General features: G+C 35.0%; 1 protein-coding gene, 3 long non-coding RNA genes and 2 pseudogenes across 4 annotated transcripts; 1 reads left to right on the forward strand and 5 right to left on the reverse strand.

Moving 5' to 3' along the window:
• Window positions 1-2694: 2694 nt before the first annotated feature.
• LOC120195428 lies at window positions 2695-3472 on the reverse strand (annotated as a pseudogene).
• Window positions 3473-6028: 2556 nt separating this feature from the next.
• Window positions 6029-7079, reverse strand: LOC120195369 (annotated as a pseudogene).
• A 26068-nt stretch (window positions 7080-33147) lies between these two features.
• LOC120195447 lies at window positions 33148-34294 on the reverse strand. Its single transcript, XR_005523052.1, has 2 exons — window positions 34015-34294; window positions 33148-33681 (listed from the first exon to the last, which is right to left on the reverse strand). It is a non-coding gene; the product is annotated as an uncharacterized LOC120195447 (long non-coding RNA).
• Window positions 34295-37264: 2970 nt separating this feature from the next.
• LOC120195421 lies at window positions 37265-38387 on the forward strand. The gene is made up of 2 exons (XM_039197456.1): window positions 37265-37610; window positions 38049-38387. Exons 1-2 carry the CDS (start codon window positions 37291-37293, stop codon window positions 38107-38109), a joined length of 381 nt encoding a protein of 126 aa, XP_039053387.1. The 5' UTR covers window positions 37265-37290; the 3' UTR covers window positions 38110-38387.
• On the reverse strand, window positions 37503-45647 carry LOC120195422. The gene is made up of 3 exons (XR_005523049.1): window positions 45636-45647; window positions 40267-40281; window positions 37503-37626 (listed from the first exon to the last, which is right to left on the reverse strand). It is a non-coding gene; the product is annotated as an uncharacterized LOC120195422 (long non-coding RNA).
• LOC120195423 lies at window positions 37638-38445 on the reverse strand. Its single transcript, XR_005523050.1, has 3 exons — window positions 38242-38445; window positions 38058-38144; window positions 37638-37857 (listed from the first exon to the last, which is right to left on the reverse strand). It is a non-coding gene; the product is annotated as an uncharacterized LOC120195423 (long non-coding RNA).
• Window positions 45648-72089: the final 26442 nt, after the last annotated feature.

Consider the following 72089-nt stretch of genomic DNA (forward strand, 5'->3'; position numbering starts at 1 on the left):
ATCAAAGGGACCTCAAATATTGCATTATGTTACAGAGGATCAAACTTACTAATCAATGGGTATATAGATTCTGACTATGCAAGGGATTTAGATAAAAGAAAATCTACTACAGGATATGTGTTCAAAGTTGTTGGTGGAGCTGTAAGCTGGGTTTCAAAATTGCAATCAGTTGTGGCTACGTCCACAATAGAAGCATAATATGTAGCAGCTACACAAGCCAGTAAAGAAGCAATTTGGTTGAAGATGCTATTAGAGGAGCTTGGGCACAATCAAGAGTATGTCTCTTTGTTTTGTGACAGTCAAAGTGCCTTGCATCTAGCAAAGAATCAATCATTTCATTCAAGGACAAAACACATATGAGTTCAATACCATTTCATTCGTGAAAAGGTGGAAGAAGAAGCGGTAGATATGCAGAAGATCCATACCAAAGACAACATAGCAGATTTCATGACGAAGGTGATCAATGCTGATAAATTTACTTGGTGTTGATCCTCTTGTGGACTGTCAAGACGTAAGCAACATGATGGTACAAGGTATAAAGAATGGTGTGAAGATATGATTGTTCCAATCAAATCTTCAAGTGAGAGATTGTTGAAAAGTAATCAAGTTGCCAAGCCACTTTCGGTGGAATTAATTTTGCACCACTGAAATCATGAAAAAAAAATTAAATATAGCAACTTTTGTTGAAATTTGATAAAGGGATAATCATAATTAATCCATAAACTTTAGGGTATTTATAATATTAATCTTTAAGCTTCAACTATAAATACCGTAGCTCATTTAGCTTCAAAATCATCCCAAATCATTCTAGTTTTCTCCCAATACTAGAGAATTTAGAGAGTTTCTTGAGAGTTGTTTTTATCCTTTTTGTCAAGAGAGAATTGTCATTGTTTTCTCCTTGGTATATCAAGAGAAGTTGTAATTCCTATTTTCTCATAGTGAAATTCTTCTACCGTTGCCCGTGGTTTTTACCTTATATTATTTAGGGGTTTTCTACGCAAAATTTGTGTCTTCTTTATCTTCATTTTTATTTTCTCAAATTATCAGTTGCGATTTTGCTCTATCTGATAGTCGTCTTCCGCAATAGATACAATATAAATACATCTTATATACTCATAGTTTGCTACAAAATTTGGTTTCAAGACAAACACATTGTTTGTAATTTGTTACTGATTTGAATTTTATGTGATATGATTTAAAAAAGTTAAAAGTGTGACTTATTAATAATTTAAAGATAAAAATAAGAATTTATGGTGAATATAAGGACTCACGAGCTAAGAGTTATTATGTTTGTAGAACTATATATATATATATATATATATATATATATATATATATATTTAAAGTTTCAAAATTATAATATATTTTTATATAATTCTCTTATAATTTACTGTCAATAATAAAAATTATATGTAATTTATCTCTTTTCAAACTTTTTATATAAAATTATATACTTATTTTTCTTTATTTTATATATTCATTTTTAGGATTATTTATCTAACTTTCATGGAGAATTCAAATAACTTTAAAGAGAGCAAGCAAAGTAAAATTTTGTCGGAGGATGTTCTTAGATTTTCTGGGATTTTTTTTTGTTGAAAAATTTACAACGAAAAAGAACTGCAAACTGTGAAAAACCAGATGTTGCTATCTGTCAATATTCTTATGAAAAAAAATTTAACTTAAATGAAAAGTGACATAGACCTTGCCGACTATTAAGAATATGATTGCATAATACAACCTTGAGCTATGTATGGTAACCCTCAATATGTGAATGAATTTTCATGCATGGAAGAGGAAATATTTCAAATTAATTATTCCCCAAAGCACCAAACATTAGTTACTATATATTACAATATAACAATATATCACAAAATAAAAGAAAATTTTAGATTGTTTAATTGATTAATTGGTCAATAATATTCACATTTTGTGTGGATTTAAATTCTGACATTTATTTTAGAAATATGATACCTCTTTACATGATAACAAAGAAATATTTATATTTTAGGTGAAAAAGCTTAAACTAAAAACATCAAGAGAGAGAGAGAGAGAGAGAGGGAATGAAAAATTTTATTAATATTTGAAAATAAAAATATAACAATAAAAATTTCTGTTAATGTTAGAAAATAAAAATATAAAAAGATTTGTGACTTTGTGTGACTTAATCGACTTAAACAAATTCACTTCTGATCTTAATCTCTAATAGTATATGTATATATGTTCGTAAGAATAAATATTTAATTATAAAAAAACTTGCAAAACAAAAAACTACTCAAATTGGTTTTCATAGTTTTAATTAAATTATAAGAGTAGAAATATACTCATGTACGAAATTAATGTGTAACAAGGTTTATACTAAAGTGAGTTGCATCATAAATTTTTTTATCGAATCAAACAAAATTCGAGTGCAAAAATCTAATAATATATAATCAGTTAACTCGAATGCATTATGCATGGGAAATTCTTGAAGTTACTGTCATGTTCTGCTGATAAAACCTTTAATCGTTGGATGGGTGTAACAATATTAGAGATATATGTAGAGAATAATACTAAGAAGTTTAATCATAGATAATGAAAGCATATGATGGAATCCTTTGTGGCACCAAGAACAAGTGAAGTCCACACTTTACAAGTAAATCCAAACACATTACAAAGATATTTCCCATTGCACAAATCAAAGAACTAAATTCTGAATTATCTAAGCATCTGCATATTGCTTACAACTTGATAATGATGAGATGGCTGGCAAGCTTTCTCCAAAGAGGAGTAACCCACATTAGCCATTGCTGCACCGGGAAACCCTATGCCCATCGACCTATTCACAGCAGCTTGTTCCAGGGATTGAACCTGTTTCTTCAAGAATTTGACATGACGAATAGCTTCGTCCAACATCGAAGCAGTGTCCATCTTAGTGCCTCCCGGAACGAGTCTTTGCTGGGTCCTTATCCGCTCACTTATCCGTTCTCTTCTGTGCCTGGCGGCCACACTCTGTGGATCCTTTGGGATCTTCAGGTTTCTTCTCTTCGGAGCCTTAATGGATTCCGGGTCGATATGAATCGGCTGCATTGCCGCTATACGGAAGATCATCTCCCTCACTGCTGCCATCGAGTTCTTCTTATCTACAGAAGGAGGATACGAGTTTGAGTTATTGAAAAGAGATGGATACTTCAATTTGTTGTTGGATTGAAGAGGTGGAGCCATGGATTCTTGAGCTTGGACATTGCCGTTGAATGATAAAGTGGAAGGTGGCAAGGCCATGAATGTGTTGAGTGGAGAAGGATCATTAATGGGGTTAGGGTAAATGGGTGGGGTAGGTAATTGTGGAGCTTGAAGTCCCATTGGAGAAGTTTAGTTCATAGGTCTTGAAAGTAGGCGAATCACAGAATTCAGGAAGCTTTTCCATTTGCATCATCATTGTCATCATATCCATGTGGTCTTCTGCTACTGAGGATTTGATCATGTTAACATCCATTGAACTTTGACGCAAACTAGCTATCTGCTACTCTTTGGCCAGGGCCGGCCCAATACATGTGCCACATGGGCGACGGCCCAAGGCAGCATGTAGGGGCATGGGCATCAGTTTTATGCTGGTAGCGCATTAGAAGTTGGTCATCTTGGAATTTCTGGTACAGTAAACAGAGGTTTGTTTGTTAAAATACTTTCAGTTATCAGTACTACTTTTGATCTTATGTTCTAAAATGTTACTTTTTCTTGTTGAAGTTTTATACGATATTTCAATTGTTTTGTTATTTGACATTTCGGAATGCATTAATGCTTGTAACCTGATCTTGCAAGCCTTGCCTTATTAGTTATTTCTACTTCTATGAAACGTATATATTTTGATATACAAATTTCAGATATGAGTTGGAGCGGGTACTCCATAGAAAAATAATCAGCTAGTTTTATTTGAGAACCAGTACACAACACTTAAAACGAAATGACATGACCAAACATTTCTTGTTATATAAGAAACATGAATTTAACTTTTTCTCAATTTGCAACTGACTTGATTTCCTCACAAGTTAAAAGAAAACAGATTAAACGTTTTGCATCTGATGTGTTAAATGCTATCTTTCTGCAATAATTCCCTTTGGCACCATTTTCTTCTGGTTCCAAGTTGATTAAGTTCTTTAATGTTATTCAATGATTAGCCCATCTGAGGATTCTACAGGGATTGCTGCATTTGAGATGGGATACGAACGTTGGATGGAAGAACAAAATAAACTAATATGTGAACTCAAGAGTGCTTTGAACGCCCAGATAAGTGATATAGTGCTTAAAATGCTTCACCTAGTATTAATTCGTTGGCTCTTAAAATGCTTCCGATCTAAAAAACACAATATTGTCAAAAGTTGCCATGTAATGTTACATTCATAGTTAATAAAACTTCACCTAGTATTTTTACAAAGTCTTGAATATTGATTATCGTAAAATAATAGAGGTTTTTGCTTCAAAAAATGCACGAAGACATTGTTTTAGGTGATATTTGTAGCCTTGTAAGTTTTGGTTTGTATTAGTATTGATATTGTTTAACTATAATTTCTATTACATTTTTTGTTTTAAAAAAATTATTTATGTTTTGTCTATTATACGGTACAAGTATAGGGGCATAAAATTATTATCTCGCACAGGGCATTAAAATTCATTGGACCGGCCCTGTCTTTGGCCTTTTAGAAAAGCACTATTTGAGAGAAACAAACTGAAAGACTAAAATGACAGAGAAATGAGCGAGGAGCTTAGCTGACAGAAGATATAGCTTTGATAGAATTAGGGTTTTTGTTTTTTTAATCAAAGATGCGCAGAGCTGAAGATAAAGGAGGGAGATGAAAAGGTGTATTTAGAAAGTACAACTAATATCTAGCAAAGATGTGGAAAGGCCTTTATATAGCAACTTGTGACCAATCTATATATATATATATAAATAATTTTATTCAAAGGTTGTAGGAAAGTTCCTGTCCCAAAAACGCATTTAGGATTGTATATGTGTGGTCTCTGGACTCTGATAGTTACCGCCCATCATGTGGGGCTAACTCTAAATTCAGCCCTCCGATCTAGTAAATTCGTCATACCCTTAGACCCACAAATTAGATGGCTTGGATTTAAGGATATTGCTTAAAGAAGGTGCATGAACCACTTTGTTTTTTATGGTCTGCCATTAAGTACACTCTAAGAGCTTGCTTTGCCTTAAAAAATATATTCTTCCATTTACCATGAAACCCACACACTCCACTGTCCATGACTTTTGTCAGGAAAATCAACCCTTTAGTGGTCTCCGATGATTTATAAAGATTCCGGTAACTTTGGGATGATCGATCACAGAAGTGGGGTTTAAAAGTAGACGGCAATGGGCGCAGTTTTGGTCTCTCTCATCATTGCCTTTGGCATGCTTTCCAAGGTGGATGGAAGCGTGACGGTGTTGCAGAGAGCCAGCGTTGAGAAGTGTGTATAATAGAGAATATACACAGTAAAGAATTGCATTGATTCATATTAGTTGGTGCATTGTTTTTATAACAATGGTTTAGCTAACCACTAACCACCTAACAAACTAACTGACTTAGCTAACCAACCTAACAGACTAATCACCTTTACATGCACGTGTTGTATTGACAGCAGTCTAACATTCCCCCTGCTCTTCCTTTTCTCCTTTTGACAGCAATCTAACATTCTCTACTTTTCCTTCTTGATGAAAAGATGAACAATTGAACCGAAAGTGTTGATGCTTCCTTCCGTTCACTTGAATCGAAAGTGTCGATGCTTCCTTTCGTTCTTCTTGAGTCGAAAGTGTCGATGCTTCTTTCCGTTCACTTTGAATCGAAAGTGCTAATACTTCCTTTCGTTCTTCTTATTCACCTTCATTTCTTTCTTCTTCACCCTCTTTTACAAGGTTCCTTGACATACTTTTTTTCATAATCAAGAGTTAAAGTTGTCCACCTAGAATTCTTTATAGAGTCCATACAAACTCCTGTTTGAGCTAACAAAGCCCATGTTTCAGAATAGTAACAGCTAGATATCACGAAAAAAAACACGCCTAGTAACATCTAAATTGCAACGTTCTTGATATGAGATAATCGAGCTTTGCTATCTTCCCCATCTCATATGGGCACCAATCTACTGCAGTAAGTTCCCCATGGTGATTCTTCAAGATGATAGGCTCCGCTTGAGGCTTGTTCACCTTCCAAATATGAGTATTTCTGTTGCTGGAACCACTTAGTATGTAGTTTGCGTCTGGACTGATTTCTGACTTCACATAAAAAAAACTCTATTTGGCATCCAGAGAAAATTTACACCGGGCCCTTATCAAGTTGAACTATATTATACAAGTATATCTTGTTTTCCATGCATGATGTTGTTAGAAACACTCCTTTTGAGTCCTGGGACAAGCTAGATATACCCTTTTTAGATGCAACCTCTGGTTGGGGACATGCCTGAGTGACATGGGATTTCAGATTCCTTGTATCCCAGAACTTCACAAAGCTGTCTGCACCTCCAGACGTAGCAATGGAAATGTCATCTTTGAGATAAAGAACTGAAGTAATGCTTGCAACAACAGGCTTTCCACGTCTACCCCACCTTGCTTGAGATGAAGGATGAGCTTCTTGGACCAGAATAGTTGGTGCAAGACAAACCTCATCACTTCTACTTCGGGAGTTGATCTTGCATCTTATGTCCCAAACGGCAAAGGACCCATCTCTCGAACCAGAAACAACTAGATAAGAATTAATATGAATAGAGCTCAAACATTTTACACTTCTTGTGTGCAACATTAAGACTCCAGTGCATTTATTTTCCTGAGCATCCCATACCTTTATAGTTTGATCCCCTGAAGCTGTTAAAATGTAACTATCATCCTTCATCTAGCATACATCAAATATGGCATTTACATGAGCAACCCATTCACTGATTCTTGTTTTTTCAATATTTTCCTGGTATGATGCAGCGGTATCTTCCACTACATGAATCCCCTTCGTTTGTCTGACAGCATGAATCGGTTTAGTCATGGTACGCCGGCGACCTTCCATTTTAAGCGGCGGTGGAAACGGAAGCCGGTAGAAACGGAGGAGGAGGAGGACGAACTCCATGCAGCGACTGTGAATCAGCAGCAGCCATGAACACTGAAACTTCTTGCAGCAGAAACAATTTCTCCAAGACTTATGGAGATTGATACCATGTTGAGAAGTGTGTATAACAGAGAATATACACAGTAAAGAATTGCATTGATTCACATTAGCTGGTACATTGCTTTTATAACAATGGTTTAGCTGGTACACATACCCTGTCGTAGATCTTCTATTATCCAAGTCACTTGCATAGTCTGAATCCACATATCCTACAACCAAAGGATTATCCCACTAACTCCCAAAAACAATTTCATGTCCCACAGTACCCTTTAAGTACCGAAAGATCTACTTGACTGCTTCCCAATGTTGCTTACCAGGTTTAGATATGTACTTACAAACTTGACTAACAGCGTGAGCTAAATCAGGACGAGTACATACCATTACATACATCAAGCAACCAACAACATTAGAATACGAAACCTTTGCCATATCTTCAGCTTCCTTATCTATCTTAGGGCACTGTTCTGATGAGAGCTTAAAGTGATTCGCCAATAGAGTGCTAACAGGTTTTGCGCTGCTCATCGCAAACCTTTCTAGCATTTTCTCAACATAACCTCGTTGATGATATGTTGATTGCTGAAAAGAACATGGATGATGTTAGGTATGGCTCATAAATATACCGGTAAAGAGGACAGGGGATGGAGCGGAGTGAGCGAACATCAACTATCCTTACAAAGAAAGTCTCGTAGTGGGGTTACGAATTATGTGGGTTGGGGGTACGGGAGAGCAGCCCTCGCGGTACGGTACAGGGTTAATTTTGTAATTATGTACTAGGATTTTCTATTATAAATAGAGATGTAACCTAGACCTAAAATATATTGAATAAAACTTCTAGCGCCGCCTAGGCACCGAGGACGTAAGCACATTGCCGAACCTTGTTAAAATTCTCGTGTTCTTTCATTTTCTTTACCCGTTTCGTCAACAATTGGTATCAGATGTCAGGAGAAAAATTCGAAGTTGCGAAATTCGATAGTCAGGGTAACTTCGGATTGTGGAAAACGAGGGTGAAGGATCTGTTGGAGCAGCAAGGGATCCTGAAGGCTTTGCGACCTACAAAGCCGACGTTGATGGATGAGGAAGATTGGGAAGAATTGCAGCAGTGAGCGGCAGGAACCATACGATTATGTTTGGCGGACGAGGTTATGTATCACGTCATGCATCTGTCGTCTCCAGACGGAATTTGGAGGAAGTTGGAAAGTCAGTTTATGTCCAAATCCTTAACGACAAAACTGTATCTAAAGCAGTGGCTGTATGGGCTGAAGATGCATGATGATCATGATTTGGCGCAACATGTGAATATCTTCAATCAAATCGTTTCTGATCTGGCTCGGCTTGATGTGAAAATTGAGGATGAAGACAGAGCGATGATTCTGTTGTGTTCGTTGCCTCCTTCTTATGAACACATGGTGACTACTCTTACATGGTGACTTCTTACCAGCGGAAGCAGAATGCAGGGGAAAGCTCTCAAGCCGATAGCTTATATATCAAGGGTAATCGAGATCGTGGACGGAAGCCAGAGAAGGCAGGGTCTGGAAAGCGGAATTTCAGATCCAAATCCAGGGATAAGAAGATTATTCACTATTACAAGTCCAAGGAGGCGGGACATATGAATTGAGACTATCCGAAGTTGAAAAAACATACTGATGAGAAGCGTGATGACTCATCCAAGTTTGTGAACGTGGTCGAGGATGATAATTCTGATTGTAGTGAGGGTGATATGCTTTCTATTTCAACGACACAATTGACGGATGCTTGGATTATTGATTCTGGATGTTCTTATCACATCACACCAAATAGGGAATGGTTTTCGACATACAGGCCGATTAATTCTGGTTCGGTTTATTTGGGTGATGATCGATGTTGCAATATTGTTGGTATTGGTGATGTCAGAATTAAGATGTATGATGGCTCTGTTCAGACGTTGAGTGGTGTTCGACATATCCAGACTTGAAGAAGAATTTGATTTCTTTGGGCACTTTGCACAAGAATGGTTTTATCCCTAAGGCTGATGAGGATAAGGAAACCATTCGGATTGTTAAGGGAGCATTGACTGTGATGAAATGAAATATGAATGCAGGGAATATTTACAGATTGTTAGGGAGTACCGTTTCAGGTGGAGTTCATTCTGTTGAGTCCTGTGATGATACTACAAAACTGTGGCATATGCGTCTTGCTCATCTTAGTGAACGTGGTATGGCAGAATTACACAAAAGAAATTTGTTGCATTGTGTTAAAAGCTGTAAGCTCGATTTTTGCAAGTATTGTGTTCTTGGTAAACAGACTAAAGTCCGTTTCAAGACTACGAAGCACACAACTCAAGGGATTCTTGATTATGTGCATTCTGATGTATGGGGGCCTTCCACGACATCGTCTTTGGGTGGATCTAGGTACTATGTTACTTTTATTGATGATTTTTCACGGAAAGTTTGGGTGTATTTTTTGAAACAGAAACTGAAGTTTTTAAGAAGTTCAAGTTGTGGAAAGCTGAGGTAGAAAACCAAACAGGACGAAAAATCAAGTGTTTACGGTCTAACAATGGTACGGAGTACACAGATTCACAGTTTCTACACTTCTGTAAGGAGCATGGGATTCAGAGGCATTTTACAGTGCGCAAGACACCACAACAGAATGGTGTTGCGGAACGGATGAACATGTCATTGAATGAAAGAGCCAGATGTTTGCGGTTGAATGCGGGGCTTCCCAAACACTTCTGGGCTGAGGCTGTTAACATGGCGTGTTATCTTATCAATAGATTTCCAAGGGCATCATTGGCTGGGAAAGTTGCAGAAGAGGTATGGACTGGTCATGATGTTAGTTTTTGATCACTTACGGATTTTTGGTTGTCCTGCTTATGTGCATGTACCTGCTGATGAGAGATCCAAACTTGATGCAAAATCAAAGGAGCGCATTTTTCTGGGTTACAAGAAAGGTGTCAAAGGATTCAAGTTTTGGGATCCAGTTACGAAGAAAATTGTGATCAGTAGAGATGTTGTTTTTGATGAACAACCCATGTTGCAACAGAAGAAAGACACGACAATAGTGGATTTCGAATAGTTTCCAGTTGAGAGAACATAAACTTCTCAACCGACTTCTGGTGGTACCGCTACGGATGATTTGCAGGATTATAGTCTCGCCAGAGACAGGGTGAGACGGACGAATATAAAGCCTCTGAACAGATTGGGTTTTGAAGACTTGGTCTCTTTTGCACTTACTGTTAGCAGTGATGATCCGGTTACTTTTCATGATGCTATTACTAGTTAGGAAAACGACAAGTGGATGGCAGCCATGGTTGAGGAGATGGAGTCTTTGAATCACAATCGTACATGGGATTTTAGTTCGACTTCCTGAGGGTAAGAAGCCGATTGATTGCAAATGGGTGTATAAGAAGAAACTAGCAGTAACAGAAAAAGAGGGGGAGAAGTTCAAGGCTCACTTGGTAGCAAAGGGTTTTTCACAGCAGAAAGGAATTGATTATGATGAAATATTTTCTCCTGTGGTTAGGCACACTTCAATCCGAGCAATACTTGCATTGGTGGCTAGTTGGGATTTGCATTTAGAGCAGATGGATGTTAAAACTATTTTTTTATATGGTGATTTAGAGGAGCAGATCTACATGCGGCAGCCTAAAGGTTTCACTCAACCTGTGGCTATCTCAATGAGGTTATGTTGAGAAAATGCTAGAAAGATTTACGATGAGCAGCGCAAAACCTGTTAGCACTCCATTGGCGAATCACTTTAAGCTCTCATCAGAACAGTGCCCTAAGACAGATAAGGAAGCTGAAGATATGGCAAAGGTTTCGTATTCTAATGTTGTTGGCTGCTTGATGTATGCAATGGTATGTACTCGTCCTGATTTAGCTCACGCTGTTAGTCAAGTTTGTAAGTACATATCTAAACCTGGTAAGCAACATTGGGAAGCAGTCAAGTGGATCTTTCGGTACTTAAAGGGTACTGTGGGACATGGAATTGTTTTTGGGAGTCAGCGGGATAATCCTTTGGTTGTAGGATATGTGGATTCAGACTATACAGGTGACTTGGATAATAGAAGATCTACGACAGGATATGTGTTTACTCTTGGTGGAGGGCCTATCTGTTGGAAGTCTACTGTTCAATCTGTTATGGCTCTATCTACAACTGAAGCTGAGTACATGGCAGCGGCTGAAGCTGTAAAAGAAGCTTTATGGCTTACTGGTTTGGTGAAGGAGTTGGGAGTTCAGCAAGGTGGAGTTCAATTGCTTTGCGACAATCAATGTGTTATTCACTTGGCTAAGAATCAGGTGTATCGTGCTAGAACTAAACATATTGATGTAAGGTTCCACAAGATCAGAGAGTTGGTTACATCTGGAGAGGTTCTGTTTCAGAAGGTACATACTGATGAGAATGCCGTTGATATGTTCACCAAGCCAGTTAAGACAGACAAGTTCAAGCATTACTTGGACTTGTTGAATGTTTCAAGTTGTTAAAGAAGTAAGGTAACCCAACCCACATTGAAGTTTCCAAAGGGCAGAATATTCGCCAAGGTGGAGATTTGTTAAGTATGGCTCATAAATATACCGGTAAAAAGGACAGGGGATAGAGTGGAGTGAGCAAAGCGAACATCAACTGTCCTTACAAAGAAAGTCTCGTAGTGCGGTTACGAATTATGTGGGTTGGGGGTGCGGGGGCGCAGCCCCGCGGTACGGTACAAGGTTAATTTTGTAATTATGTACCAGGGTTTTCTATTATAAATAGAGATGTAACCTAGACCTAAAATATATTAAATAAAACTTCTAGCGCCGCATAGGCACCGAGGACGTAAGCACATTGCCGAACCTCGTTAAAATTCTCGTGTTCTTTCATTTTCTTTACCCTTTTGGTCAACAGATACCATGTTGAGAAGTGTGTATAATAGAGAATATACACAATAAAGAATTGCATTGATTCATTTTAGCTGGTACACTGCTTTTATAACAATGGTTTAGCTAACCACTAACCACCTAACAAACTAACTGATTTAGCTAATCAACCTAACAGACTAACCACCTTTACATGCACGTGCTGTATTGACAGTAGTCTAACAGCCAGAGACCCCCTCCAGTGCAACTACAACTATGCAAATGGCGGCTTCGATTGCTGCAATTTTTCCTTTTGTTTCTTAACTCACACCTTTCATTCGTGAGGCAGCTCTGTTGTTTCACTCTTCACCAATGTGTATATAAGACAAATCTTTGAATTGAAAAGGATCTGATAGTTTTACTTGTCGCAACCGTCTTTCGGTTGGGCCCCGAAATTGGGCTTCGACTTAGGAAAAATGATTTGGAGTCACCACCGATCACTTTAAAACGAATTTAGGTGGGTCGGACACCATCTTACATGATCTGCGTTTTTACCAGACATATGTTGGACTCGGGAGTCGGTTACGGTTAAAGAAGGATTAGCACCCTTGAACCACCCTTTCGGTACCAATTAATTTACCGGCTGTCTCTATTTGCGAAAATTCGAAATTTAAATTAAAATTTAACAACCCAATTCAAATTACTTACCTTCAATTGATAAAATAATCCCTAAAAAGTCAAAAATATTGTTAGATTGTAAAATTCAAATAAATATGAAAAAAGAAATAAAAATATTAATATAACATTAATAATAAAACAAATAGAATAGATAAATGAAGAATAAATAAAATTGAGTAAAATAATAATAATAATAATAATAATAATAAAATAATAGTAATAAAATATATAAAAAAACAAAACCATGGGTAGAAAAGGCTTGAGATGTCATGTAAACGCACGATGAAAAGGCTTCAAATGCAGTGCACTAGGCGAGTAAAGGACCATGGCTTTCTCCTAAAGAATAGCAGAAACAAGGTTAGCAAAAGTCTCGGATTTCACATCCCAACCAGCTCCACGCCTTGCCAACGACCTCCACGAGCCACCAGTTGGGCGCAACCGCCTACTTCCGGTTAGCGCTCGATCGTAGTCATACCACCTTTTAACGTCCGCAAAACAGATTCGTAATCTGACGCGTTGTTGACGTGAAGCATATGCCATAGTCCAACACCCATTACCAATCGAGAACGTAACGCTTACGGTTCCCGCACGATAAGATCCAACGTTAAGTTCTCGGTGTTCTCCATGTTGGGCGGCAACCTGTGATCGGAACTGGTGAACGGAAGCTCGAACAAGCGGATCCCGGGATTGGGTTCTTTGTGGCCATTGGTCTCTCCGTGATGGTATTCCCCCTTTTTTCTTTCTGTAGCCCACCTTTGTGTTTCTTGTGTTTCCTCTATGAACTGCCCCTCGAATATCTCTCTATTTTTTATTCGAATGAATCTGGTATGAAACCCCTGATCATTTTTTTGTTTCCTTTCCTCTTGATGTTTGTGTCTATTTATAGTTTAAAAAAACCTAATTTTAACTCAGATTTAGAGTCCTATTTGGACTCAAACTGCTTCGGTTTTAGTGTTTCAATAGGACTCAAATACGTTAGTTTATTTTTTAAATCTCACTAAATCGGGGTTGTTGAGTGTGGGGCATGCAAAAAATAAAATAAAAATAAATAAAAATATTAATATTAATAATAATAATAATAATAAATAAATAAATATATAATATAATAAATAAATATATAATATAATAAAATATTTTTGTAGACCCGGATAAAAACAGGTGTCTAAGCTGTCGCAACTGTCTTTCGGTTGGGCCCCGAATTGGGCTCCGACTTAGAAAAAATGATTTGGAGTCGCCACCGACCACTTTAAAACGAATTTAGGTGGGTCGGACACCATCTTACCTGATCTGCGTTTTACCAGAGATATGTCGGACTCAGGAGTCGGTTACGGTCAATGAAGGATTAGCACCCTTTAACCGCCCTTTCGGTATCAATTAATTTACCGGTTGTCTCTATTTGCGAAAATTCAAATTTTAAATTAAAATTTAACAACCCAATTCAAATTACTTACCTTCAATTTATAAAATAATCCCTAAAAAATCAAAAATATTGTTAGATTGTAAAATTCAAATAAATATGAAAAAAGAAATAAAAAAATATTAATATAACATTAATAATAAAATAAATAGAATAGATAAATGAAGAATAAATAAAATTGAGTAAAATAATAGTAATAATAATAAATAATAAAATATGTAAAAAAACAAAACCATGGGTAGAAAAGGCTTGAGATGTCATGTAAACCCACGGTGAAAAGGCTTCAAATGCAGTGCACTAGGCGAGTAAAGGACCATGGCTTTCTCCTAAAGAATAGCAGAAACAAGGTTAGCAAAAGTCTCGGATTTCACGTCCCAACCAGCTCCACGCCTTGCCAACGACCTCAACGAGCCACCAGTTGGGCGCAACAGCCTACTTCCGGTTAGCGCTCGATCGTAGTCATACCACCTTTTAACGTCCGCAAAACAGATTCGTAATCTGACGCGTTGTTGACGTGAAGTATATGCCATAGTCCAACACCCATTACCAATCGAGAACGTAACGCTTACGGTTTCCGCACGATAAGATCCAACGTTAAGTTCTCGGTGTTCTCTATGTTGGGCGGCAACCTGTGAACGGAACTGGTGAACGGAAGCTCGAACAAGCGGATCCCGGGATTGGGTTCTTTGTGGCCATTGGTCTCTCGGTGATGGTATTCCCCCTTTTTTCTTTGTGCCGGCCACCTTTGTGTTTCTTGTGTTTCCTCTCCGAACTGCCCCTCGAATATCTCTCTCTATTTTTGATTCGAATGAATCTGGTATGAAACCCCTGATCTTTTTTCCCCTTTCCTCTTGATGCTTATGTCTATTTATAGTTCAAAGAAACCTAATTTTAGCTCAGATTTAGAGTCTTACTTGGACTCAAACTGCTTCGGTTTTAGTGTTTCAATAGGACTCAAATACGTTGGTTTATTTTTTAAATCTCACTAAATCGGGATTGTTGAGTGTGGGGCCTGCAAAAAATAAAATAAAAAAATAAAAAATATTAATATTAATAATAATAATAATAATAAATATATATATATATATATAATATAATAAAATGTTTTTGTAGACCCGAACAAAAACGGGTGTCTACAGCTGCCCCTCTTTGTACATTTTTGTGTTAACAAGAATAGGGCAAAGATAAAAAAGACAACCAGTTTTTTTTCCGGTTCTATTTGATTTGAGACTTGATAGTGTTTGTTGTGACACTAAGTCGATCCATTGGGCACGATATCCTTCTTCATGCAAATGAAATCGAACTTAGAGCTTTGAAAAGTAGCTTCTGGATCGTCTTCTAGCTCAAGATACTTCATCGTGAAAGTGAACCTTGCCCTGAAGACTTCGGTGTAGCTGTGCTACAGATGACTCATTCGTCGTGAAGTTGGGTCAATCTGTTTGTGAAGTTGAGCCTTGTAATTGGATATCCTTCGTCGTGAAGTTGAAATCCAATGCTGAAACTGGTTTGTCAATCGCGAAATGACTCCCTCGTCGTGAGGTTGAGTCAAAACTTGGAAAATTCGGAGCACGAAATCCTTCATCGTGAAGTTGAAAACGAGCTCAAAGCTTTTGGCAAGTGGCCTCTGAATTGTCTTCTGGATCAAGATGCTTCGTCGTGAAGGTGAAACTTGTCCTGAAGACTTTGGTGTTGTGGTGTTACAGATGACCCCTTCGTCGTGAAGTTGTATATGTATATGACCCATTCGTCGTGAAGTTGTATATGTATATGGCCCCTTCGTCGTGAAGTTGAGCCTGAGAATTGGATATCCTTCGTCGAGAAGTTGAAATCCAAGTAAGTTGTATTGCTCCGAGTCCAATATCCTCCGTCGTGAAGTTTGAATTGGCTCTGGAACTGGGAAATTGTTTGTTGACAGTCAGCCGCCCCTTCGCTGTGAAGTTGAACTTGTGCTGTCTCGAGTCTAATATCCTTCGCTGTGAAGTTGAAATTGACTCCGAAATTGGGAAGTTGTTTGTTGACAACCAGCCGTCCCTTCGTTGTGAAGTTGAACTTGTGTTGTCTTAAGTGTTGAGCCTGGTAATTGGATATCCTTCGTCGTGAAGTTGAAATCCAAGTAAGTTGTATTGCTCCGAGTCCAATATCCTTCTTCGTGAAGTTGAAATTGGTTCTGGAACTGGGAAATTGTTTGTTGACAACCAGTCGTCCCTTCGTTGTGAAGTTGAACTTGTGTTGTCTCGACTCCAATATCCTTCGCTGTGAAGTTGAAATTGGCTCTGAAATTGGGAAATTGTTTGTTTACAACCAGCCGTCCCTTCGTTGTGAAGTTGAACTTGTGTTGTCCTGAGTCCAATATCCTTCGCTGTGAAGTTGAAATTGGCTTTGAAGTTGGGAAATTGTTTGTTGACAACCAGCCGTCCCTTCGTTGTGAAGTTGAACTTGTGTTGTCCCGAGTGGCACGATATCCTCCGTTGTGGAGTTGAAATCGTGGATGTGTGGGAACGATATCCTCTGTCGTGGAGTTGAAATTGTGGATGACCCCTTCGTCGTGAAGTTGAGCCTTGACTTGAATATCCTTCGTCGTGAAGTTGAAATCCAAATATTGTATGTTGCGGGTGGACACGATTCCCTTCGCCGTGAAGTTGAAACCGTGGATGACCCCTTTATTATGAAGTTCATCTTCGAGCTAGATATCCTTCGTCGTGAAGTTGAAATCTATTCTCGAACAAATTGTGTTGCTTTGAGTTCAATATCCTTCGCTGCGAAGTTGAAATTGACTCTAGTTAAAACCTAAAAAAAGTTATGCATATATGTGATGCTATGAATGCAATGCTCTTAGGTGTGCCTAAAATGTATATGTAACATATGTTATTTTGGTTTCTGGAGAGAAATCTTGATCTCCGATTGCATGTCTGGAATCTGGACTCTGGAATCTTGAAGTTCTGATCCCTGATCTTGAATTCTTCAAATGTTCAAATTTGATGTGCACATTGCTTCTCGACCATCTCAATTATGTGCCTGAACTGAGTGTAACGGTTCAGATGATGCTTCAAGAGAAGTTGTCTTGAAAGAGATAGAATTCGTTTCAAGGGAAACGATCTCAAAGATATATGTTGTTTCATGAGAAACGGTCTCAAGGGAAAAATTTTGTTTTAAGGGAAAAAATTTGAAGATTTTAGGTTTCAAAAGTAATTGTCTCAAGGGAGACAAAATTTGTTTCAAGGGAAATTGTCTCAAGAGAGACAAAACTTAGTTCCAAAAGAAACTGTCTCAAGAGAGACGAAATTTGTTTTAAGAAAAACAATCTTGAGTGAAATAAATCTTCTTTCGAGTAAAACAGTCTCAAGTGAGACAAAGTCTGTTTAAAAAAAGCAATCTCAAGTGAGATAATCATCTGCATTAAATGAGGCTGTCTCAAGCGAGACAAAATTTATATTAGAAATGTCGAATCTGAAGATGAATGTCAATATTTCAATCTGTCGAGTTGGTTGAAGTGTAGTTTCTTGCTGCTGAGTTAAGCAACCAACATCAATATCTAAAGGTTCTTTTGAATCGAGTATCCTTCGTCTTAAAGTTGAAACTTGACTCTAAAAGCTGCAAAAATTATGTATATGGAAAATGATAAATATGATGCTCTAAAATGTATGCATAAGATGCATGTAACATGAATTGGTTATGTTTTATCTCTTGAAAAAGGTCTGATAATTTGCATTAGGATGTTGAATCCCCAAAGATGCCCCAATATCCAAAAATACCCCAATATTTGATATTGAATCTTCAAAGATGCCCCAAATGTTCCTCATTTCTTGCTTCAGCATTGATTATGAGCATGAGTTTTGTGTCTAAGAGTCACATGTCATTTACCAAGATCCACTCTAGAGAGACTGTCTTGTTTGAAGAAAAATGTTTTTCTCTTTTATTTTCAAAGTTATAAAAATATCAATTAAAAGAGTTTCGAAAAATATTTAACCAAAAGTTTTGAAAATATTGCCCCTTTCACGGTTTTACAATTGAGACGAATCATAAAACTAGAGTTCATCGGATATCAAAGAATTAATTACAATGTTAATCCTTCAATAAATTATAGCTATTTGACAAGTGTCAAGATCAAAGCTATCTTTGGGAAATGGTTAAGTAAGGAAAGGATAAAAAAGTCTTAGGTTATTGTGTTTGGTCAAAGGTTTGGCATTTGATGCTCAAAGGTTTGATGGGATAGCTTGCATGCTCCTCTGCTGGAAGTATTCTCTGACTTCCAACCTTCGTTGTCACACTCAAATTGTGTGATGCCTTATCAAGGAATTTGTGTGATCGCCTCAGTTGCACAATTTTTATATTCGAGCCACCCTTTCAGGTTTTCAACTCGAACCCTCCTTTGGTTTCAAGATGTTATTCAGAATTTACATCTTGAACCCCCTTTGTTATTTTCCTCTATCATGCATTAATTACACTATTCTTTGCAAGTAAAGATTAATCCTGATGGGCGGGATGAAATCTGAAGATAGTCTCTTCTGTTCAGAACTTTATGTATGATTAGAAGGGACTTTTAAGGCACGTAATGTAGGTTAAGGTTCATGGTTATGAAAGAAAATGATAAATAGGGCCAAACAAGTGTTTCATGGTGTTGAACCAAGGATCAATTCATTCTGATGCCTTCAATCTTGTCTTGCTCAAAATGTCTCTTTCTCTTGATGCTCTATGATCTTCGAGTGAAGTGATTCAGTGATTCGGGAATGATTTTGCTTGATCAATCTCATAGTTTGAAGCTTGATGTGCCATTTGTCTTTAGGGAATCTTTGCATATGTTTTTTGTCCCTTTTTCTTTTTGATTTTTGTTCTTTCCTTTTTCCTTTTGTTCTTGTTTTTCTTTTCTCTTTGTTTTTTCTTTTTGTTATTGATTATCTTTTTTCTTTTTGTTATGATTGGATCTTAGCACTTGGCATTTGGTTCACCTTTTGGTATCTCATTTGGATTGATGTCTTCACTCATGTGAGCAGATTTCTTCCACCTTGCCCCCTAATATGGAAGGTGGTCCTTGGTTAGGGTTGAATCAGAAGAAAAATACTGTAGGCTCAAAAGGGGACACAAGGGATATATGTATTTTCTCCTGTTGTGAAGGGATAAAGAAAGAAAGACGTTCATCATTTCATACATGTAAGTCTTCACAGAAAATGTATCCCCAGGGGGATAGATTTTCAGGATTAATTCTATTCACATGAAAACAATGTAATTAATGCATGATAGAATTATTTCCAATGAATTCTTCTTCTTTTTTCCCCATGTGTCTCAATGTTCAGGATCCCCGCGAGATGCCCCAAGTTGTGTCTTTAGAAGAATGCTCATGTTCAAATGAACAAATCAATGCCTTGGGCTTTAATGGTATCAAAATGTCAATTTTGAGTCTAAAAAGACAGTGGTGTGATTTTATTGACTCAAAGAAAGGTATGGGTGTATCGAAAAGATAAAGACAATGTTCAAGAATTTCAAATGGGGTAATGTCAAAATTTTGTCTTTTGGTAATGACCATGAGTTATTTTGGGCAAAGAATCAAGGTATTTTATTTTGGGGTTTGAGACAGGAAAAGAAATGTCTAATCTTGCCATATGTTAAAAATCTATAATTCTTGAACAATTAAAAGAATCCTTAATTCATTTAATATTCGAAGAACTAAAGATTAAAATTTGTTCAATTGCTCCACCTTAGAAAGTAGCATAAATTCAATCATTTAAAAGATTAAGCAAACATGAAAGATCAAAGATGTGTTCAAACAAAACAATCCTCTAAGTGCAAATGGTATATGTCATGCCCCCTTCTTCGGCAAGCGCCTTACAGTTTTCAGAGGAATGTTTGGGGCATCTTATGTGGTAACAGCTAAGAGCTTCAACATCGTAGCCCTTTAGGATATGGGGATTCTTTTCTTAGATCATCCTAGCAGGCTTTGTCCTACAATCAGCTGATCAGGCTCCCACTGTATTGTTTTCAGTTTTTTTCTTTAATGTTACAATCTTGCTTCCATGTGGTTAAATCCACTTCATCGGATCATCCATGAAGAAATTTCATGTTTATGAAAATGCTCAAAAATGAAATGTAGATGCAAAATGCATAAAATTGTTCGAGGCATTGATCCAGAAAAGTGTCCATTATTATAAATAATCCTTATTGGGGACAAAAGTGTTTTATCTTTTAAGAGACAAAAATATCCTGACCGCTTCTGACATGTTAACTAGTCTTCTGCCTTCGCCTATCATCGGTTGAATACCCTGTCGAACCGTTCAGGCTCCTTTGGCTAAAATGTGCAAGTGACAAGTTGTTTACCCCAAAAAAGATCTCGAAAGACTGCATCTCCGACTTTCACTCTCTGTCGAGCTTGTTTCTAACGAAAGTGTCATTGAAGCCCTCCATCCGAAGCTTATCGACTTGTTTCTGGAATTCATCTTGTTCTCGTAGTTTTCGAAAGGAATCTCCAGGTCAGTAACTTATTCCTCGTCTTGCCCCTGCAACCTTTGCCTCTCAAAAATTTGACTTTAGTGTGCTCGGTGTAAATTCCGGTCTATTCGAAGTCTTTTACAATGTAGCAAAGTAACATATTCTTCGATTGCGGGTACCACGTCTTCTGGATTGAATGTGACACATAGTCGCCCTGTAGATTGTCCTATGTATTTTCATCTCTTGTATTACAACCCCTTTGTCCATTAATGCAGATTATTCATGTTTAACAAACACGTTTTTGGTGGATCAACACCTCTTTTAAATGATGCGAATGATGAAAACAAAATAAAAGAGGACAAAATAAAAAAAGTTAGTGAGGTAAATCAAAATAATAAAATGAAAAACCCTACCCCACATGATATCTACCCGAACATGCTTAGTATTCCTACTCGGACATGATCTCTATCCCGCATGCTAATTTCAAACAAATCCTAACCGCATACTTGTCAAGTTCGCATGCTTTGAACAGAAAGTAGAGCATGAAATAATTCTGGTATCCTAGGGTTTGAAATGAGGTTTTGGGGTAGGCTCTAATTCATTCAAAGTCTCCAGGTTTAGGTTCTAAAAAAACGATACCCGAGTTCTCCTTGCTGGTGTCCTCTTGGGCTTACCAGACTCGTAGTCCTAAACCCATCACAGGCTTGTGTGGACTAAGTTAAACTCGAGAGGACACATTCACTTATGCCTATACGGAGAATAAATTCACACGAAGGCATAAGATATATGAATCCCGAAGGTTACTTGCTAGGCCTATGCGGAGAATAAATTCACACGAAGGTGTCGCTTTCACCCCCACTTAAATAAGGTTCGGAGCTCGGGTACAAAGCATTTAGATGAAAAAGTTTAGAAAACTGAAATCATTAGAAAACAGACAGTACAATTATTTACTCGAAAATGTAATCAAAAGTAAGTAATAAGGATCAAAAAATTACCTTAAAATTCAAACTTACCTCTTTCGTTAAAAAGACAACTGGAAATTACCTTAGCCTGACTCACTTACCTGTCCCAGCAGAGTCGCCAAGCTGTCGCAACTGTCTTTCGGTTGGGCCCCAGAATTGGGCTTTGACTTAGGAAAAATGATTTGGAGTCGTCACCGACCACTTTAAAACGAATTTAGGTGGGTCGGACACCATCTTACCTGATCTGTGTTTTTACCAGAGATATGTCGGACTCGGAAGTCGATTACGGTCAAGGAAGAATTAGCACCCTTGAACCGCCCTTTCGGTACCAATTAATTTACCGGTTGTCTCTATTTACGAAAATTCAAAATTTAAATTAAAATTTAACAACCCAATTCAAATTACTTACCTTCAATTGATAAAATAATCCCTAAAAAGTCAAAAATATTATTAGATTGTAAAATTCAAATAAATATGAAAAAAGAAATAAAAAAATATTAATATAACATTAATAATAAAATAAATAGAATAGATAAATGAAGAATAAATAAAATTGAGTAAAATAATAATAATGATAATAATAATAATAATAATAAAATATAAAAAAAAAACCATGGGTAGAAAAGGCTTGAGATGTCATGTAAACCCACGGTGAAAAGGCTTCAAATGCAGTGCACTAGGCGAGTAAAGGACCATGGCTTTCTCCTAAAGAATAGCAGAAACAAGGTTAGCAAAAGTCTCGGATTTCACGTCCCAACCAGCTCCACGCCTTGCCAACGACCTCCACGAGCCACCAGTTGGGCGCAACAGCCTACTTCCGGTTAGCGCTCGATCGTAGTCATACCACCTTTTAACGTCCGCAAAACAGATTCGTAATCTGACGCGTTGTTGACGTGAAGCATATGCCATAGTCCAACACCCATTACCAATCGAGAACGTAACGCTTAAGGTTCCCGCACGATAAGATCCAACGTTAAGTTCTCGGTGTTCTCCATGTTGGGCGGCAGCCTGTGATCGGAACTGGTGAACGGAAGCTCGAACAAGCGGATCCCGGGATTGGGTTCTTTGTGGCCATTGGTCTCTCGGTGATGGTATTCCCCCTTTTTTCTTTCTGTAGCCCACCTTTGTGTTTCCTCTCTTAACTGTCCCTCGAATATCTCTCTATTTTTTATTCGAATGAATCTGGTATGAAACCCCTGATCATTTTTTTGTTCCCTTTCTTCTTGATGTTTGTGTCTATTTATAGTTTAAAAAAATCTAATTTTAGCTCAGATTTAGAGTCCTATTTAGACTCAAACTGCTTTAGTTTTAGTATTTCAATAAGACTTAAATACGTTAGTTTATTTTTTAAATCTCACTAAATCAGAGTTGTTGAGTGTGGGGTATGCAAAAAATAAAATAAAAAAATAAATAATATTAATAATAATAATAATAATAAATATATAATATAATAAAATGTTTTTGTAGACCCGAACAAAAATAAGTGTCTAGGTTACTGTCATTCATCTTTTTGGTTTTTAAATACAGGTATTCAGCAAATTAAATATATTCGAAATAGTACACGTACCATATCTAAATTATCAAAGACCATGACTAGTACATTTGAAATGGACATGGGGGTTTGAGATTCAAGGCATTTCCAGTAACTCGAAAACAATATTTAAATCATCTGCGTATCAGATACCCTCCCCTCTATCCTGCTCCCGAGGCCACCCAGGGTTCCAAAATTACAGTGAAATAAGAAACCAGAAAAATAAAAATAAAAACAGCACTCGTAGAAATGATACTGTTGTATAAAAACATTACTTTGATTGTATCTTTCTACTGAAGAAAACTAACAGAGCAAATAATTACAATACCCAGAAAGTGGTCCACTGATATTATTCTATCATCAGCAAAGATGATCTCTTTTCTCTTGTACAGGTTTCTCAAAAGCTGCGATGGAACTTCAACCTCTTTCCGTATTGTCAAGCTTTGATGATTCAATGTATCATTAGCACTGGGGATAATTGAGAACCCTTTATGTTTTAATGGAAACAAAGGCGACATAAAGACAAGTTTGAACTTCGAGACTTGATACTGAAAATAAGGTGGTCTACTTTGATGATAGAATTGAAGTTGGTTGATGGAGCAGGGTCATTGTCCATTCATAGTATGGGGGTCCTTTCCACACACACTGCTAAAGTGCCAGATCAATTGAGATCGTATCAAAATGGGAATCTTTGTTGGGTTTTAGCGAACTATTTTTGCATAACTGAACAGTAGTATATATATACATGTTGAGAGGTTAGTGGTTGGGTAGTGAGAGGCATAGGCAACCTTGCCTCAGGAGACGTGTTGATTTATGGAGAAGCCCACATCTGAGGGGCAATTTGATAACCAAGGCCCATTAACACCGTTCATAAGTAGGCGGTTGTAGTGTATTGATGCTTTCAGTTTTGAGCTGAAAAGCACGCAATTAGCAGGCCTTGATTCCGCGTATTGTCGACACACATAATCATAGTCATTCGATACTCGTACCTGAAACAGCGGCGAAATTCATGCAGCAATGAGAGGAATATGGTTCAATGCAATCCCAGCAGTAGGAACCATGTACCCTCAAAACCCCTTCAACTTGCACTAATTTCTCAATCCTTTGAAGATACCAAGAAATCTCTCGTTTCTTAAGCGAATGTCATATCAAACTAGATCATCCAACTAAACAAGTCTTTCAATTGAATGGGAAGGGCAACGCAGGTGGGCGGATTGGTAATTCTACCTAACAAATTGTAACTAATTTGGTATTCTTTATGTTTTTTTGTACATGTAATTGCTGAGGTAAAGATTACATGAGAAATGTGTTACGGTTACAAACTTAACCACTAAATTTAAGTTTAATTATGAATGACATTCTTATGCTTTATAAAAATTTGATGATTAAGTCCTCTACTTTATTTGGTAACTAAGTGTTCCTTATATTTTATAAAAATTAAGAAAATAATCATTTTCATGTGAATTTAAATTACTAATTTATTACATATAAAATTTTGAAATCATTGGTTTTTGCTAATTTCTTGTGTTTGGTTTTTTAAGTTTGTAAATTAACAGAGACATATAACGGTATACCCAATTGGACAATGATTTGGGCAATGAGATATAAAATAACAGTTTGGATGGAAAAAAAACGTTGGGATTTGGATGATCCTACAACAGAAGGCTTGACAAAGAGAGGAATCACAAGCATTGTACTTTAGCTCACCAAATACTCAAAGTCCCAATCAACCCTAAATTTAAATCCTTACCTAATTTCTCTCTTCCAAGTTCAGCAATTCCATACTCACCAAAAACTAACTCTTTTGTATATATACTATTCGAATTAACTGATAACTCAAACTGTTCAAGCTCAAATTTAATTTGATAATTAAATTAATTTAAAATCAAAGTCAAATAATTTGGAGCTAATTTAATCTCTAATAATTAAAAAGGAGGAAAAATCTTATGAGAGAATCTCTCATGATTTGTGGATAAAAAAACTTCAGGTCCAAAAGCTGAACCAAACAAGATGAATTTGAAGAATATAGGCTCAAAATGATAATAAAACCCCACCAATTGTTGTCAAGCAGAGAGCAAACAAGTTCGGAAATTTACAGAGAGAGCAAAAACTAGGGCAAGGGTCAGAGTCAATAGGGCTGCCTGCATTGGATAAATTTTGAGCATAAAATTTTAAAAATCTAGAGATTTAAATTAAAAGTTTTAAATTTTTTTGAAGGGTTTAGTTTAGTTTTTACTTTTTTCCCAAAAAAATTAGGTATATCTAAATTTTTTAAAAATCTGAGAGACTAAATGATAATTTTAAAAAATTCTGAGAGAAATTTAATTAAAACATTTAAAAAATAAAAGTTTAATCTAAAAATTTACGGGACCAAATTAAATATTTTAAATATTTTAAAGAAAGATTATAAATTTTCAAATTTTGGGGGACCCTGGCCCTCACATACCCCGTTGCGTTCCGCCTCTGGCTGCGTGCTTGGCCACCATTCCATGAACCTTTGAAAAGGTTGCATATGCATCACCTCAGACCAGATAGGAACTCCCCCACTATCACAGGCTGCAACTCATGTTCATATACATTCAACTCATCATGTTGCCAACATTTTTAAAAGGAGGTCTTCTTTTAAAAAAATGATGGGGTATTTTCATCTCCAATCTAAATTCCATCTTTTCCGTTCAAGCAATCCGTTTTTACTACTCATATGTGGTCAAATATTAAAAATATATACCGATATTTATATATTTAATTTATAACTGAATTTAAATAAATTTATTATTTAATTTCAACTTGATAAATAAAACACAACCAAACTAATATGGGTTGGTTCAAATGGTAAGCAGCTTGATATCCTTTAAGTAAAATCTTGAGTTCGAGTCTTCGTGTATGTAGAAAATCTCTGCTGGGAGATTCACCAACCTAAACCGGGAGATTCAATGAATTGGTGTTTTAGTAAGAGCAATGACGATGAAGGGTTAATGGATGACCAACGATGGATGGACAATCATTTGGTACCGGCAGTTGTCGTTGAAAATGACCAATGGAGATAATGAGGGGTTTGGGATTAAAACTTTTGGGATTTGAGTTTTTTTCTTTTGAGATTTTAGAAAAAATATTGAGTTTCTTACAAATAAATTTTTTAAGTTTTTAAATAAAAATAAAAAATATAAATATAAATGTGACACGAATTATTGAACGATCTTTTTTAACCAACGTTACAATGTAGGTACTTCAAAGTGTAATGTTAAAAATGTTAGCAATCTATTTTGAGTAAAAAAAATAGACACCTAAAGTTAACTTATAGTTTAGTTTAAATACTTATTTTTGCATTTAATAATTAACATCAAAAGGCTTTTTTAAAAAATTATGCATATAAAACTAATACTATAAAGATAATTTGGTATAAAACTATGCGTTTGATGGTGTGATTCATTACATGATTGAATTTGCTTTGGTTAGTTGTTGTTGATGATTGAAATACTTTGGTGGTGTTTGTTTTCAATGCTAAAGGTCTTCAAAGCTCTTATGTCTGCGCCGCGCAGACCACGCGCAGACATTGAGCTTCGCAGACCTTTTGTTTTTTAGAAGATAAAAGCTCTTCTAATTTCTGCGCGTCCTCTTCTTGGCACATACGAGACCTTATGTCTTCAAAGCTCTTCTAACCTCTTCAAAGAACATTAAATTTATAATTGATTTAATTTTTTTAATATTAATTTTTTAAATAAATTAAATATTAATTTTTTAATATTATATTATAGATATTAATTTTAATATTAACTTTTTAAATAAATTATATATTAATTTTTAATATTATATTATATATATTTAATTTTATATCATATAAATTATTTTATATATTATTAAAATTTTATTTTTATTTTAATTATTTTGATTTAAGTTTAAATATAATATTTTTTTTGGATTTTTCATTTTTAAATTATATTTAAACTTTTTATACGAAATGTAAGTATTTAAACCACATTGCTTATAAAAATGATTTCATTGTTTGATAATTAAGATTTTAAGATATAAAAAATTATAAATTATGTTTTTAAAATTTTAAAATATAATCACAATTAAATAAAAAATAATTTGATAAATTAAAAAATATTTTCTAAAAATATTTTTATAATTATAAAAATAAATTATGAATATATATATATATATTTAAAAAATTAAAAGTATTACATAATTGCATAAAAGTATTGAAAATATTTTAATTGCATAAAATATTTTTTTTGAAAAGAGAGGTATATGATTCATTGATTAATAATAGTTTAATGATAATTAATGTTGTTGTGCCATATGATAATAAAATTCAAAATTTAATATTATTATATAACATAAGTTTAAATATAATGTTTAAAAAAATCATATAATTTAATGATCATTTATAAATTTTATTCTATAAAACTTATAAAACTAATAATACATGTGATTATGTGAGACTTACAATAGAATTAATAAGGTGGTGTTTGTTTTTCTAAAAAAAATATTATTGTAGTTGTATGGATTATTTAAATTTCAGTATTATAAAACTAAAATTATTTAAATTTCAGTATTGCAAAACTCTTTTAAGTTTAAAAATCAGTTTATTTATATTTCAGTTTATTTTAGCAGTTTGTAGACGTTAAAAAACAAACATTCTTCTTCTTGCAGACTGCAGACTTTTGGTACACCTCTTCTGCTACAGATGCCTGCAGATGTGGTACGCAGACTGCAGATCTTTTACCTCTGCAAAAATAAACACCACCTTTGTTTGTGGACCGGCGTCCTTCGAGGTTCATATTTAGGCTATGTGTTTACGTAATAGATCCCGTCATGGCAATTTTATATTAAAAACTTCAAATAGATAATTATTTAAAGAAAAGGGTCTCCATATATTGTTTGGAAGAATAACCCCTAAATCATCCATATAAGACGACCTCGCGGCCTACAAACAGCGTGTTAAATCCTCGCACCTTCCAACAAGCGAGATACATCCGGCGTGGGTGGACTTTCCAGGAAAGCCAATAAAAGAACTTGATAAAATGACCTCACGTATTACGAAACATGAGTTAGCCTGAGAATCAAAATATTGCAAGATTTATGAGAGATATCGAGGCCTGCAACGCACGAGGATCTTTCAAATTGAAATTAACAACAAATAAATATATAATAATAATTAATAATATTAATTATTAAATATAATAAATAATTAAAATATATTAAAAAATAAATATAGTAATTAAAATAGATATTTTTATAAATAATGATTATAATATATTTTGTAAATTTTGAAATAATGAAAAATTATATGTATAATATATTAAATATAATAAATAATTACTAATATTATAATTATAATATATTTTGAAATTTATAAGATAAAATCTGGTATTAATTTTTAAAAACAATAATCTCGCATCTTGCAAACCGCGAGGTACTAACGGGAAAAAATATATTTTGATTTTTTTTTAATTTTTAATTATAAACGCGTAGTTTTGCAATTTATCTTTAAGGTGAGTATAATATCATCATATATGAAACATTTTAAGAGGGGTAAAAATGATGTTGGAAATGGTTAGAAATCATCGTTTTGTGAAGGAATAACAAAAAATGGTTTGATAGACATATTGGAGTGTTATTCATGTATTGTAAATAGGGGTGATTTCAGAATTTATATGCTTAGAGGTATAGTATTGCAACTTATATTTATGTTGAGGCTAATTTGGCCACATACTAAATATTTTAATGGGGATAAAAATCATGTTAAAAAGGTTGGAATGCATGATTTGGTGCATGAAGAAATCAAAAGAAATTGAAAACTAAGTAATATTTGTTGTTAATTAAAAAAGAAATAATACAAAAAGCTCATTTAATTGATATGTGGGCCTGAGCAATTGGGACAGATGTTCTTAGTATATCTAGGATTCCTAAAAATAGAGCATAATTTCGGTTGTCCGGTTCTTTCTTGATGTTCGACCATATCCTCGTCACAAAAAATATGGGTTAACCGTGGAAGACCGAATATTTTTCTTCGTAGTGCATAATCTGGACGTATTGTAGGTTCATCATCAGTTTCATCCAGATCCCATTCATTTCCAATGGGAGGGAACTCATATTCATCAACAATGAATATAATTTCAAGTAAGTAAACTCGATCATCGAATCTCATGTAGGGTATCCGAACAGAAGAAGCAGCAATAATGTGTGCACACATGAGTATTTGAAAGTTTGAAAGAATTCACACTCGCATGTTTTTTCTCGTAAATTAACCATGTATGTGTTGTGTTGTATACCTTCCAATGGCCTCGTAAATTTTGATACACAGAGTAATGACATTTCGCGAGAAAAACATATATCACTCATATCGTTGGAATGTTTGCAATTTCCCGAGGAGATCTAGGTGGATTTGATGACCACCTACCATCCAGTTAACTGCTTGCCTTCCCAAGGTTGCGAAAATGATTTTCAATCGATAATATGTCGCTTTGACAACGGATGTGATAGGAAAATATCATACTCCATTTAGTGATGAATTTATTGCCCCAACCAAGTTCGTTGTCATGTGACCATACCGTCTACCCCCATCAAATTATCGAAGCCATTTGTCCTTTAGGATTCTATCAAGGTATTTGTAGCCATCAGAATTCATGTGTCTCATTTCCTGCAGCAGGGCCTTAAACTCACGTACGGACTGTATGTGACATATCAATAAAAAAAAATGGAAGAATAATTTGAAAGAATTTTTGAAAATATATGGTAAACCGAAAAGGGTGAAAGATGTACCCATTTGAAGAACCATTAGGCGCTCATATTCGCTCTTGAACTTCTTCAAATAGTTTGCGGCAATATGTCGTAAACAATACCGATGATAAATATTGGGGGGTTGGCAAGACGAGCCTATATGCTGAAGTGCGTATTTGATACTAGTGCCTCTGTCAGAAATAAGACAACTCCCATAATCTCTATCTTGCATCACATGTGATAGAACATATGTTTGTAAGTTCATAAGAAAGAATTCTCAAGAGTCGATATCTTCCTTTTTCGACAATTACGAAGGCGATGAGAATATTTTTTTGTTGTCGTCTTGTGCAACCGCCAATAACATTATTTGAGTGTATCAGCCATATAACCAAGTGTCGTTGATTTGAACCATCGACTTGCAGTGTCGGAATGCATTAATGCATTGCAGAAAAGTCTAAAAGAGCCAGTAGAATTGGCAGACACCTTGTACGACACGATCATTTTCATACGCCAGGACTGTTTCCAATTTCACAACTGTTCCTGGAATGTATTTTTTGTATTAGTTTAAGCCATGGACACAATTCATTGAATGATTCCTCCCATTGGTCGAAAATTTTTTGTTGGGGCCGATACCTTGCATACCATGTTTGTGGTAGTCAACTGTTTACCCTTATAACGATGTAACTTAAGCAATACAGGTTCCAACCGTAACACGTGGATTTGCTTTGAGCAGCGGAATGAAGGCTTCAAAAAGCACACCCACATCCAAGTTACGATGATCTTGATTCAGGATGTTAGCGATGTATGTATGTGGTTTGATATATTTTATGAGTTTCCAAAGGTTGTTCATTGTCTTCAATCATGATACACAAACCCTCTAATTACATCCCTTCTTCTTGTGGATATATTTAACGTTGTACTTATCCGCATCAATTTTTTTCACCATTGACGTGACAGAGCGACGTGTGTTGTAGTTCTTGATTGAAGCCACAGCTTGTATTGCTCAATGTGTGGGAATTGGGAAAATTATGGAGTGTTAAATGCTTCCATATCAATTGTTGTAAAGTGTGATGGTGGCTGGTAATAAGAAATAGACGTGGAAGTATGTGGAACCGTTATAGTCGCATCGTATTCTTCGTTGTCTTCTGCTTCTGGTGGCATGTCAAGGTCTTCTGGTTTTTCATAGAAGGGGCCTAACTCATTACCATTGGGGCTTGGCTCTCTTACCGGTTCTTCATCAGAATGATCCCCCTCAAAGCGGAATAGTTTATACTCGTTTAAATCAAAGTTAGTCGTTGTTGCAAGTGTTCACCGATCACGAGACTTCTCACAAACCGGTTCTCCAAGATCAAAGTCGAGCACGCCATTAAAAAAATGTCTCCACATATGTGTTGAGACGTTATCCGCAGAAGGGATATACATTGAATATCGTCCAGATGAGAAATCATCGAATAGGTTAAACATCGAATGGGTTAAATGTTTCATGGTACGATCACAGATTGGCGTGTTGAGAAGACGACACATGCTCATACGTACTGTATGGATTGTACGTGGAAATAGGCGTTAGTGCCATGTTCAAGTCAAACTCGAATCTAGAAACGCTGCCTTGGCATTGAAGATGATGATACACCTAAATCGTTCTATGTACCGTGTGTGCTTAATAAATTGAAGTTGTTTTCCAAATTTGTCATCGAACTATGAACAGTTGGGTCAAAATCGATCTCCGCTTGTCTCTAACTTGGCACACTGGTACCATCATCAGCATCAGAAAACAATGCATACAACTCCATCGGCCCTCCAAATGAATATTGCAAGTGAGTGTCGACCATCAACTACACATCACCATTGTCCTCAACGGTGTATATCATATACGTTAATGGTTTTAACGACGTCGGTAGTCGATATTTCAAGGGTAACAATTTTGTAGCGCGAGCATGTGGGACATTTTTCTTCAATTCCTTCATTAACTTGTTATACGTTAACTTCCTTGTTAGCGTTATTATCATAGTATATGCGGACTGAAACACAACATCAATAGGCAGTCCTAGATGAAATGCAACATCTTGTAGGGTAATAGTTGACTCCATCTTTCCACCAACGCAATTATAAGTGGAGGATGCGACTTCACACCATCACCAGTTATACTACTGATATATCTGAAACTCGCTAAATGTAAATAGTCAATAATATTCGTATTGGGCGTTGTCACACGATTTATATGACACTAATACACGTTCATATCCCTACAAAATAAATATTAAAAAATTATTTAAATACAAAAAAATAAAACTAAACAAACAAATAAATAAATACTAAAAATATAAAATAATATTAATTAATTTACCTCATTATTTCACCTTTAATAATCGAATACGTGACTTCGATCATGTCTTAATAAACCTGTCGCCATAATATGTCAATTTAGATGACAATTTAGATGATAACAAACCGATGGATGTGATGGTGATTATGAATGAAGATTATATTTATAGGTCTTCTCGTACTTGGAGAAACACGGTTTTACATATCTCGCGTCCTACAAGACGAGATTTACGTTGAAAACACGCGAAATTTATTATGTTTCCAGTACCTCACGGTTTGCAAGGCGCGAGATTACTTTAATACCAGCTTTTATCTTATAAATTTCAAAATATATTATAATTATAATATTATTAATTATTAATTATATTTAATATATTATACATATAATTTTTCATTATTTCAAAATTTACAAAATATATTATAATTATTATTTATAAAATATCTATTTTAATTACTATATTTATTTATTAGTATATTTTAATTATTTATTATATTTAATAATTAATACTATTAATTATTATTATGTTATTTATTATATTTATATGTTATTAATTTCAATTTGAAAGCTCCTCGTGCGTTGCAGGACGCGAATTCCCTCATAAATCTCCCGATATTTTGGTTTCCAGGCTACCTCGCACTTCATAACGAGCGAGGTCATTTTATCTAATTCTTTTATTGGCATATTTGGAAAGTCCGCCCACGTCGAATGTATCTATTGTGTTAGAAGGTGCAAAGATTTAACACGCTATTTGCAGGTCGTGAGACAGTCTTATGTGGATGATTTAGGATTATTTTTTCAAATATTTTCTGAAAAATCTTATTTCTTTAAATAATTATTTATTTGAGGTTTTTAATATAATACCCGCCGTCGACTTCATCTACAGTTCGATGCATCTTGGCTCACGTCACGTGGCTCGTTTCCTTATCCAATAACCGACAAAATCCCACCATTCCAACCCACCTTTCTTCTGTTTCTCCTAGGAAAATAGACCTTTTCACAGCAAGTGGTGTAGATACTCAATTTGTCTGGGGTGTTATTTGAATTTATTTGGGTTTATTATTATTAATTATATTATATCTATAGGTTTGGTTATATATAGGATATTATGTAATTATTAATATATATACACAAATAAATAATTAAATAATATAATATATATGTATAATATTAGTACTAAAGTTTATTAATTTCTTTCTTATTACAGGCCTACATCAATAGAAAACCCAACCCACGCCTAATTTAAACAATTGCAGGCCCAAGTCGGAGCAGCCAGACCCGGATGTTACAAGCCTAATTATAGAAACCCTAAACCTATTAGGGTTTTCTGTTACAAACTCCCAGCGTCGCATCATATGGACCATCAGATTTGGGAGTCTTCATCCGATGGCTTAGGATCAAGGATGACGAATTTAGGGTTTTCTAAACCCTAAAGTCCCATACGCAGTCGAGTTTTGGCCGTTGGATCTGGCTCTAAGATCCAACAGCTAACAACATTTTGAAGATCTTCGAGTTGGCATGTGTGGTGCACCCTAAGACTCTTCATCTCTCTGAGTGGCCGGATCCAGCAAATAGATATCACAGATGAGATGCACCAAAGCCGTACAGGTCAGTTTACTGCTTTGTTCAACTGTACCAAAAAAAAAAAGCCGTACAGGACAGCTGTCCCGTTCATACAACCACTTGGATGTGTACCTGCAACAAACAATAACCAAAAATATTCCTTGGCCATGTGAGAGGCCAGCACATCAAAGGAGATTTTATCAACAGATATTAGCAACCATTTTTAGCAACAAATAAGGGAGAAAAGGATAAAAATCATTGAACCAGAGAAGGGCAGGGGATATACATTTTAAAATCAAAGAGAAACCCTAGATCCCATCAGCCATTATCAACCAGCAACCAAATAGAAATCATGAACAAAAAAAAACTAGAGAACGATTTAGTAGCAAGAGAGAAAAAACCCTAAATTTTTCTATTTATGACCAAATCACCAATGAGCCAAAAAAAAGAAAGGAAAAAACTTACCTTCCCAATCTAGAGGTCATCATCATCTTCTCTAGGAACCAAAACCCATTCAGGTCTAAGGTAAATCTATCATCTTTTGGGTGTTTCCAGTTATTATCTGAGTGTGAGCTTTGTTTTCATGAGTATATTGATCACCAGAGGGCTTCGGGTTTAGAAAATGGTTAAGGGTTTAGGTTAGCTGTTGGGTCTGGTTTTTGGAAAGGTGGGGTTTTTTTTTTTATCTTGAAAGGATCAAGTCTAGGGTCTCGAGTGAGAGGGGAGTGTTCTAAGGCGTTTGGGGTTTTCATCGGAGCATGGACGCTACAAAAAAATTTCTTATTAATGTCATTTATATTATTATCACTAAAACTTCAATTTATGTCGTAAGATGTATTTTGTGACGTAGAAATCAATGTCACGACGATCGTCATTTTAAGTGTGTCACTAAATGTCAAAAGTAACGATGTATGTGTTATCGTCATGTATTGTTAAATATATAGTGACGCTAATAGATAACGTCACAGTTTAATTTGCATTCAGTGACAATTACTTTTGTCACCAAATGATGTACATTTTCATTATTAATAAATCATATCGTCACCAATAACATAATAATTTCATTGTATATGTGACGAAAAGAAAATTGTCACATTGATAGTAACGTAGTATATCGTCACCTAATAGTAACATGAATGACATTTATATATAACGTCACTATATAATTAATATTCAATGACAACAAATTATGTCATTAAATTATGTAAAATTTTGTTATTGATGATTTATATCGTCACGGATAATACATTAAAATCAACATATATGTGACAAAAGAGATATTGTCACATTTTTAGTGACATAATATAAATGTTACCTAATAATATTATGAATGCCGTTTTTGCATAACGTCACTTTATAATTTATATTCTATGACAGTTGGTTACGTCACTAAATTAAATAAGATTTAGTTATTGATAATTTATATTGTCACAAATAATGCATTAAAATCAATTTATATGTGACGAAAAAGATATTGTAGCAAAACACAAATAATTTATATTCTATGACATTTTTAATGACAATATATATTAAAATAAATTTATTTATACAAATATAAATAAAAAATAAAATAGTTCACTTATTGCAAAATAATAAGATTTAAACAAATATTTCTCTAAATACATAATAATTTCATTTCTACAAATATAAAAATATTTAAATGTTTACAGAAAATAAAAATAATATAATAATAATATGACTTGTGGAATATTTCATTGTAGCAATCTCAATCCAAACCTTGAATCGGTTGTGATTATGTTGATGTTGAGTTCGTGGCATCAATAACATGTTGAGGTTCAGATTCTTGGGTTCGATTTAGTTTACTGGAGACTTTTTGAGTTTCATTTTCTTGTGTTCGAATCCTTTTCTGGTGCCATCCTAAAACATATAAAAAAACTATTATAAATATTTTCACCAGCTTTTGCAATCGATTGCTCTTAGATATTAGAGGGAACTGAAAAGGCGCATTAAACCACAACCAAAATCATCAATTATTATAGAACAGCTGCTCTCCACTGACAGAGCATTTTGCAACTTAATTCATAAACACAACAGTTCGATTACACTGAGAGAATGATTCATTTGCAATCTAACTACGTTGATAATTATGCTAAATTGCATAATTTTACAAACTTACACTGAAATGATGTTAATAAAAAATTTTCAATAAGTTTAAATGGAAATGTAAATAAATTAACATAAACAAAAAGAAGGATATAAATTCAAAATTCGCAAACACATGCACCTAAAGGAAGCATAAAAACATAGCAGAGTTTGAGCATACCTTGTGATGGTGAAATTTTACATCAACAACATTAATTTATTAAATGAAGAATTATCAATGTGAAAAAGGAAACAAGACATGCACATGTTTTTTAATGAGCTTTCCAATCAGATTGCACAATATCGAATAATAAAAGCAGCAACTTTTAGCAAAATTTAAAAGAAAAAACTAACAATTATTTTGTAAAAAGCAGCAGCGTTTAGCAAAAAATCAGAAATCGAATAATAAAACTAACCCTAAACCATATGAATTCAACAATATCAAAAAAACCATATTTAACAGCAAAGAAAATAAATTTAAAAGAAAACAAACAATTACCTGCAAATTAAAGTTGGAGAAACCTTTGTACTATTACAATCTAAATCAAAACAAAAAAATAATTATAAAAATAATAAACTATAAAGCAAAATTATCTCAATATAGAATATAGAAAAGAATTTTCTTATTTCACCTACTTGTTTATGATAATATTCTTAACCCTAAAGGAAATCAAATACACATATACTTTTATAAAATGAAAATCAATGAATAAGGAAAGCAATAATGATTCATTATGAAAGAGAAAAAATCATGCTATAAATAAGGAATATTCAATTTTATTAGAGGGAAGGTAAATTTTATTTGAAGGGAAGTTATCAAAGGATCAAAACGCATCGAGGCGCAAAAGAGTCTTGGAGCCTTGAGGCGCGAGGCGCATGAAAAGCGTGGGATTCACGAAGGCGTAGCGCATGATATCCAAAAAATTGTAATATATCATTCAATTTTCTTTATATACGTACGATTTTAGTTTAATTATCATGTGTTAATTTAAAATTGAAAAATATATTTTATAATAGGAAATTTTTAATAGTTATTACTTTTAAAAAATAAAAACAAAAGAGAAATAAAGATCAATGAATAAAATAAAATTTATAAGGAATGATAAAATTATTTAAATAATACTTAAAAAATAATTTTATATATAATATATTAAGGTGATTAATTTTTCATTTAGGGTGAATATTATATAAAAGAAGTGTAGAAGAGATGAGTATTTTTGAATGATTCTCAGAAGACACGATGTATATTATTTAAATTAATTTTTTTTATTTTAAAATCAAATCGAATTATGTATATTATTTAAATTAAAAATATTTTTTTATTTTAAAATCAAATCGAATTTTAGATGACAAAAAAATTTAAAACTCAAAGAGAGTAAAAGATAATTAACAAACTAAAAAAAGGAAATGTTACTCACATTGAGTTGATGAAGATGAGAGTCCCCAGTTGCCTTTATTCAATTCAATCCTCAACATTTATTTATATATATAAAGATATAATTAACAACAACAGACAAACAATTCCCCATATCCATTTCATCCCCTTCTTTCATATCTGCGTTGGATTCCCTTTCTCTCTGTGTTTTTTTTTCCTTTTTTGTTTGCTGTTTTGGGTGCCGAAAGGTTAAAGATTCAATCATGTCGATCACGTTGGACAGGATCGAAACATCGGGGTTTGGGCGCGTAATGAGGTGTGCCTGCGATATTTCTAGTTTCGAATCCCCGCCGTCTACGGTGAAGGAAAGAAAGCGGTTGCCAAAGGCGGAGGAAGAAGAAGAGGACTGGGGAGGTTCATCGTCCACGACGACGTCGTCTTCGATCGGGAGGAATAACGATGACGACAACGAGGAGTATGGGAGATCCTCGGATGGTGGAGATTGCGAGGAAAACGAGGTTCAAAGCTCTTATAAAGGTCCTTTAGATAGGATGAATTCCATCGAACAGGTTCTGCCCATGAGGTAAACAAAACAAATACTTCTTTTTTATCAACTTTGTTCGATTAACAGGCTGATATCCCACATCGTGCCTCAATTGCGCCTCGACTGAGCCTCGCGCCTCAGAGCCTCACTGCGCCTAGGTGCGCCTAAGCTACGTGCCTCGCTTCAGTGTTGAAAAAGCCCCGTTCAGTGAGCCTCAGCGCTTTTGCGCCTCAGGCTCGCTTTTTACAACTATGGGAGGGAAGTTGAAAAATTACCTCCACTATATCTAAACATAATTATTAAAAATTAGAAAAATATAGATTAGTATCGGACACACATTCTTAACAAGACTCGAACCTTACCAATTATGCATAGTACATATCATGAAAAACGAATACGAATCTACGTTCTTAGTATTCTCCTGTGATCTAGATCAACATGACACAACTAAGTGATATCATTTTTCAAAAAATTCAGAGCTGTTACCTGTTGCTCCCTACGGCGCTGCAATATGCTGATAGTCCAGGACACAATGTAACAAGGGAGAAGGCCAGTAGCACGAAGGAGGGAAATCTAGATGGAAAAAAATAAAGAAGAAAGAGAAGTTAGAATCGAACAATTAAAAGTTGTGAATTACAAAAAGATCAATGCAAATTCGAGCCATGCATACAGAGATATATCGAGATAATTCATCGTCTGTGTCTCCACTGGCTAGGTACAAAACATGCCTCAAGAATAGAAGAGCAAGTATCTGCAAATAAACGGATAAAATAAGATCTAAACAGAATAAGAACAAGGATATCAGCAGTGATTCCTGGACCCAATAAATGTTTCATTGAAGTGAAACCCAAAATTATGTATGTTTTCCATCTAAGCAAAAACAGTAATTCAGGATATAGGGCTCAACTTGATATTCGATAACCTTAATTACGAGTGGAAATGACGTTCGTGACTAGTACGCTTCCAGTGCGAAAAAAAATTGAGGCAAACTGTACAATAGAATAATGCATTACATAACACTCAAGATGGCTCGAAAATTGATATTCGATCTATTGCTTGTAGAAAAATGGTGAAGAAAATAAAAGTATACAACCGCCAATATTTTAATTAAAATAAGCCAATAAGGGGTTCTGTTACTTGGGACTTGTGTTTAAGCATCAAATAGTTTCCAAGTTTCTCAACTGTTTGGATGGTCCTTGGAATATCATATCCAAATAAGTGTCGGACACAAGTTTTGGATTAGGATAATCCAAACAAAATGAAGAGTCAGAGCAAAATAGGATTGATAAATTTTTTTATTTTTATAGAGGAAACTAAAGCTTACAGTAAGGGAAGAGGAGCAGAAAAATTCAGCTCCACTAGAATCGTTATCTGAATATTCATCATAGCCTTGCCCAAAAATAGGGCGTTCTGCTGCTACTGCTAAAATTCGTTGGTAACCCAACGAAGAACCAGATACTGTCCACTCATTGTATCAATAGAAAACACAGGAAACTAAGGGATCAAAGGTGATTAGCAACCATAGTGAGCCATCCTTCATATCACCAAAAAGGATCGGACATAGATCCTCACAAACAAGAAAGGGTCCAAGAAAATATCAAAGTTTCAATTACAGTTACAACACCCACATTGATAACAAAACTGGGAAAAAAAGGCTAACAAAGTCTGAGAGACACTAATCTTATCATATCTACAATGGTCAATTGGTAAGTGCATGGTTGTGAGACTTGCCTGATATCAATTGTAGTAACCTCTGGCTGAGGAGGAGGAGGAGGTGGCACAATATATCCCGGTTTGTAAGACTGCAAATTAAATATTTTTTTTTTCAGGAATAAGTAAAGTGGCCTAGTAATTCAACTCATACAAAACTATTTCAACGAATGAGATAACGATGATACTGATATCCCGGTTTGTAAGACTTGCCTTATCTCGTGATTACACCATGGAGATGAATGATAGTAAAATTAATTGGAAACGTTTAGCATAAGTCGTGGAAACTATATTGTCTTCAAATTTAATAAGCATAGAAAAAAGAGAAAGAAAATCACTGATTATGAATACATAGAAACATAATCAACCCACCTAAACACAACTTCAAGTCAAAATCCAATAACTGTAAGCATATAAACATTTACGAAAACAAATTCCACATATAAAATGCAACCCATGAAGGATTAAACAATTAAGCTGGAAACACCAACTATGAACAAAGACAACAATAGGTGCAATCATAAAACAATGCAATGAGGAAAAATCATACCTCAGAAAGAACCTTGAGCATCTGATCAATGTACCAAATTCTCTTTGGGGCAAACCTGAGGCAATAAAAATGATTGTTAATCAACTGGGTAATAATCCAAAGTAATTCCGAATAAATATTTCAGCATCCCTCCACCAACAAAAAGATACCTGAAAATACAGAGCCAAGAACATAAATAATATATAAGAAGATTACAAATATTATAGCATACAAAGACTAAAAAATAACGGAACCTACTTTTCAACAAGGGAGAAAATATTGGCAGTAAGAACTCCCTTAAATTCTTGATCTCTTTCTTCCTAATATTCAATTAACTCTTTTGTTAAAGGCTTCACATTGCTTTCACTCGTCAGCAAGTATTACATTAACTCTTTTGTTAAGTGTTTCACATTGCTTTCACTAAAGTCTAGCAAGCAGACTCAATACTCACAAAACGACATTCATTTTTTTCTCTAAAAAGGTTGACTGTCACTTCTATCCTTTTACATGTGATTTAGCTTCAATTATTGAAGGTAAAATATTAACCAATTCAATCTATGGAGGTTGTTGCAACAAAAAAAAAAAAAAACTGCCTAGACATAGGCAGGTTACAAAACTGATAAAAAATGAAACAACAGTGGAGCACCACAAGAATATCATATTTGGACATTTCAACAAACACATGACAACCTCTAACAAACACACGAAGGAATGTTCAAATTAAAGGGAAAAAAGGGGGTGACCTAGCTTTACCCACAATAAATTGAACATGATTATGAAAATAAAAAGTAAAAATTTCTACTATACATGGCCTGAGAAAGAATTAGAGTTGAGAGAAGAAAAAATGAGCTCGAAGAAAGTTGAATGAGAGCCCCCATTACCGTTCGCGAACGTCAAAACTAAGACTAGGGGTGACCTAGCTTTACCCACAATAAATCGAACATGATTATGGAAATAAAAAAATAAAAATTTCAACTATACCTGGCCTGAGAAAGAATCAGGATTGATAGAAGAAAAAAAAGGAGTTAGAAGAATGTTGAAGGAGAGCCCCATTGAAGTTCGTAGCTTTGTTGAGAAAAACCATGAAAGAAAAGACGCAAAGCTGAAAGATCCTAATTTAGTCTAGGGGGTCCAAAAGACTTGCGGCGTTTGATTTAAAAAAGTGAGATAGGGCTGAAGTAAGAGGGAAATAAATTTTTTAAAATTTGCGGCCTTTTTAAACTTAAAAGTCGTTAAAGCATTGAACTATTGTGGCATTTGTAAAAATTCCGTTAAAGTATTATTCTGTCAATGTATTCTTTAAAAATCACTATGAATGAATTATATATTACGATATTTTTATAAAAAAAGGGGTTAAAGTACTACTTTATCGCGACATTCTTTAAAAGTTATTTTATCGTGTTTTCTTCTCACTTTTTCGTTGATTGTAAAACAAAATACATTGACCATCGTGTTTTACATGAACCAAACATAGGAAAACGGAAAAAATATTTTTCGTAAAATGTTTTTCCCTAACTAAATGGACCCTAAGTGATATAATTTTATGACGTCTTTTAAAATCGTCATATAAAAAAGAGAGATAAAAATAAGTGACAAATAATTGATTTCGTCGTGCTAAAACTATTTTTTATGACAATAATAAAATGCCACTTTTAGTGTCTTATAAAATATGACAAATTAAATTGTCACGAATAAAACTTATTAGTGACGAATGTGCAACGCCACTAATTCAAATTGAATCGTCACTATAATAAATCATCACTAATACCTGTTTTTCATTGGAGACGATTTTACAACGTCATTATTTTATCTAAATATCACTAAAAGGTTTCTCACCAAAAAAAATTTGGTGGGAACCAAACATATAGTGATAAAAATCAATGACCATTTTTAATATTGTCATAAAAGATATACCATTAATCAATAAATATGACGAAAATAAAAAAACATCACATTATAGTATGTTTTGTGACGATATACGTAACATCATATAGAAATTTTGTCATAAATTGACAAATTTGTTGTAGTGGGCTCTTCATCGGAGCTCGTTGGGAGGGTAAAGGTCACGGTGGCCATGGCTTTTGTTAAGAAAATGAGAGAGCGGTGGGGAAAGAAGTTTAGCCAAAGAGAGGCTGAGAAGAAATGGGCTAGGGTAAGATATTTTACCCAATATGTCATTTATATACGACTGCTCGAACAACGTCGTTTAGGACAATGCCAAAATAGCAACACACTGAGGTTGGGGGAACAACCCGTGTTTTAGGATAGATGGGTTAATTGCACTGGAGGTCTATTAGATTTAACCTGTTACATTTTAGTCCTCAAATAGAATATTTTTGTGGTTTTTAATTTGATCTTTATATTGTAAGTGTGTTTTGTTTTAATCCTGAGTTTATGTTATTTTTCATTTTTGTTCATTTTCGCATTTAACATGTAATTTTTGTTCTTTTATAATTTAGTCCCTTAATAAGCTTGTTTAATTTACTGACCAATTTACATTTTGGTTGCCTAACTTTGGTATTTTAAATTTTCATCCTTTATGGCAGTAATGAGTATAAGCATGGTTATTGGCAGTAAATTTTATTTTGTTTATAATTAATTGCATTTATTTTATTTTAATGTATGTGCTGGTACAATTTTTTATATATGTATAAACTTTATTTTTGGCCTTAATAATCTCATGCATATCACAAGTAATTAGATAAGTATTATATTTTAGTTATTAATTGATTTAGCATAGAGCCATTTATCACATGCTAATATGACCATAATAGGTTTAATAATTTTAAAATATTAAGAATTCATCAGTATACTTGTAAAAGATATAGTCATATGCACATGTGCATGTATTATTTTAAACTTAAATATTTATTTAAATGTGTGGCATTATTTAATCAATTTTTGCATGTTATCCTCACGTGCATAACTTGACATCATTACATAATTGGATTAAGGGTAATACCCTTTTAATTTAAAATTGTTTTCAGTGGATTGTCTTAACTTATTAGAGATCCGCTTTTCACGATTTTAAATTAAAAGTGTACCCATCAATGACACCTAAAAAAAATAAAATGATTCATCACTTAAAATTTGGGAACGAAAGAAAAAGAAATGTTCGGTTATTTAAATGTTTCGAGAAAAGATTGTTAGAACTTATCTAAGATATGATCTCGATGTTTTTAAATAATCGAATATTCTTCATATTTCTAAAAAGGTTTGGTAATTTTAATTTAATCTATTTTGGTACATTTGAATGTTATAATGGAATTATAATATTTCTTTATTTCGATTGGAGTAAGAATTGATTACCTCAAGTTATGAGGGTTTTGTTTCTTCTCGATAGGAAATAATTTAATATTATTATATTTCATTATAAAATTCATATTTTGTTGTTTTATGGGATCACAAATCAAATTAGAGTCGAATTTATAAATTTCATTGCAAAGATATTGATTAATCGATTAGGTACCGATTTATGTTCCTGTGGGGGTACTAATCCTTCCTCATGCGTAACCGACTCTCGAACTCGATTTTTGGTTATGCAAACCTCAAATTTGTTGTTTTAATTAAAATTAATATATTTTATTCAAATGACAAAACCGTTTTTGGGTGCCCAATCACACCCTAATCAAAGATTGGTGGCGACTTCTCGAACCATACGCTTTATTTTTAAAAGGAATCCCAAATTTTTCGAAACGATAGATTTTTTAAATCACGTTACTTTTTAATTAAAAATTAACCCAAAGAAATAAATTAAAAATGGTGTGTTTTTTTTAAATCTCACTTCTCACTTTAAGCAAAAAAAATCGTTTCGACAGCTTGGCGACTCTGTTGGGGACTTTTTTTTTGAGAGAGTCAGGCCGATAGTCGATTAGTTAATTGTCTTTGCAAATGAAAGATACAAGTTCGTTCTAATTTGGTTTTTGATCCATTGTTTTTTTTTTAAATATGTTTTGTTTGTATTTTTATTTGTAATTCTATTAACAACTAAATAGTTGTACTGATCTGTTTGCTAATGGTTTCAGATTAATTGTGTGTTTTAAAAGGATTTGGGAATTGATTTGAGTGTTTTGTGATTGTGTGTTTTTCGTTTTTTCTCACACATTGCACTGTTGTATTATCATAACATGAGCTAAAATCCTACTATGTCCTATTTAAGTAGGAGTGAGAAACTACTCCATCGTGTGGTTTTCACCTCTGCATGCGATAGTGGATCGCTCCTAGAGCTCACGCCTTATGGGCCTCGTGATGATATTCACCTCCTCATGGACATAAGGAGGTTTATTCCCTCGAATTGAACTCGATCCCTAAAAGCCTATGATGGGCAAGGATTGAGGGTTCGACAGCCCAAGGGGGCACCAACAAGGACAATTCGAGAACATGTTTCTCTAGAGCTGAACCCAGAATATAGTGAACCTAGAACCCGAACCTAAGTAGAGCCTAACCCGAACCTTAAGAGTCTCGTGAGGAGGGTACACAAGGAAAAGCTTTGTGATTCATTTAATTTCATTTTTCGAATAAATGTATGTGAACTAGAAATCATGCGGTTAGGTTTATTTTTCTCGAATAAGCATGCGAACTAGATAGCACGAGGTTAGGTTTTTTAATGTTCAAATAAAGCATGGGGATAGATATCATGTTTGGGTAGGACCTGATAAAGCATGATTGGTTAGCCAGCATTTGAGGGTAGGATTCATTAACAAATTATTATCCTTGATTGATTTCTCTATGTTTACTAAAGATTCTCTTTTGTCTTTTCTTTATTTTATTTTTACATTGCACTATCCATTACATGGTGTTGATTCATGATCGATGTCCATATAGAAGGCTAGTAATATAGAACGAAAGGTTCAAAAAGAGGTTGAAGACAATGCATATTTTCTGAGATGGTCTTTACAATCTCAGCTGACCAATGGAGATAGTTTGATGCCAGGATATGTGTTAGAGTTGTATGGTTACACTCATATCAATGTACGTCAGAATGATCTGAGCGAGCTAAAATAAGTTTGGGAAAGATGGAAAGCAGTCGATAAACAGTTGTTTTATCAGTTGTATGGCGATATCTCTTATATCCTGGATGTTCAAATTGACCGAAATCTGTTTAGAGCCTTGGCACAATTTTGGAATCCCTCTTACAGATGCTTTAATTTTGGAATAGTGGATCTGACACCTACTATAGAGGAATATCGAGATTTGATCCGTTGTATGAGATCTCAAATAGACAGAATATACACCAAACTGCCAATCACTCATTCATTCAAAAAGAAATTACTCTTGATGACTGTAATGAGCGAAGAATAGGTTGTTAGAAACATCAAGAAGAAAGGAGACAGTGAGTATATCTCTTGGATTGCTCTAAAAGAAGTAATTGATCCTCATCCAGAAAAGATGAAGAAGCTTGATTTGTTTGCTTTAGGGATTTATGAGCTTGTTATTTTTCTGAATGTGCTGGGATATGTAGACGTATCAGTTGTAGACTTATTTGAGAGATTAGACAAGCATCTGGATCCGGTTCCAGTTATTTAGCCGATATATTTCATTCTTTGAGTTCTTGTAGACGCAAAGAAGAATTACGATTTATAGGGTGTGCTCTCTTACTGTTAGTATGGATTCTTACTCACTTCAAGCACGTTGAAAGGGAACCAGGACGAGTGTTTCTGGATGGGTTTTCGCCTTTTAAGGATTTTCTTTCCAAAGAATGGCCTGGGGGTTTCACCGAAGAAAAATGGATGGTTATCTTTAAGGATATCAGAGATGGTGATATCTTATGGCGAGCTTCATGGAATGTCTCTTTAGATATACTTTACAGATCTGTAGAGCGAGACTGGGTTTCTTTTCCAGGTATCTGGGGTTCTGTCGGGTATGTACCTCTGCTAGTTTCTAGACAGTGTGGGTCAAGGCAATTCATTCCAGCAACATGGGATTTGTCAAGGTCAGATTTTGCATTCAAAGGAGAACAATATACGGTAAAGTCAAGAGGGTTGTTGAGGCATGGAAACAGACTCGTCGTGTGAATCTCTTCACATATGATCTCGAGTTATCTCAGGAGTACGAACAATGGAGAAGCAAACGAGTAAATGACAATGTCCCGATGGTTAATCATGAAAATGTTTAGCCTATGGAAGAACATCTGAGAGTGGTGCCATCTCGGTTGGAGCTATGTAAGCGTGACTTTGAGGCCGAAAGGAAACAATGGAGAGTGACTTTGAAAAAATTAAAAGATGAAGTATATCAAAAAGAGCTGGAGATTGATATTCAGAAGGGTCGAGCTGATCAAATTGAAAAAGTGGAGAAGCAACTTCGATGATCTTCAACTATCGTACCAGTGAATGGTGAAAGCTCATACAACTTCCAGTTCAAGTAAATCACCTGTTGAATGGAGACAAGAATTGGCGAGCCTCAAGAGATAAGCTAGAGAGAGTAAAGAAGAGCTCAAGCAAAATAGGCATCAAGTCAAGATTTTATCGAAAGAAAAGAGTTCTTTAGAGCAACGATTACAAGAGAATCAAGCCCAAAATGAGAAGCTGAAAGGGAAGATTTCGAGTTTAAAAGCTGCATTACGATGATACCGAAGCTGGGACGGTTGCTCAAGCCGTGGAGAGGTTGAAAGTTTGAAGAAATGAGTGAATGATCTTGAGGCTATGGTTTAGGATTTTCAGATGCGAGCAAATGAGCTCCTGATAGTTCCTTACGAGGGGGGTTATGCAGTGGCGTTACCGGTGGGAGAAAGCTCAGGCGAGAGTTAAACAAAGAGATGACCTCATTGATCGCTACCTAGAACATGCTCAAGGAATAGCTCAATATTTAGTCAACCTATCTCATGAAGTTGTTGCTGTAAGTGAAGAAATGGAGACCGAGGCTGAAGAAAACTAGAGGATTATGGAGTTGCTGGCACATATACAACATATAGGAGAAATAATGCAGATTTATCTATGATATGTTCCAACCTTGTAATTGAACTTCATTTCTAATATAAAAAGTTGTTCTAAGGAGTTATTACAGGATCAACACCATTCATTTTGCATATGTATTTTTATTTTTTGCAATGCATCACCACATTTTATTCATTTATAGACATGTATTTCATATTTATTAATAAAATATCAACATTAACAAAAATGATTGTGTGACATAATACTGGAAACTTCCAAGCATCCTTATAACACCATAAAGAAAGCCATGGATGACAAAATCACTCAAATTGAGAGAACTCAGCTAGAGTTGTAAGAGATTATAAGGAAGATGCAAGAAGACATGAGGAATGCTCAGAAAGAAATGTTTGCTAGGTTTGCAAGTCTGTTGGAAGGAAGAAATCCTAAAAATGGAAAAAGCCGTGTGCCCGAAACTATAACTGAGGGACCACTTTACCCCCTAGGGTTTACCCCAGCGCAATCTCAGAATGTTCAAGAAACGCCTGTTAATACGGGAAAATTACACATCAATCAAGTTGGTGCCTCTACGAACTTATATCCTGGATCTAGTTCATATCCTGAAGAACTTCAATATCACCAGGTTCCAGACCTTGATGAAGAAGCTAAGAAAGACCAAAACAAGCAATTGGAGGAAAAATGGAAAAAATTAGGAGGAGAAATCAGAGCTATGAAAGAAGATACCAGTGTGTGTGGACTTGATGCTAAAAAATTGAGTCTAGTTCCTGATTTGGTTTTTCCCTCGAAGTTCAATATTCCTGACTTTGAGAAATTTGATGGTACTAGGTGTCCATTTTCTCAAATTACGATGTTTTGTAGGAAGATGAATGGATACGTAAGGGATGATCAGTTATTGATACACTGCTTCCAGGAAAGCATGATCGGTTCAGCAATCTAATGGTATAATCAACTGAGTAGAGCTAATATTAGGTCGTGGAAAGACCTGGCTAAATCCTTTCTCGAGCAGTATAAACATATGAAGGATGTTAGGCTTAACAGAATGATGTTACAAGGCATGGAAAAGAAGTCAAATGAGAGTTTTAGACAATATGCTCAAAGATGGAGAGACATGGCTGTGCAAGTCCATCCACCACTAGAAGAGGAGAAGACAAATATACTTTTCGTCAATACCCTAAGAGCTCCTTTTTTCACACACCTTATAAGTAATTCTTATCAAAGTTTTATTGATATGGTCATGGCGGGTGAAATGATTGAAATGGCAGTCAAAAGTGGAAATCTTTAAGGAGGGGAGTCTAACAAGAAACCACAGATGAGGAAAAAGATGATGTCAAGAATGTGAGGTAGTATGACTCTAATAATATCACAATGTCTCGACCTCAGGGAACAGGGTCATCAAAACAAAATACCAATAGACAAGGGGCAAGGGAATATAGAGAGAGGCCTCAATTTGATCCGATTGCGATGACTTATAAGGAACTTTTTCAAATATTATATTACGGACACGTAGTTTCACCTTATCATGTGTCACCACTGCAACATCCTAATCCAAAATGGTACGATGCTAATGCTTAATATGAGTACCATGCGAGAACTCATGGACATTCTATCGAGAATTGTATTGCATCTAAAAAGGTTGTCCAACACCTGAGAAAGAATAATGTCATCAATTTTGGTGACAGTGAACAACCGAATGTAGCCCAAAATCCATTGCCGAATCATGCAGGAGCAGGGATTAACATAATTACTGAGGAGAAAGGAAGAAAAATTATAAAGAATGTTTGGGAGGTGGAATCATCCATGTATTGGGTGTGGTGCCAAATGATTAAGGTAAGATTGTTGAGTCCTAATCCATCATCTGAACTATTTAATAGTGAAGAGGTATGCCATTATCATAACTGTGAAGGACATAATATACAACGGTGTCTTGATTTCTTAGAGTTGGTACGATGGATAATAAAGAAATTGAGTTCTTTAAAGAAGTTGTAGAAGAAGAGGAGGCGTAAATTTGTGCTTCTGAAGGATTGTCTAAAGGGTTCTATAATGCTAGTTGTCCCCTAATCATTACTCTAAAGACTCGAACGACAGAAAAGGTAGCTTCGAATATGGTTATCACACCTCCATCTCCATTTCCATACAAAGATAATAAACAGGTGCCCTGGAGGTATGATTGTTAGATGGGATAGTCAGCAAAAGAAAGTGAGGAAATATGTGTGGTGTGACACTTTACCAGAAGTGGCAGGTGTTATTCTCTTAACCAACCTAAAGAGACTGAGAAGAGGGTTACTGGTGATAAAGGGAAAAAGTTGATGTGCAGATAAAAGAAGATGAGCCCGTCATTAATGAACCTGTAACTGAGAACGAAGTAGTGAAATTCCTAAAGTTTCTGAAACACAGTGAGTAAAACATTGTTGAGCAACTACAAAAGTTGTCTACTCGTATATTTGTCTTATCACTTCTTTTGAGTTTAGAGGCCCATCGAATTGCCTTGTTAAAAGTTTTGAACCAGACCTTTCTTCCGAAAGAGTTGCCCATAGAAAAGTTGGACCGATTAGTTACAAACATACAAGCTGATAACTTTCTCTCTTTTTTCGATGATGAGATACCTTCTGGGATGATTGGCAATCATAAGGCTCTGCACATCACAGTTAGGTATAAAGGGAACGTTCTGTCCAGAGTATTGGTTGATAATGGTTCAGCTTTAAATGTAATGCCCTTGGTGACTCTGAAGAAACTACCAGTGGATAGTACACTTATGAGAAACTGTTAGAGTGTGGTTCGAGCTTTTTATGGGACTAAAAGAAAAGTGTTAGGCAAGATTTATATTCCTCTAACTATTGGTCCAACAACTTATGAAGTGGAGTTTTTCGTGATGGACATTATGACTACTTATAACTACTTGTTGGGGAGGCCTTGGATTAATCAGGCCGGTGCAGTTCCATCGACATTGCACCAAAGGCTAAACTTTGTAATTGATGGAAGGCTGGTATGTATTCATGCTGAAGAGGACATCATTGCTTCTGTTTCTACTACTACTCCGTATATTGAAGTGGAGGAGCAAGCTGTTGAATGTTCTTTCATATCATTAGAATTTGTCAATGCCACATTTGTAGCTGAATGAAAAGGATACCAAAGCCTAGATTGTCAAACTACACTAAAATGGAACTCAAATTGACCCTCGAAAGAGGAGAGAAAGTTGGAAAAGTGTTAGGAAGTCAATTGTAAGGACCGATGAATATAATTTTCCATATTACTAAAAGGGATCGATTTGGTTTGGGGTATCAGCCAACTTTAAGAGAAAAGCTGAGAGGCATTAAAAATAGTCAGGAAATGAGAAAGACAAGATTGGCTGGTGAAGACCTTAGCTGGAAACCCATGACCTTTCCAACGTTGAGTAGCACTTTCGTATCAGGAGGGCATATGCTTCAAGGGAATCTGAGGAACAAGGAAATGATGGTTGAGAATTCCTCGGGAGATCTAGGCATTAATGTTATAACATATGATGAATTTGAAGAAATGAGAGCTACGGGCATTTACCCTGTACCACCGGGATTCATGCTGAACAATTGGACCGTGGACGAACTGCCTGTAGTTTACAAGTCTTTTACAGAGTAATGCACTAGAACATTTCCCTATTGTTCATACCATGGGGCAATAAGTGATTTTATATAAAGGGTTAAGTTGTTTGTTTTTGCTTACTTTCAATAAAATATGCATTCTTATTAATTCAAAATGGCAAACATTCTCCCATGCATTTTTTCATTCTTTGATAAATATGTATGTATTATTTCTTTCTATTTATTTATATGGGATAAGTTTCTCCCATATGTATATATGTATGTATATCTTCTCTTTCGTTATTCTTTCAAGAACTCAGATATCAATAATATGAATGCTGGTGATACTGACATGGAGATTGATTTCGAGAGGCCTATATGTCAAGGGAAATTGAAGATTGTGATGATGATGAGGGATGTGAACTACTTTCTGAATTACTAAAAATGGTAGAAAAAGAAGATAAACAGATTCTTCCTCATGAGGAGCTTACTGGGATCTTGAATTTGGGGATGGATAAGGATAAAAAAACAAGTAAAGATTGATACCACTTTGTCTGCTGAAGGACAACAGAATTTGATAGAATTGCTTCAAGAATACAATGATGTATTTGCATGGTCATACGAAGACATGCCAGGTTTAGATACAAGATTGGTTGTCCACAAGTTGCCAATAAAACATAAATGTAAGTCTATACAACAAAAATTGAGAAGAATGAGACCTGAGATGTTGTTCAAAATTAAAGAAAAAGTGAAGAAACAATTTGATGATGGTTTCTTAAGGTGGCCAAATATCCTGAGTGGGTGGAAAATATTGTCCCAATACCAAAGAAGGATGAGAAATTTCAAATGTGTGTCGACTATAGAGATCTCAATAGAGCTAGTCCAAAGGATAATTTTCCTTTGCCACATATAAACACTTTAGTGGATAATACTACTAGAAATTTTTTGTTCTCATTTATGGATGGTTTCTTTGGCTACAATCAAATTAAAATGCACCCTGAAGATATGGAAAAAATGACGTTTTCACCATGTGGGGAACGTTTTGTTATAAAGTAATGCCATTTGGATTGAAAAACGCAGGGGCAACATGTCAAAGGGCCATGGTGACATTATTTCACGACATGATGCAAAAAGAAATAAAAGTTTATATTGATGATATGATTATCAAAGCCAAGACAGAGAAAGTAAATATTGAGAATTTAAGAAAGCTCTTTCAACGACTAAGAAAATGACAGCTAAAACTCAACCCAGATAAATGTACTTTTGGGGTGACATCTGGAAAGCTTTTGGGATTTGTAGTAAGTCGAAAAGGAATTGAAATAGATCTAGATAAAGTAAAAGCCATTCAAGATTTTCCACCCCCAAAAACACAAAAAGAGGTTAGAGGATTCTTGGGTAGATTAAATTATATAGCTCGATTTATCTCGTAGTTGACTGAAATATGTGATCCCATATTTCACCTTCTTCGCAAGAATAACTCAAGGGAATGGAGTGGGGATTGTCAAGAAGCTTTTGAAGCAGTAAAGAGATATTTGTCAAATACTCCAATCTTAGTGCCACCCATCTCAGACAAGCCCTTAATTTTTTTATTTTTCAATTTATGAAAATTCAATAGGGTGTGTACTGGGACAACATGACCAAACTGAGAAGAAGGAGAGGGCTATCTATTATCTTAGTAAGAAGTTCACTGAATGTGAAACCAGATACTCACCAATTAAAAAATTTTGTTGTGCTTTAGTGTGGGCTACTAGAAGGCTTAGGCAGTATATGTTGTATCATACTGCTTGGCTTATATCCATGCTTGATCCTTTGAAGTATCTAATGGGTGTACTTGCATTATCTGGAAGATTAGCTCATTGGAAAATCCTATTGTCTGAATTTGATATCCAGTATGTAAGCCATAAAGTGATTAAAGGGAGTGCTATAGCGGAATTCATTGGAAGTAGGGCTTCGGAAGAATACGAGTCGTTGAGCTTTGATTTCCCAGATGAGGATTTAATGGCTATTTCAGTGGAAGAAGCAGTTACATCTACCAGTAAATATTGGAAGTTGAACTTCGATGGTGCTTCAAATGCCCTAGGGCATGAAATTGGGGTAATCTTGGTCTCATCAGATGGAGAGCATTATCCTTTCACCAGTCGGCTCAATTTTGATTGTACAAACAATATGTCTGAATATGAAGCTTGTGTTCTAGGTCTTAGAGTTGTTGTTGAGCGTAAGATAAAAATGCTCAAGGTATATGGGGATTCAACTCTGGTAATTTGCCAACTCATGGGAGAATAGGAGACAAAAGATCCCAAACTTGTAGAATACCGTAAATTGGTTATGGAACTTGTTGAAGAATTTGAAGAAGTAACTTTCAACTACCTCCCCAGATAATAGAATCAAATGGCAGATGCCTTGGCCACTATGGCAACAACATTTAAGATGAATGGGCACTCAAATATGATGCCCATTGAAATGAATGCTTATGATTATCCAACCCATTGCTTTAATATTGAAGAAGAAGAAGATGGAAATCCCTGGTATTATGATATCTTGTAATATATAAAATATCAGAGTTATCCAGAATATGTCACTGAGAATGACAAGAGAACCATTAGAATAATGGAATCAGGGTATGTACTCGATGGTGAGACCCTATACAAAAAAAGCCTGGATCAGGTTCTATTAAGGTGCATGGACACTAAAGAAGCCAAAATGATTCTTGAAGAAATGCATGAAGGAATATGTGGTACCCATGCTAATGCGCATGTGATGGCTAGACAAATTATGAGATTTAGGTATTTTTGGTCAACTATGGAAACTGACTGTATCAATTATCCCCGAAAATGTCACAAATATCAAATTTATGGAGATAAGATACATACCCCTCCTCATCCGTTGCATGTGATGACAACTCCTTGTCCATTCTCAATGTGGGGCATGGATGTTATTGGACGAATTTCGCCCAAAGCTTAAAATGGCCATCGCTTCATTCTGGTAGCTATAGATTACTTCACCAAATGAGTAGAAGCAACTTTCTACGCAAATGTTACCCAGTCGACAGTATATAAATTCTTAAAGAAGGAAATCATTTGTAGATATGGTTTACCAGAGATGATTATCTCCAACAATGCATTGAATTTAAATAATAAGATGATGGACTCGGTCTGTGAGCAATTCAAAATAAAACATCATAATTACACCACTTATCACCCAATGATGATTGGGGAGTAGAGGCGGCTAATAAGAACATCAAAAGGCTCATAGAAAAGATGACTGAGACTTACAAGGACTGGCATGAGAAGTTGCCATTTGCTCTCTTTGCTTATCGAACTTCAGTATGAACGTCGACTGGGGTAACTTCGTTTTCTTTAGTATATGGGATGGAAGTTGTTCTACCTATTGAGGTGGAAATTCCCTCACTTCAGTTTTTTTCAGAGGTGAAGCTAAATGAGGCAGAATGGGTACAAGCCAGATATGACCAATTGAATTTAATTGAAGAAAAGAGATTGAAAGCTATTTATCATGGTTATATGTACCTGAAACATATGATATGAGCACATGATAAGAAATTTCACCTTCGAGAATTCCACGAATGAGATATGATGCTTAGAAGGATCTTACCCATTCAAAAAGATTTTCGAGGAAAATGGATGCCAAACTGGGAAGGACCTTATGTTGTCAAGAAAGCCTTTTCTGGGGGAGCTCTAGTTTTAACTGAGATGTATAGATCGGAATTACCCTATCCATTGAATTCTGACGCGGTTAAGAGATATTTTGCTTGAAGAAAAAATGAAGAAGAAAAAAGAAAGAAAAAAAGAGAAAAAATGAAAAATGAAAAATGAAAAAAATAAAAAAAATAAAAAAGAAAGAAAAAAGGGGGTTCAAGATGAAAATCCGAAAAGGGCGTCTTGAAACCAAATGAGGTCTCAAGTTGAAAACCCGCAAAGAGCGGCTTGAGTTTTGTTTAAATTCAGAATTTCTGAATTGATTTTGTAAGTTGAAAGAGCTCCTGATATGGGTAGTAACAATGTCAGTTGGTGATCAGGGTTGAGACTAAAGATTAATGAGTCTCAATGAAAACAACCAGGAGAGAAATTGAATCCACATGAGATTCAATACTAGTTTATGGAATCCAACATTTGGAGATTTGGTAGTTCAGAAAGAGCTTCACACTCTCAAGCATCATCACAATTTTAGAGATCCTTTTGACAGAAGCTACACTCAAGTCATTCTAACGGCGTGCCAGTTCAAAAGCATCTGCATTATTGATATCTGAAGACGCCTAAAACCATGTACAACAAATCTTGCTTCTCAACGTATCATTTGAGTAATTTGAATATTAAAATTATTACAAGAATTAAATTTAAATACTTTAATATGCAATTCAAATAGTTTATGATTTTAATCAAAATTTTATTTTTAATCTATACTTTTATTATTCTAAATTAGTTCTAGGAAATTTGAATTCAAATTATAAATTTAATTTGATTATAGATAATCTAACTTGAAACCGATTTCACTAAATAAATTCATCTTTGTAACATAACCCCAAAATATGCAGAGAGTACAAAATGATTATATCTCTCAAAAATAAATCTTTTATTATTTTAAAGTACTCTATTCCATATGAATCATTGTCTAAAATTAATATTTACTTACTAAATAAACTTAATTATCAAATAATCTTCAACCACTATAATTATAATAAAATCCAACTTAAATATTGATTATAATTTGAGTCAAAAAAATAATTCGTACAACGATGCAAATGTGATTGTTGCAAAGAATCAATTGTCGCAGTCTAGTTTCAGTGGACTTCGAGGAAATTAGGGAATGGATGGAAACGAAGACTTTTAGAACAGAGTTAACCAAAAAGACATTTATTCCGAAAATGAAATTGAGAATAGTATTTAATGTAGATTGTTATTTTGATTGAGCATTGGAATCAAACAGATCCTTCAATTAACAAACTGTCACAATTGGAGTAAGACATACGCAGAATTACTGGGCACAAAAGGAAAGCGAAATATGAAAGACTTAGTCTCCGTACATCAATTGAGAATCTTATTTTGTGGTTGTCCTTTCGGTTCCTAAGGTTTTGTGTTTTGATTAATTTGGACCGACTCGAGTCACACACCTGATTTTGGTAGGTGGGCTTCCCAGCGGAGATTTTTTGCATACACAATGACTCGAATTCGATACTTACTAAACGATATCAAACTGTTTACCAGTTGAATTAATCCGTTGGTAGAATCTTATTTTGATTGAACATTAGAATCAAACATGTTCATCATTGGTTATTTACGAGTAGTTTCAAACTTTGTCACATTCATACAAATCAAAGCCAGCCTGTTTCACCAAGGAAACATATGTCTCAAGGCATTAGTTAGGACCAAATGTCTGGACCCATTTTTCACGATTGTACTGAACAAACAATCAATAAAAGCAAATTCTATATTGTTTTTAAATGGTAAACTACTCAATTGGTCACTAATGTTTGGGTAAGTTTTCATTTTCACCACCAATGTTTCAAAAGTCACAAATCGGTCACTAACATTATCGTTTGTTACAAATTGGTCACTCAACGTTAAGAGCCGTTAACAGGCGTGACGAAAAACACACGTGGAGCATTAGTTGCTTACCTGGATGGTTGATCGCCACAGTGGAGAACTTTCGGGATCCATTTGACCTGTGTTTTACAAAATATTTAATAAAAATTTGATTAAACAATAAAATAACGAGGGAAATCAAGGGAAATCTTTAAACCTTTTCTTCTTCAGTTCTTCAGTTCTCATCAAGTTATGGCCATGGAAAACAAATCATATTCAAATGAAAATTACAAGTATATATTGTTTTTTAAATGGAGATATGTTATTATTGTTTAAATGGGAGGAATCAAATAATATCATAATATTTTAAATATTCATAATTAAATTCAAATAGAAACTCAAACAACTCCACTCAATTCGAAAAAAATTTAAATAAGATTTGAGTTATAAAACTTAAAACTATTTTGTGCTAACAACGATAGTCGTAGTTGGTTCAATTAAAAGCTGGATTTCTAAAGATTGACATTGGGAAAATGGATTACCAAAGTAAAAAGCAAGTTACAAGGGTTGGGCGTGAATCCCAAAGTAAAACCCATTTCGATGATCAGAAATGAATTGAGTCAAAGCGGGGCTTCAGGCTGCTTTTTATTATTTGTTGTTTTCAACTTTACACTTTTTATTCTTCTTTATTTTCACTCCTTATTACTTTTGTTATTTAATCCTTGTTCCACCAAAATCCCACTTATTTTATTTCACTATTTTCTTAACATAAGTGGCTGTAGGAAAAATTCAGGGCAGATTAAAAGCTGATAGAGACATAGAAGGAACCTTTACCACTCACTTTGATCTTGAAGCTTAGAGGAGAAGAAAGAGAAGACAAGGGAGAGATGGCCACCAGTTTTTTTTTCTCACTATAAACTACGCATGATAATATCCAGAATCCCTACAAATCAGCTTTGATTTTTAGCAATGATCTAATTGCATTTTTAGTCATTCTTCATTTACCTTCTGTTGGAACCGTCTTTCGGGTGGGCCCGGAATTGGGCTTCAACTTGGATTCAACGGGTTAGAGTCGCCACCAACCATTTTAAAATAAATTTAGGTGGGTCGGACACCATCTTACCTGATCTGCGTTGTACCGGAAACGTGTCGGGTTCGGGAGACGGTTACGGTCAAGGAAGGATTAGCACTCTTGAACCGCCCTTTCGGTACCAATTAATTTTCCGGTTGCCTTTATTTGCGAAAATTGAAATTGAAATTGAAATTCAAAAATTCAATTCGAATTAATTACCTTTGATCAATTGAAAATATCCCTAAAAAGTCAAAAATATTGTTAGATTGTAAAATAAAAATAAATATAAAAAAAGAAATAAAATAAATAAAATAGATAACAGAGGTAAATAAAAGTTAGTAAACAAAATAAATAATAATAAAATAAAAATAAAATGACTAAAATGAATGATGTTAAAAGTAGAAGGATTACATCAAGGTTTAGCAATTTATAACCCCAAATACACGTGGGTTACATGCAGCAAATGAGTCCGTTTTTTTTAAAACTCATGGACCAGTTTAAATCCATGTGTAATTTGAACAGAAACTAAAATGGAGGTTGGGAAGCATTGCAGGCATGGTGTAATATTACCTTGATGGCCTCGAGGATTTTGCTGAAGTCCAGATCCTGCATATCTCGACAGTACCTCGAAATAGTCTCGACGGCATCATCCTCGAGCTGTGGATACTCTTGGTGTAATATCAGGGTTTGCAACTTGGTGAATTTCGGCGCAAGAGACAGAACCAAGTTGTTCATGTTCTTTCTGCACCATGAGAGACATAGTTGTGTGAGGTCGAAGCAAATGGCATCCCTCCACCCGCTACAAACACCGGAAGCAACGATAGCCGTCCTATCATCGACGAGTATAACGATTCTCAACAGCAGCTCCAATGGGATGTCTTTCCACTCGGCGATCCCGACACCGTTCATCTTAGCTCCCTTAACACCATCATGTCCAATTCAATGGTATCTTGTAATATGAGATAATGGCCCCAACAGATTCACCACTTAAGTTCATGAAAGTTTGTGGTTTGGCAAGCATATCAGGAGCATTTCTAATAAACCCTCTTCCAAGCATGGCTTTGAAGTTAACACTGGTAATTGAAATCCCTTCAGACTCAGCTATGACATCTACCATCTCAAAACCTACCTGTTTTTTATTCGTTTGTGCAGGTCCCTTGCTATCTTGGTCCCTTCTTTGCAGGCTGAGCTCACTGCCATCATCGCGTCGTTTCACTCAACTTTGAAGACACAAAGATCAATAGCTACACCTCAAAAATTCGTCTAAAAAAAAGGGACCTTACTGTCGTGCACTCTTTAGAAACGAAGGAGGATATCTATATGACGAAACCTCTGAAACATGTTCCAAACAAAAGATGATGAACAATTGTTTTAGTTGGTTGTCGGGGAAGTGATTTTTGGCATCTGATGTTGGGTTTTCTTTGTTCTGCTTTTTAAGGGAGAAATGAAGGAGAGAAACACAGAGAGAGAGAGAGAGAGATCGTAAAGGAGGAAGAATTGTGTGTCCCCTCTTTCCTCCCCCTTTCCTTTGTGCGAGTTCCCCCTCTTATTTAAAGCTAATTTCAAACCCTCCAAATCCACGCCATTTGCTCCCTGATGCACGTGGTAGTGGAGTAGGTGGGTAGGTGTGTAGTTGAGATAATGGTGGGGTAGTGGAGCCTGCAAAAAAAAATAATAGAATTAATAATAATTAATAATAATAATAAATAATTATTATAATAACACATATATATATTTAAGCCCAGTCAAAAACGGGTGTCTACAGTTGCCCCTCTTTGCACATTTTTGTGTTAACAATAATAGGGCAAAGATGAAAAAGACAACAAGTTTTTGTCCGGTCCTCTCAAATATGATTGGGCTTCCTGGAATTGGGCCTTTGTCTTCTTTTCGGTTGAAAGATTTTGGCTTGAAAATTCTTCCAGAAAGTAGTTCGTCGCTGTTATCGAGCTGAATGAAATTGAACTCTTCAGTTTTTTGGTGGCAGATAGCCCTTCTCGATTTAAGCTATGCTGCAAATGATGTGCATTTGAGCTGAGTGTAATCGAACTCGAGGGTCTTTTGGATGGCAGATAGCTCTTCTCGATTTAAGCTATGCTGCAAATATTGTGCCTTTGAGCTGAGTGTAATCGAACTCGAAGGTCTTGGTTGGTAGATAACCCTTCTAGCCCTAAGTTATGTTGCAAATGATGTGCCTTGGAGCTGAACGTAGTCGAACTCGAAGGTCTTTGGTGACAGATAACCCTTCTAGCCTTGAGTTATGTTGTAAATGATATGCCCTCGAAGCTGAGTGTAATCGAACTCGGGGGTCTTTGGCAGATAGCCCTTCTCGACTTAAGCTATGCTGCAAATGATGTGCCTTGGAGCTGAGCGTAGTCGAACTCGAAGGTCTTTTGGTGACAGATAACCCTTCTAGCCTTGAGTTATGCTGTAAATGATGTGCCCTCGAAGCTGAGTGTAATCGAACTCGGGGGTCTTTGGCAGATAGCCTTCTCGAGTTGGATATCCTTCGTCGTGAAGTTGAAATCCAATCTAAAGATGGATGATCCTTGTGTGCACGATTCCCTTCGTCGTGAAGTTGAAACCGCGGGTGGCCCCTTCGTCGTGAAGTTGAGCCTAAAATTGGATATATTTCGTCGTGAAGTTGAAATCCAAGTAAGTAGCATTGTTCCGAGTCCAATATCCTCCGTCGTGAAGTTGAAAGTTGTTTATTGACAACCAGCGGTCCCTTCGTCGTGAAGTTGAACTTGCGTTGTCTGGAGTCCAATATTCTTCGCTGTGAAGTTGAAATTGACTCTGAAATTGGGAAATTGTTTATTGACAACCAGCGGTCCCTTCGTCGTGAAGTTGAACTTGCATTGTCTGGAGTCCAATATCCTTCGTTGTGAAGTTGAAATTGGCTCTGAAATTGAGAAGTTTTTTTTGACAACCAGCGGTCCCTTCGTCGTGAAGTTGAACATGCGTTGTCTGGAGTCCAATATCCTTTGTTGTGAAGTTGAAATTGGCTCTGATATTGGGAAATTGTTTGTTGACAACCAGCGGCCCCTTCGTTGTGAAGTTGAACATACGTTGTCTGGAGTCCAATATCCTTCGTTGTGAAGTTGAAATTGGCTATGATATTGGGAAATTGTTTGTTGACAACCAGCGGTTCCTTCGTCGTGAAGTTGAACATACGTTGTCTGGAGTCCAATATCCTTCGCTGTGAAGTTGAAATTGGCTCTGAAATTGAGAAGTTGTTTGTTGACAACCAGCGGTCCCTTCGTCGTGAAGTTGAACATGCGTTGTCTGGAGTCCAATATCCTTCGTTGTGAAGTTGAAATTGGCTCTAATATTGAGAAGTTATTTGTTGATAACCAGCGGTCCCTTCGTAGTGAAGTTGAACATGCGTTGTCTGGAGTCCAATATCCTTCGTTGTGAAGTTGAAATTGGCTCTGATATTGGGAAATTGTTTGTTCACAACCAACGGTCCCTTCGTCGTGAAGTTGAACATGCGTTGTCTGGAGTCCAATATCCTTCGTTGTGAAGTTGAAATTGGCTCTGATATTGGGAAATTATTTATTGACAACCAGCGGTCCCTTCGTCGTGAAGTTGAACTTGCGTTGTCTGGAGTCCAATATCCTTCGTTGTGAAGTTGAAATTGGCTCTGAAATTGAGAAGTTGTTTGTTGACAACCAGCGGTCCCTTCGTCGTGAAGTTGAACATGCGTTGTCTGGAGTCCAATTTTCTTCATGCTCATGGTTGAGTTTGTGTCGAACTGGATTTGTTTTGAACTGGTTCTCGAACCTATCTGAAATTGGTTCTAAGATGTCAAGTCAGTTGAGGTGTAGCTTCTTACTGCCGAGTTAATCAACCACCATCCTTCTTTGAAGGCGCTTGAGAATCGAGTATCCTTCATCCTGAAGTCAAAACTTGACTCTAAAAGCTGCAAAAATGTGTATGCTAAAATGATGAACGTGATGCACCTAAGTATATTTAAGATGCATGCGATATGAATGAATTATGTGTTATCTTCTGGATGGAGTCTCGTGCTTTGTCTGTCAATCATGTCCTTGGAATGGATCGTGCCCCATTTGCTTCCCGAGCTTTGGCTTTACAGACCTTTCATATCTGAGACTGTTCTGCTTGAAAATGTTTTTCTCTTTTTTCTTGTTTTAGGAGAGAGACATGATAAAAATGTTGTAAAATATTGTTCGCAATTGAATCAAATTGTAAATGTGAGTCCAAAAAATATCAAAGGAATCAAGAGCTCTTTTAATGCTTTCAGAGTTACAAATCTTTGAAATGTGAGTCCAAAAAATATCAAAGGAATCAAGAGCTCTTTTAATGCTTTCAGAGTTACAAATCTTTGACAAATGTTCAAATGGATGAGTTGGCTTTAGGTTAGCCTCCTTTCTAAGGTTTTGGTAACCCAAAATGTCATTTTTTTAAATATTGAAATATGCTTTGGCATTTCATTTGGGTGCGGACATAATGACGCAACTAGAATGACCAATTACTAGACATTTTATTTCGGTCCTCTGAAATCTTCCATTTGTTCAAGCTTTGTAGGTTCCTCCAACAAAGGCAGTGCAAAAAATATCGGTCTAAAAATGAAATTCTTGAGTGCTCATGTGTAGTCGACTATAACAGGTGTTCCTTAACTCCCCTAGTCCAACATTACCGAAAATTTCTTGCTCAGATAAATTTGATTTAATTTTCCATTGTCTGGCTAGCTGAATCCATAAAGTCGGGGCGTTTAACCAATTACTTTAGAGGGACAGCTTAACATTATAATCACTTTTATCAGGTTTAACTGAAGGGTTCATCTCATCACAAAGTCTTCGGCCTGACAAAAGCAGTGGAGCATACACCGAATTGCCAAGTGTCCGAGCAATGTCATGGTTTGAATACAATCTATTCATAAAGCCAGGGCTTTCGAGTTTCCTCTGTAACCAATTGCCTTAGTGGAATATCTCAGTTTTACGGATTTAATTTCTTAAGATTGTCAAGAAGAACCTGTTATAGTCTAGGTGTTTGTTGAAAGTAAAAAATTTCATCTTTAGAGTTCAATTTTCAAGCAACTGACCTAAACTAGATTCACTTACTCGACTATTCTATCTGTGAAGATCATTATCATCACTGAACGTCTTAAATAAAAAGTATAATAATGTCATATGCAAAAGGATGCCCCATGTTGTCCGCACCTTATGAAAGGAAAATGTTATATTGGTTAATTACAAGATCAAGGCACAGTGTTTGAGGGTATATTCTGGGTAAGGTCAAAGTCCTTGTTTTAAACTGTGTCAAAGATCTGTAACTTTGAACCACTTACAGAGTTTCTTAATTCATATGATATTCAAAGAATTGCAAGTTTGCAAATGTGATTCATTGCTTATCATCTTTAAAGTAACATAAATTTATTCAAAAGTCCTTACAAAAACTTAAGAAATAATGAAAAAACAGATTCAAACAGAATGCCTCAAATGATGAAATGATCTTCCTCACTTGGATGCCCCCAAATTGTTGAAGTTGATCCGATTCTTGTTACGTATTTTCTGTATGATTCTCTTGATTGTGGAGTAATTCTCGATAGTGCGCCCTGGGACTCCGCTATGATTTTTGCAACGAGCGTTCTCATCATACTACCTGGGGTACGGGGCTTCATGGATTTCCCTGGATATGGTGACACCACATGTGTGTGTCAAAAAGTTATTTGTAGAGATCTTTGTAGGTCATGGGAATAGGGTCGAAATGTTCCCATTTTTGATGAAACATATGAAGATAATTAATGTGAATGTAAAGAAATGAACAAAATGCAAAATGTTTAAATGCATGATGCATGAAATGTCCGAGGCATTGATCCGAAAAATGTGCCTATTATTCTGAATAATCCTTACTGGGGACAAAAATGTTACGTCTGAAGAGACAAAAAACTTTTTGATGGTATAGATCCCGCACAGTCTCTGGAAAGTTGATTCGTCTTCCGCTTTTTCACCGGTTGAATATCCTGTCGAACCATTCCGACTCCTTTGGCTAAACTTGTGTGGGTGATTAGTTGCCTGCCCCAAAAAATGTCTCGAATGACTGCATCTCCGGCCTTCACTCTATGCCGAGCTCGTTCCAAACGAAAGTGCCATTGGAGCCCTCCATCCGGAGTTTGTCGACTTATTTTTGGAATTCATCAATAATGGTCTCCAGCTTAGCTAGGGTTTCACCATCTTGTTCTCGTAATTTTCGAAAGGACTCTCCGGGTCATTAACTATTTCCTCGTCTTGCCCCTGAAACCTTTGCCTCTAAGTATTCTTTGATACCGGTTGGACTTATGAGCTTTTTATCTCTTTGTATTATAACCCCTTTGTCCATTAATGCAGATTATTCATGTTTTAACAAACACATTTTTGGTGGATCAACACCTCGTTTTAATGATGTGAATGATAAAAAAAAATGCAAAAGAACAAAAATAAAAGGAGAAAAAAAGTTAGTGAGATAAGGATAATAATAAAAAAAGATGAAAATGAAAAGTCCTACCCCACATGATATCTACCCGAACATGCTTAGTATTCCTACCCAGACATGATCTCTATCCCGCATGCTAATTTCAAACAAATCCTAACCGCATATTTGTCTAGTTCGCATGCTTCGAACAGAGAGTAAAGTAGGAAATAAAGTAGCCTAGGGTTTGGAATGAGGTTTTGGGATAGGCTCTAATTCTCCATAATCTCCCGGTTTAGGTTCTAAAAAGGTACTCGAGTTCTCCTTGCTGGTGTCCCCTTGGGCTTGCCAGACCCTTAGTCCTAAGCCCATTACAAGCTTATGTGGACTAAGTTAAACTCGAGAGGAAACATTCCCTTATGCCCGCACGGTGAATAAATTCACATGAAGACATAAGATATATGAATCCCGAAGGCTACTTGCTAGGCATATGCAGTGAATAAATTCACACGAATGCGTCACTTTCACCCCCACTTAAAAGGGTTTGGAGCTCGGGTATAGAGCCAAAGATGAAAATTTTAAAAAATCTGAAATCATTGAACAAACGTTAGTACAACTATTTACTTGAAGGATAATCAAAGGTAAATAAATGGAATCGAATAAATAAGTTAAAATTTAAATTTACAATTTTTCACATAAAAAGACAACCGAAAATTAATTCTGGCCTGACTCACTTACCTGTCCCCAACGGAGTCGCCAAGCTGTTGGAACCGTCTTTCGGGTGGGCCCGGAATTGGGCTTCAACTTGGATTCAACGGGTTAGAGTCGCCACCGACCATTTTAAAATAAATTTAGGTGGGGCGGACACCATCTTACCTGATCTGCGTTGTACCGGAAACGTGTCGGGTTCGGGAGTCAGTTACGGTCAAGGAAGGATTAGCACTCTTGAACCGTCCTTTCGGTACCAATTAATTTTCCGGTTGCCTTTATTTGCAAAAATTGAAATTGAAATTCAAAAATTCAATCCGAATTAATTACCTTTGATCAATTGAAAATATCCCTAAAAAGTCAAAAATATTGTTAGATTGTAAAATAAAAATAAATATAAAAAAGAAATAAAATAAATAAAATAAATAAAATAGATAACAGAGGTAAATAAAAGTTAGTAAACAAAATAAATAAAAATAAAATAAAAATAAAATGACTAAAATGAATGATGTTCAAAGATAGAAGGATTACATCAAGGTTTAGCAATTTATAACCCCAAATACACGTGGGTTACATGCAGCAAATGAGTATGTTTTTTTTAAAACTCATGGACCAGTTTAAATCCATGTGTAATTTGAACATAAACTAAAATGGAGGTTGGGAAGCATTGCAGGCATGGTGTAATATTACCTTGATGGCCTCGAGGATTTTGCTGAAGTCCAGATCCTGCATATCTCGACAAGACCTCGAAATAGTCTCGACGGCATCATCCTCGAGCTGTGGATACTCTTGGCGTAATATCAGGGTTTGCAACTTGGTGAATTTCGGCGCAAGAGACAGAACCAAGTTGTTCATGTTCTTTCTGCATCATGAGAGACATAGTTGTGTGAGGTCGAAGCAAATGGCATCCCTCCACCCGCTACAAACACTGGAAGCAACGATAGCCGTCCTACCATCGACGAGTATAACGATTCTCAACAGCAGCTCCAATGGGATGTCTTTCCACTCGGCGATCCCGACACCGTTCATCTTAGCTCCCTTAACACCATCATGTCCAATTCAATGGTATCTTGTAATATGAGATAATGGCCCCAACAGATTCACCACTTAAGTTCATGAAAGTTTGTGGTTTGGCAGCATATCAGGAGCATTTCTAATAAACCCTCTTCCAAGCATGTCTTTGAAGTTAACACTGGTAATGAAATCCTTCAGACTCAGCTATGACATCTACCATCTCAAAACCTACCTTTTTTTATTCGTTTGTGCAGGTCCTTGCTATCTGGTCCCTTCTTTGCAGGCTGAGCTCACTGCCATCATCGCGTCGTTTCACTCAACTTTGAAGACACAAATATCAATAGCTACACCTCAAAAATTCGTCTAAAAAAAAGGGACCTTACTGTCGTGCACTCTTTAGAAACGAAGGAGGATATCTATATGACGAAACCTCTGAAACATGTTCCAAACAAAAGATGATGAACAATTGTTTTAGTTGGTTGTCGGGGAAGTGATTTTTGGCATCTGATGTTGGGTTTTCTTTGTTCTGCTTTTTAAGGGAGAAATGAAGGAGAGAAACACACACACAGAGAGAGAGAGATCGTAAAGGAGGAAGAATTGTGTGTCCCCTCTTTCCTCCCCCTTTCCTTTGTGCGAGTTCCCCCCTCTTATTTAAAGCTAATTTCAAACCTCCAAATCCACGCCATTTGCTCCCTGATGCACTGGTAGTGGAGTAGGTGGGTAGGTGTGTAGTTGAGATAATGGGGGGTAGTGGAGCCTGCAAAAAAAAATTAATAGAATTAATAATAATTAATAATAATAATAAAAAATAATTATTATAATAACATATATATATATATATATATTTAAGCACAGTCAAAAACGGGTGTCTACACCTTCCACGCAAAAAACTTTTTTTTATTGCAAATCATGCCCAATTCGCATCCAATTAGGACCATATTCGGCCAATGACTTCAATTACCAGCTCCACACAATCCATATATGAGTCAACTCTCAAATGTTGATTTGTAAAAAATCATGACGTTACAATAACATTTGTAGTTCCATCTCTATTAAAATGATGAACAATGAAAGATCAATATGATTAAATCATTAATTACGTCATCATTTTTCCTTTGAATTGGCATAATTTCACATCAAAAAAACTTGATGCCTAAATTGTCACAAACAAAATATTCATATAATCATAAACTAAAAGTAAATACAATAATTTTTAATCTAAGATTCTGCTCTGTCCACCGCTTGTTTTGCAACAAAAATATGTCGAAGAGATCGCTTCTCTACCATTTTGCAAATCTTTGTTCAACTCTCGCGTAGATCCTAACGAACAACTATGGTTCTCCAGTTGTGAATACGATGTATGTTGGGAAAGAATAAATTTCATCGATAAATTTAATATTTAAATTAAATTCATGTTCCTTTTAAATATTACAAATTAAAATATTTTTTAAATTGAATATTAGTAAGATAATTATTCTTTGAATATGTTAAATTGAAAGGTATTTGTTACCTATTTAACTTTGAATATTAAAGATATTATATCCTTTACAATATTTCAAATTAAAATAATATCTATTTAAGTTTGAATAGTAAAAGGTGACTTTATCTTTTGAATATTTCAAATTAAAAGATATTATTATCTGTTTAAATTTAAATATCAAAAGATATTTAGTTAGAGTAAATCTATCTTGAAAATTCCCTATAAATATTGAGTTAACCTGTTAGGTTAAACACAATTTCAGAACAAGTTTCATAACTTTTTCAAGATCTCGAAATTCAACAACTTTTGCTTTCTTGAAAAATATTTTCTCTCCTTAGTTTTCCAGTGGTAGTCCATGGCAATTATAGTTCGTTATCTCTACAATTGTGTTACCGTAGCTGATCATCTAGTTGTTGTATCTTGGGAGAAATAACCAACGATCTCAAGCACTAAAGGAGTGGCTGAAAATCTGTCTTAAGGAAATTGTGTAGCGACATGCCTCAACTGTTTCCGATCAAAAGATCAATCAAGAAAAGTGTATTTTCTTTCAAGTTATTTTTATTATTTATTAAGAAGTTTATCTGGTTTGTTTTATCTTCTCAGGTGTGATTATGGTCTCGAATTGTTATAATTCTTACAATCCTAAGACAAGTAAACTCATTTTTATCATTAATTATGTATAATGATATTTAAATATTATTTATCATTATTTTATTCTAAATATTATTATCGGATTTAACACTTTTGTCCAACAATCTTAAGATAGATCCCTCGAAATGATATAGATTCTTTTTAGTTTAATCCTTGTTGTGTACGAGGGAAGTTCTAAAAATTCAGCAAAATAAATATTGGGAAAATCAAGAGGAATTTATGCAAATGATAAATTTCCTTCAATTCTAATTATGAATTCTAAAATCTTTTGTAAAGATTTTACATTTTTTTATGTGGGACATGGTTCCACCAATTTATGGGTAGGGATTCTAATAATTGGATTTTAAATTCTTTGCAAGGTCTTTGTGGGGCATACATTGAATTTTGATAGTTAAGTTTTTCATTGATAACGATGAAGTCAATCAAGTAGGTGAAATTTTAATATTTTCCTTTAAATCTGAGATGATTCAAAACTCTTTTTCTACCTTTCATTTAATCTAAAATACTTAAGATATCGTGGTGGAAATGAGATAGCAAATATATTTGTAAAAAATAATTGAACAAGAAAAGAGTGTTAAATAATTAAAAGAAACCTATAACTAATTTTGTAAATATATATATTAATAATTTTCTAGCATATACTCAGTTTTCTTCCCCTACCTCTCCATCTCTTTAACCGCCAACTTGTTCTAATCCACGGCATGCTTTATATAATGATTAAATTTCTTTTTTTTTTTTTTTGCAAGAGAAATAATTGAACAAGAAAAGAGTGTTAAGTTGTTAAAAGAATACTATAACTAAATTGTAAAAAAAATATTTTTAATATTTCTAGCATATCCTTAGTTTCTGTTGAGCACTATAGGCATTGTTTTCCATTTGTTTTTTTTAATTTAGTGCATAAAATAATAATTTATCAATTCAATTAATTTAAAAATTTTATTTTAATATACTCGATCGATTTAATATTCACTCTATAACTAACATGATGACAACAACCAGACAAACAATAAGACCAGAAGCTTATATTCCATAGTTTTGAACTTATGATAGAACATCTAATCTTAGTTATTTGATAATATATTTTTTTGAACTATTTGATAATAAATTTTTAAAAGACGTAATGTGGTTTGAGATAAGAACACATCTTTATGAATAATGAATTAGTGTTGTTTAAATCTTAATTTTGTTTATTTGATACGTGTACTCAATTATGCAGATTTGTCAAATTCATCGTCTTTGCCTAACAAATATTGGAATACATTGTGGTTGTACAAATTAAAAACATGAGAAACATAGAGGCTTTGGATTGTCTGCTTGGCCGGTAATACTTTATAGCTCAACTGCAAGTTGAGGTGTTGACGCCGTGTAGATTGGTTTTGAACTGAATTTATATAAAATATTAATTATAACATATTATTTAAGAAATAATATTGAACATAAAAGAAATTGTTGCTCTTACTAGAGATTTTGAGTTCGGACGTTGCATCTATAGAGTGTACGCATTCCATGCTACCATGGAATCGATTGAAATGCATCTAACATCGTATTCATACATATGCAAGCAGTTTTGTCACAATAATTCATTCGTTGATAGCTGCCGAACTCTTTAAGATTATTAAACAAATCGCAATGGAAGCCATTTTTGTCTGCATTAACTTCAATTACAAAACATAGAATTGCCGGCCATGGCAACTCCCTCTTGTTTCGCCTTGTGTTCTTCCTATTGTCGTCAACGTACAGCATTATTCTGGATTCCAATAAAATCCGCAGCACCTCTTCCAAGTTTTCTTAATCTTAACTTCAACGGCAGCTATGGTGAATTCGAGCTTCTATCCTCTACTCTTCTTCTTCCTCCACCTCTTATACTTCTTTATCTCATCTTTCTCATCACCCATTGATTGGAGAAATAACGTGTCGTGTAAAGAATCATGCAAACACAGTAAAAAATATCTTTTATTCTCTTGTTTTACAGCAGCATACTTACATGCTTATATAGGTACACTGTAACTATCTATAATCCTAGCTGGCAAGTCTAACGGATAACAACAATTTTAACAAACTCTCAACTGCTTCCCAACTGCACAACAACTCTACAAATGTGGCACAACAGTATTGCTTCAACCACCTATATCTCTAATATTCTCCCCTAACGAAAACACTTGGACTTTAGATCTTGCTCAAACGACGGTTTGGACAACGGTTTAGTAAACCCATCTGCAATTAGGTGACTAGCTGGGACATAGTTAACAATTACCTGCTTAACAACAACTTCTCGTACAAAATGCACATCAAGTTCTACGTGCTTAACATTCGCATGTGTCAACATCGTTTTTCGCCAGGGCAGGGAAAATATCGATACCGACTCGGGGTTTTCTTTTTGAAAAGATTTTTCGAAATGTGAGGAGTCGTCACCAATTATTTAAGGTACGATTGGAACACCATAAAAACTAGATGATTTTAACAAAACAGTTTCTTTTATCAAAATACCAAGTTTTGAGGTTTGCGAAAATCCAGAAATCGGATTCGGAGTTGTAGACACTAAATTTTTGTCCCTTTATATTTTTATATTTTTATTTTTATTATTGTTATTAATAAATAATTATTATTTACATTGCAGGCCCAATACGAGCAGCCCAATTACATTGCAACCCAACAATCCACCAAGTAAACCCAACTACAATAGTTGACCCGACTGAGGATCCAAGCCCAGATCCAGACCTGACCCGGATCCATACCCGAAGCCCATGAACTAGCCCAAACCAAATTAGGGTTTTAACCCTAAATGGTTTCCAGCCGCCGTTGCCAACGTCGATCCACACCGTCGTCGTCGAACGCTGCAGTTGAACAATAAGCCACCGAGCCACTGAACATCGTCACTGCATACATCAACAACAACTAACTCTTCACAAGATCAAATGAAACCCACTCAAAATCCCACTTAGACCACTAAGCATTAAAATAAACGAACCTAATCTTACCTAATCCACCAATATGCAACAACGAAGCGGATTCGTTGAGATTAAAAGGGGGGTTTTTTGGCCGAGCAAAAGGGAGGCAATTTCGGAGAGGATTTCGAACAAGTATTTTCGATCGAAAAAATACAGTGGGTATTCAAAGCAGTAAACAGAGAAGAAAATCAAAGAGATAATCTTACCTTCCATCGTCGGCGGTGGTAGATCTTGTTGGAGAACTTCATCGAAGGTAAAAAAATACTATCTATTTTCCTAGATCTACGGGTTTGGGGTAGGATTTAGGTTAAGCTAAGCTGGTTTTTGCAGTAAGGAAACCGAAATGAAGTTTTTGGGACCATTTGGTCCCTACGTCGCCAAACGCCACCGCGCCGGCCACCGTGGACCGCTGTGTAGTCCACCGGTGGTGGCAGACGATTAAACTCTCTTAAGAGAGAGTTGAAAGCATTTAACTCTCATTCTCTCGACATTAAAGGGGAAAAATGAGAAAATTTGGCCTTTTTGGCCTTCAAAATACCTTTATATTCATTGTACAAAACTACGTCGTATTAATGAGGACCTATCACGCATTTTCTGGTCACGAGATATTCATAATTTAGGTCCCTCTTCCTTTGTATCTTTATTTTCAAGTCATAAAATGAAGTTATGTTTATTTTGTTTTAAGTATTTCATTTTTAATATTTATATTTTAGTCACACTATTATATGTTATGTTATTATTTGACTTTATCTATAATGTTTGTAATTATTGTATCTTAGTCACTGATTTATATTGTTATAATATTTTCGGTTATGTTCAATTTAACCACTAAATTTTTAAATATCCTATTTTAGTCATATTATTGTTATAATATTATTTGTTTCAAGTTTATTTATTTATAGAGTTTTCATTAAAATATTGTTTGTTTTAATTCGACCATATTATATTATACATATTTCTTTCTTAACATAATTGGTATATTTTTCGTTGATATTTAAATTTCACCCATGTTGTGCATATTTAATTTTTAAAACCTTTAGATGAGCACATAGGCTAGTTTTTTAGTTTTGGTGGCACCCATTTTAGGTACGTGATAGCAAGAGTCCATTATTTTGAAATTTCACCACTATATGAGGTCCACCATTATTTTGAAAGCATCCATCCATTTGGATGTATTTACTTGTTGGTCTTGTTATGTTTAGATTCTTTGTTAATTATATGTTAATATTTACTATTTAGGTTGAGTTTTAATTTATTTTATTTAATTTTATCTCGTAAGAATTAATATTATGATATATTTGTGTGTGTATATATATAATATATATTACTTACATATAATAATAAATTTAATTAATTTATGATATGTTGGTTGAACTTATTTGTATTTTAGTTCGTTTGAATACACATTTTCCTTAATATATATATATATATATATACTCAAAAATTGGTCTTCAAAATTTATATTTTTATTATTCTAGTCTTTTAAATTTCTATTTGTGTCATTTCAGCCTTTTAATTTTCTAATTTTGTTATTTGATTCCTAAGGTTTTTTTGTTTTTTATTTTTGTCTTTATAAATTTAAATATTTATTTTGCTATTTTGTATTTAGATTTGTAATATTTATTTGTTTTACTCCAGTCATTTGAATTTCCTCATTTAGGTTATTAATTTAAAGCAAATTAATTAAATTTCAATAAACGAATCATAGTTTAACTTTGTATTCAATTCATGAGTTCCACCATTTACGACTGTGGGGGTGCTAATCCTTCCCCACGCGTAACCGACTCCCGACTCATTTTAATTGAATCTTTGGTAAACGCAGACCATCTTTTGTCTTAAAAATGATTTTTCTTAAAATTGTTTTTAAAAGACGCTTTTAGGTATTCGACCTACCTAACTCAAAGGTTGATGGCGAATCTTTTAAACTCTATCCAAATTAATTCCAAATCACCCAATTTCCCAAAATTAAAATTCGTAACTGTTTTTAAAACAATAAATAATTGTTCCCGCGAAAACG

Source organism: Hibiscus syriacus, unplaced genomic scaffold (assembly GCF_006381635.1).
Source record: "Hibiscus syriacus cultivar Baekdansim isolate YM2019G1 unplaced genomic scaffold, ASM638163v2 tig00117012_pilon, whole genome shotgun sequence".
In the NCBI taxonomy this organism is placed as follows: domain Eukaryota; kingdom Viridiplantae; phylum Streptophyta; class Magnoliopsida; order Malvales; family Malvaceae; genus Hibiscus; species Hibiscus syriacus.

What these genes read in the sequence shown, in the direction of transcription:
- LOC120195421 (XM_039197456.1), top strand. Translation starts at nt 37,291, where the DNA reads ATGTCGATCACGTTGGACAGGATCGAAACATCGGGGTTTGGGCGCGTA. An exon ending in GAACAGGTTCTGCCCATGAG is followed by an intron (nt 37,611 to 38,048) that starts GTAAACAAAACA and finishes CAAAAAATTCAG; the next exon opens with AGCTGTTACCTGTTGCTCCC.